We start from the raw sequence: 72089 nt of genomic DNA, 5'->3' as shown, positions 1-72089 counted from the left end.
TAACTTGGAAAATTTCGAGATTCCTCGTTTTTGTTAAATGAAATAATTGAAGTTAACAATTCCCACAAGAAAAATGGGAAAGCAGGTTTAGGGTTTGTTGAGATACCTCCTCCTTTTAAAGAAGATTACTGTAGCATTCCAGATGTTAAACAATGTCCTGAAGTGCTTACAGTTGAACCTGAAATTGTTGATCAAAAACAAATCAACTCAAGAACCGATTCACATCAAAAGTAAATCCGTTTTTACCAAAAATGAATTAGATGGTTCTGTTGAGGAGTTACTTGAACAAGACGAGATTGTCAAAAACAAGAATATTCCTGCTGACAATCACATCTTGTGTGAACCTGAAGAATTTGAACAGGCAGTCTATGGTTCAAAATCTTTGGGTGAGACTTCTAAAACTCCTAAGGTATCACCTAATGTATCTCAATCAGACAAACCTTCGGTTTCTGATGAGGAGTTGATGAGATTCATAAATCCTCAACCAAAATCTTCAAGCGGGAAGATATTTAAATTAAAAGGTCTTTCAAAAGTTTTTTCGGATAAGGAAGTTCCTCTGAATCTTCTTAATCCAGAATTAATTGATAGTGTCTTTCAGGATGACACTTCAGAAGTCACTAAACTTGAACAACAATTTAACGAATCTAAATTCAAAAATGTCAAGAAAAGGCAAAGAACATCACATTTAAACCCATAAAATTTGTCAAATCATCTGGGATGGAGACTTCATCTAACTCTACCAACCTAGAATTTTTCCAAAATAAAAAAAGGATTTAAATCTGCTGGTACAAAGAAAGTGTCTTTTGAAGAATCCAAAACTAAGGCCCAACCTGTGCATGAAAGTCAACCAAATGGTTCAGTACATGATTATTTAGATTCACGCTTATGTTTTAAATGTGGTGAACCGGGACATATTTCTGAAAAATGTAGAGCAAAGATTGATGAGATCAAAGTGTCATCAAATTGTAAGACTGAACTGAATGTAAAACCAAAAGAAATGCAAGTTGATGAGAGTGTTATAATGTAGTCTGATGTCAATCCAAGAAAAGTTGTTAGGATTGAATCATTTAATGTAACAAACAAATGTGTTGACCGTGCTCAACCAATTTGTTCAAACACTGATTCGGGAATTATACGTGACGGTTACTTAAAGAAGAAAAACAAGAAACCAGTCACCTATTCTCAAGTACTGAATACTAGTGTTAAGTTATCCTTTTCTCCGAAAGTATCAAAGGGAGAGCCCAAGACTGACGCTTGGGCTGCCTTTTTGACCTAATCATTTACTTGTTTATGCAGAGTTCATCCAGGTCCGGGTCTACTCACAAATGGATTTTGGATAGTGGATGTTCTAGGCATATTACTGGCAACCTAGAACTTCTAAATAATGTTAAAGATATTCAAGGAGGTTATGTTGCGTTTGCTGGTAACAATGGGGGAATGATTACAAATAAGGGAGAAGTTTCAAACGGGAAAGTGACGTTTGAAAAAGTAAATTATTGTGAGAAGGTGGATCATAATTTTCTGAGTGTTTCTCAGATATGTGATAAAAAGTTTACCACCGTGTTCACAGACAAGGAATGTGTTATCCTTCAACTTGGATACACTATTCCTGAAGATATGGTTGTCATGAGATCACCTCGATCGAATGATATTTATGTACTGAATATGAGTTATGATGTAAATGTTTCACCCTCAGCAACATGTTTCGTGTCTAAAGCTACCGAAAAGGAGTCTATCCTTTGGCATCGCCGCATGGGACACATTCACAAACGCAAGATGAATTTTCTTATTTCAAATGATTTGGTGGATGGTGTATCCCTTAAGAATTTCAAGATCAATGATCATTGCGTTGCGTGCAAGAAGGGAAAACAAAAGAAGAAATTACATCCAAGAAAGTCACTCAACACGATTGTTACACCACTGGAACGACTTCATGTGGATCTCTTCGGTCCAGTGAATCATGCTAGTATTGCTGGAGACTTGTACTGCTTGGTGGTGACTGATGATTTCTCACGTTACTCATGGGTGTTATTTATGGGATCGAAAGATCAGACACCTATCTTAATGCAGAATCTGATTACGAAGATCGAATCACTTTACAAACTGAAAGTGAGACGAATTCGTAGTGACAATGGAACTGAATTTAAGAATAATGTATTGTATTTCTTCTGCATACAGAAAGGAATTCATCGGGAATTCAGTGCGCCTTATGTTCCTCAACCGAATGATGTATCTGAAAGAAAGAATCGTACGTTGATTGAAGCTGCGAGAATGATGCTTGCTGATTCAAATATACCCGTTCAATTCTGGAATGAAGCTGTGAACACAGCATGTTATACTCTGAATCGCATACTAACAGTAAAGAGGTTCAAGAAGACGAGTTACGAGCTTCTGAACAATCGAAACCGAGCTTAAAGTATTTGGAACCGTTCGGGTATTCGTGTACAGTTTTGAAGAGAGATGCTGGAAAGTTTGATGAAAAAGCATTTGACGGTTATTTTTTGGGATACAATTCTCCTAAGAAACGAATCTTCAATATCTCTTCGGGTTGTGTGGAAGAATGGTATTATGTTGATTGCCAAAATTATACTACTCCACCAACTGGTACAGGTCCCGACTGGATGTTCGATTATGACGGCTTATTTAATTCGTTTACGTCAGTGGTTGAAGAAGTACATGAAGATCTCATTAGATCTTATTTGGAAGAACAATGTCTTCCGATTCCAAGGTCTTCTTCGGTTGATGTAAATGACTCTCCTAATGTATCAGAAACGTCGACTGAAGTTTCTGAATCTTCCAATGATGCTGATTTTGTGGATTCATCGTCAGTTCTTTTGGATGAAGCTCCAGAGACAAACAAGCCAATTCTAATTGTTGATGAATCACCGACTGTCTCTTTAGACATAGCGGTTGAAAATATCACCAATTTGGGTGATAACATATCTGTCCCTGCCAATCCTTCTTTAAGGATTCATTCGAATCATCCGCAGGAACAAATAATTGGTGATGTGAACGATGGGGTTCGTACAAGACACCAATTTGCTAATATTTGTGATGATCAAGTTGAAAGTAATGTATCTCCTACTGAGGATTCTATAGTTTGTGCTTATGCGGATTTGCACTCTTCGGGTATCCTCAGTATTGAACAATACACCTGCTTCCTATCACATATAGAACCAGCAAGTGTCACAATGGCACTCAAGGAACTGTCTTGGGTTGAAGCTATGCAGGAGGAGCTGCAACAGTTTATTCGACTGGGTGTATGGGACTTAATTGATAAACCCGACCATGTGAAAAAGGCTATTCCGACCAAATGGGTTTTTAAGTGCGAAAAGGAAGATCATGGGGTAATCGTGAGAAAAAAGGCACGATTGGTCGTTCTTGGGTACAATCAACAGGAAGGCATCGATTACACGGAAGTATATGCTCTGGTTGCTCGACTGGAAGCTATACGTATCTTTCTTGCCTATGCAGCCTATAAGAACTTTAAGGTTTATCAAATGGACGTGAAATCGGCGTTCATGAACGGAGCTATTCATGAAGAAGTGTATGTGAAGCAGTCTCCCGGTTTCGAGGATCTAAATTTTCCAGAGCGTGTTTACCGATTAAACAAGGCTCTTTATGGTTTACACCAGGCCCCGAGAGCCTGGTACGGCACGTTGGCTAACCATCTGATAGAAAGTGGATTCACGAGAGGGACTGTGGATTGTACGTTATTTTATAAGAACGTGGGTGATGATTTTCTCCTCGTCCAAATCTATGTGGACGACATCATTTTTGGTTCAACGAACGACAGCTTGTGTAAAGATTTTGAAAAGACGATGTAAACCAAATTTGAGATGAGCTCGATGGGAGAGATTAACTTTTTCTTAGGATTGCAAGTTCACCAGTCTGATTGCGGGATCTTTATCCATCAGAAGAAATATGTGAACGATGTCTTGAGCCGATTCAAGATATCCGACGGCAAAATTCGTTCGATACCTCTTCCCGTGGGTCACTTCTTTCTTTCGCTGTGAGGTGACTTGTTTCAGCAGCTTTGTTCCACTTCTCAATCTCTTCACGCAATTGACGTTCTGCTGCATCAAAATGCTCAGTAGTGAAAAACGAAATACCTGAGTCGTTGTTGTTATCATTTATTATATTCATTCGTTAACAAATCATGTGAGCATTCGTTAACAAATTTAACGAATATACCTATCATTCGTTAACAAATAACGAATCTATCTTAATTATCATGTTGATAATCCAGAGACAATTATTTACATGATGTTGACTTAAAGCAGTCAAAAACGATGAAAAACATCGTCTAATCTGTTAACACACTTATGAAGTTTATCAATTAATCCTATCAAAGAAGATCGATAGTCGTTTATATGCACTAATGTATATAATCTGCTTGCTAATCGATTTGATTATACGGAATAATCGCTGATAACTTGTTCGATAAGCATGCAGATATCAAACAATCTATTAAACCCTTAACAGCCGATGAAAACTCATACAACTTATATCACTGTCATTGTCTATACCTACAGAACACGATGATATCAGTTAATTGGAGTATGATTAAGTGTAAGGAATCTGGAAAAAAATTTTGCAATAGTTTCTCTTAGGTGGCGATGAAATAGGAATCAGGCGAATGAAGAGTCATTCGTCTGTCCTTGGGATTATAAACCCCAATAATTTCATGCAACCCGAAGTCATTCGTTCAAATTTTAAACTAATGAATGGCTTCATTCGTTAACTTATTAATCCCGATTCGTCAATCCTTTTAGACGAAAAAGGATTCATTCGTTAAACTTGAACGAAAAAGGATTCATTCGTAACCCAATGATGATTGCAGATATAATTGTCCTCTTAAGCTTTTCACAGACTTGTCGGAAACTTTACGATATGCTTTAATTTTATCAATTAGGTACGAAACCATATGTGGACCCCATCAATTAGATATAACATTTCTATCTCTTATACAGTGAATTTCACATGCACGTTTTTCTTTGGTTTTTCCAAATTTTGATTAACTGTGACTCATGCAAAAATAATAAAATGAAAATAAAGCAGAACGTCAAAATTTTCCCTTAAGATCGGTATTACTACACGCAGATAAGGTTCCATTTCAACAAAATAAAAAGATAAAAATAAGTTGAAGTTGTACAGGCCTTAACCCCCAGTCCGATACATGACTTTCACACATTTGTGCTTATAGTATACGCAGAAAAGGTCCAAGGCTTGTAAGAAACACCAAGAAAATAAAGCAGAATACTCAAATATTAACCCTCAGGTCGGATAATCTTATCGCGCAAGAGAGGATCCAATATTTGAATAAAAATAAAGAAAAAACAAAGTTGAATTTCTTTGCAAAATAAAATAAAAACAAAGCAGAATTTTCTTCAAAAATGAAAGCATGCACACACAGTAATCATTTTGACTTTTGACTTTTCTTAAATCATATATAGTATCAATCTTTCAAGATGTAATTCCACTAGGTTCGGAATTCATTATCTTTATACCTTATCAGTTCCTATAAAGTCTGTCAAGCCTATCTTTGCATATCATATTGTTGGCCTTACAATAATTTTTATTCAAGTTTATTCATGTACTAGATCAAACCCGTCAATGTACTATCATTTTCCCTTTTTGCTTCAAAACTCATTTTGAGGAGTATTTTTCAATGTTTTTGATATTTTTCAATATTTGAATGTTTTTGAAGTTTTTAAAATTTCTCTGTTCAAACTGAAAACACAATATTTTTGGATTTTATATTTTCTCCCACTAAAAACAACAAAAATCAAAATAAAATAAGAAATAAAATGATTTAACCATGCTTTTGAATATCTTTTAATGTTTTTAAACCATTTATACCCAGCAGATATTGAAAACGTGTTTTGTCAAACGCTTTGGTATAAAGGTCAGCCTTTTGAAAATCCGTGTGAATTTTATCAATTGATATTAATTTCTTTTCAAAACAATCACTTATGAAGTGATAACGGATTTCAATGTGTTTGGTTTTCGAATGGTGAACCGGGTTTTTTGTGATTGAAATTGCAGCAGAAATATCAATATAAATGGGAGTAGTAAGAAACTTCAAACCGTAATCCCACAAATGTTGCTGGATCTAGAGAACCTGTGAGCAGCAACTTGATGTGTTGTAAAACACACGTATTTTCCGCACGTTTTATCTACGTTTTGTATTATATTTTATGTGCTTTTACTTAATTTATATAGGTTTTACATATATTTAATAATCATGTAGGTTTTGGGTTACAAGGAAGAGAAATCGGGACTTTTCGAGGAGCTTACGAGCCTTTTACGCATACAAGTTCAAGACAAAGCTCAAAGCCCGACCCATATGCATCATGGAGGCCCATTACTTACAATATTATAACATAAAAAGAAAAAAATAAAAACCCTAACAGCCCTAGAACAGTCCGATCGGCAGTAGCAGCCAAGGAAGGAGGAAAAAAAAGTTTTTCGTGTTAGGGTTGGAGCTTGTGGCGGCTAGGGAAGGAAGAAGACACAAGAACCAAGCCTCGGGGATCATTCACCACTGTTTTTTACAGCCGAGAGCAGCCCAGGAACATCTCATATCCTTACATCTTTTTCATTGTTCATACACTTTTAGTTTCTTGCTTAATTGTTGAATTGTTTTGAAATTACTTGAGAGATTGAATTGTTTATTATTAGAATTGATTATTGGACGATTGTTAAGATGATTGGTATGAGTTTTATGGTGTTTTATTGAGTATATGCTGCTGTCCAAATATGATCATAGGCTAATCTTGTTAGTTCTACCTAGGAATGATGTTAATTGTTAGTGTTTGACGAGTTTTACAATAACAATTAACATCATTCCTAGGTAGAACTAACAAGATTAGCCTATGATCATATTTGGACAGCAGCATATACTCAATAAAACACCATAAAACTCATACCAATCATCTTAACAATCCACAGTTGCCGAGACCTGAGCATTCATTTATGACATTTACTCACCCTCAGGGTCCGTTGCAACCAGTTCATCCTAATTTCTTTGGTTTGAATCTTCAAACTCAATGGTTTCATATGATGAATCTGTTGCACCTTCAGCAGACTCAAATGCAAGCTGACAGAGCTGCTCATGAGCTAGCGCAAAGGAATTTGTTGCGACATATTCAGTTCACTCAACGCAAAAACAGGGAACTTAGAGCCCTTGTTGCTGCTCAGGGGGAGAGATTAGACAAACAGGATGAAATCATTCTTCAGTTAACCAGTAAAGATGATGAGTTAAAGAAATTAAATAATGATAAAGATGATCATGATGGAACAGGTGTTGGTGTAGATCAGCAACCGGGTGGCAGTTCTGCACCGTCGGCAAGTAATAAGACTGATTCGAGTGCTGGTGGTGGGGAGATAGTCAGTTGCAAATTGTGCCATACAAGGATTACACGAAAGTTAAACCGATTGATGTCATTCCAACGAATATGATTTTGTTTGTCGGAATGGATGGAGTAGTGTATATTATGGTGAACGCGGATGAGATCAAAGAAGGTGAATTTGTTGATCATTCATTAACAAAAGAACAAATTGTCTTGCTTCTGGATCTAAATGAAGATGAAGTGGATGTGTTGGGTAAGAGTGTAGACGTGGATATTGAAATAGAGGAAAGTTCTAATACAGACATTCCACACAGGAATGTGCCTGAATTTGATGAGGTAGAGGTTGAAGACGTCACTGCTGAGGAGTACCCTTAGTTCTACACCGACAACAACAACAACGAATCATGTATTCTGTTTTTCACTACTGAGCATTTTGATGCAGCAGAACGTCAATTGCGTGAAGAGATTGAGAAGTGGAACAAAGCTGCTGAAACAAGTCACCTCACAGCGAAAAAAAGAAAACAGAAGCGTGCTTTGGAAGGTATGTTCGAGCATGATATGCAAAGAATGAACAAGATGATCGAAGCCTTTAGATATCATGAGAAAGAGGAAGTAAAATTGGCCAAGGCTCGAACATCAGCATACCAGATGAAGAAGTACAAGCCTGTAAAAGATGTGAAAGGTGATTTGGTGGCTTGGCAGTTTGATTCGGAACTTAAGGTATATATCGTTAAGTGAGAACATGGTATTTATTATTTCAAACGCCCACACGATATCTTAACTATGCCTAGATGGGATGTGAGAACACTAGCAAACAGACCGTTCGTGAATCGTGGGAAATGATCAGTGGGCTGGGTGGTTCTATAAGCAGTTATTACATGAAACCCGTTTCGGTTTCAAGTTCTTCAAGCCAGGTGCCGACTCACAAGTATATTGATGAAGTTGATACACGCACAGGCTGGAGGAAGATAATATTGCAAGTGAAGCCGCCAAAGACGATGAAGAGGGCTCCAATGAAGATCTTTCCTCAGAGTCTATTCACCTCGTTTAATTATTAGTACTACAACAATCATACAGGTGAAGCGGTTATTGTATTCGGTCATGGTTCAAACACGAAGACGATACGTGTGATTGATCCGATGTGGCTGGTTAACTTATCTGAGTCTGACAATGATGCGTTATTTACAAGTTAGATCAGGTTTGCTAACGTATGCGACTACGAGCTTGCTATGCAGTTCCAGAAGATCGCTCATGTCTGTTATGCATACAAGATTCACAGTTGTGTAGACTGGAAGACCAAGATGTTCCAGAGATGAAAGATAAAGAGCTCGAGACGAGGGGTAGTTTTTTGATACATGTTTTGTCTGTCTCGGTCTTTATTGACTGATAATGAATAGTTTAATGTTATAGGGGTTATTAATGTAAATTTGCCTAAATGAGAGGCATATTTGTTACTCCGTAACAAATGTGTCATATTCGTCTTAATGTAAGTCCCATTCGGTAACCAAGATTAACGAATGGAACATAACGAATGTAGGCTATTCGCTATCATTAAAGTATTAACGAATAAGCTTGTTTATTCGTTAAGTAAGTGTAACGAATGACTCATTCGTTAAGTCTATCATAACGAATGAGGTTATCTCCTATAAATACCCCCTGTAAGTTATTCTAATGTAACAGTTCTTATTATTCCGTCATTCCTCTCGTTACTCTGCCCAATTGTTCACTCAACACACACACTGCACACACTAACGTAATCCTTGCCTAATCGTATACATAATCAACAATAACATCGATGTCATCATAGATCTAGATCCGTGAATGCTCTCTCAAGTGGTATCATCGATTCAATATCTTCAGGAATTGAGAACCAAAATAACTGAGCTTGAAAATGAGGTGCTGGAGTTAAAGAATAAACTGGATAAATTTAGAAATTCATCTTTTTTATTCAATGAAATCATTGAAGTTAACAGTAATCACCAAAAGGGTGGTAAAACTGTTTTAGGGTTTGTTGAAATCCCTCCTCCTTTTAAACATGATTACACCATACGACCAGACACGGTAGATCTAAAAGAAATGGACATTAACTATCCACTGACAGTAGATCCACCTGTGACTGTTAGTAAGGTTAAAATAATTAATGAGGAGAAAGTTAAACCGATTATTCTAAAGACGGCTGTTAAGAAAGAAACAAATTGTTTAACTCCAAAATCTCATATTCAAAGCAATCTAGTTTTTTGTCAGACAAATGATGATATTGTTATTGAAGATGTGGTTGAACCAGTGGTGATTCACAAAAATGAAAATATACCTGTTGAAAATCATATTCTTTGTGAACCACAAACTTCTGAGAAATCAAAAACTGGTAAAACAAAATTGGTTATTACACCAAAGACATTTGAGAAGAAGGTTGTTTTTGAAAAGATATTAAAATCATTTTCAAAACCGAGTGTTAAGGGTAAAAACTGGAAGGTTTATAAATTAAAAGGTGTTGACAAGATGTTTACTAATGAGCTCTTTCCAATAGCTCTTGTTAAACCTGAGTGTGTTAAAAAAGTTTATAATTGTGATCAATCAGATTTTCTTAATCGTGATGCATCAGCGATGCCTATTGGGGAAAAGAAAAAGATAAAAACAAAACCCCAAAAGGAATCCAAACCAGTGTTGTTTCAACAAAACAAATTTGTCAAATCTACTGGTTCTGATGTATTGGAAAATTTTGCACAGTGTTCAAATCATGAATTTTTCCAAAAGAAGAAAAGTGAGAAAATTCAACCCTCCGCGTCTAAGCTTGTAACATAATCATCTTCGATGTGGGTTCAAATGAGAAAATGTTTTTATTGCAATGTCAAAGGACATTTGATTGTTGATTGTCCTTATAGGAGACGACTCAAATTGCCATATGTTAACAAGGTTTCATTAACTTTTGGGCAATTTGAGACACTTGAACGAAAAGCTAAATAACAAAGAGTTTATATTAATTCATTGTTAAAGTCTCCTGAAACGTCTCACAGTTCTGATAATGTTAATTTTTTGAGACAACAAGTTGATAAACCGTTACCAGCTTGGAAACCGAAGATTCCATCAGCATGTGCTAATCATGTTGAGGATACTGGCCGACCTAAGACTATGGTCTGGGTTCCAGTTTCTCATTAAATTATCTAGTTTTTGTGCAGGTATATCTAAGAAGATCTATCAAGGTCATATGGATTGTTGCTAAATCAAATTTGTTGATAGTGGATTATCTCGGCACATGATGGGTGTTTTTGTTTAGTTTGATTTGATTGTTAACTGCAAAGATTTAAAATTCATAAAATTTTCAATCGGCAAACTTGTTCACCATTCATATTTTTAAAATGCAAGATTTCTTTTTGGTGAACAAGATCTTCAAAAGAGTTATCCATGTTGGAAGATTGTTTTCATTTTTCGTTATTTTCTACAAAATTTTTGTTATTGTTTATATTTTTAGGGGGAGAAAAATAGAAAAATCCAAAAAGATTGTGTTTTATGAAAAATATAAAAAAGTATGTTGTTAATTTTGAAAAATATAAAATTTGAGAAATGTGATCCGACATATATGAGAAATGATAGTACATTGACTTAGTGGGCCTAAAACATGAATAAAATAGACTAAAAAGTGCTGTAAGATCAATTGCATGATGTGTATGATAGGCTTAACAGATCGTATAAGTGCTGAAAAGATATAAACTTAAATGCCTGCCAAATCTAGTGGTGTTACATCTTGATGCATAGTTAATATCTGTATTAAGTATCAAAAAGTTTTAAGATTGCTGTGTGTGCATGCGTTCATTTTTGAAGAAAATTCTGCTTTGTTTTATCTTTAATTTTGCAAAGAAATTCAACTTTATTTTTTCTTTATTTTTGTTCAAATATTGGATCATCTCCTGCGCGATAAGACTATCCGACCTGAGGGTTAATATTTGAATATTCTGCTATATTTTCTTGGTGTTTCGTATAAAATCTTGGTCTTTCTCTGCACGATAATACGGGATTATTCGAATTGAGAGTTAAGATTTTATGCAACTTCAACTTATTTTCATCTTTTTATTTTGTTAAAATGGAACCTTATCTGCGTGTAGTAATACCGATCTTAAGGGAAAATTTTAACTTTCTTCTTTATTTTCTTTTTATTATTTTTGCATGAGTTACAGGTAATCAATTTAAAGAAAAATGAAACACGTACATGTGAAATTCACTGTATAAGATATATAAAAATTATGTCTGATAGGTGGGATCCACATAAGATTTGTGCTTAATTGAATCTTAATACGTATCGTAAAGTTATTGAAGGATTTGTATAAAGATTAAAGTGGACAATTATATCTGCAATCATCATTGGGTTACGTGCATAATAATGTCAAATTTGAAGTGTAGTCTAGGATGTTACTAGTCAATATGATCCCATGTCGCGATCTTTCTCACAAAAATATGTACTACTTACATTTACAGCTTTATTTTCTTTTCGTTATTTTGAGGAAAATTGGTGTACATCGGATAACCCTATAACAATGACCCTCACAACTAAGTTTTAAATATAAAATGAAAATCCTAAACCACACACAACCGGCAAGTGTACCGATCGCAAGTAGTATAAACCTAGGAAGTCCGAGTATCGAACACGAAGACACGTAAGGACGCTAACGATCACTAATCCTAGACAAGACCTACCTAAGAATAATATTTAATTGATTTTTGATTTTTAATGACTTAACTGAACTAACTGGACTGACTGACAAAAGTTACCAAGAATAGCAAACTTAACGGGGAACTAACTGTGTTAACTTCGGATGGGGAAAAACGTCTACCTAGGTCTGAATCAAACTGTAGGCCTAAAAAGCTAATGGATTGGATGACCTCAAGACAACGGTTCCTAAAGATGACACGACTAAGGATCGCTCAGGCTCACTGGATCACCTCTCGGTCTCACTCAATAAACCTTAACTACTCTTAATCGGCTAAAACGACCAAACCGGGAAACAATTGTTAACGTGTTCTAATGTTGACTCACATATCGGTCTCACCAACACTCGACCCTAATGGCAATGAATACTACACAACCAAGGATAGAGGAACAATTCAACTTAAACCGAAATAGATCAACTAGTCGCTCAAAACACCTAAACCTGACAAGAAACGAACTCGCTCTCGCGCAATTCTTATTCTAGCATGCAAAGGCAATGAGACAACCCTAACTTCTTATCACCTCTCGGTCTCTAAGAAGGTGTCTAGCCGCTGTACTTTAACCACAAATTCATGCAACAAAACCCTAAGGTTGTACCTACCGCAAACAAACCCTAAACACAAAGTCTAGAATCAAACAAGCACCGATCAATCAATACAAAACTAATCAACCAACGCAAGGGGTTTAAGCAATAAATTGATATAATTTCCAGCCACTAAACACAACCTATTTCAAGTCTAAATCAAAATTTACAATAACAATTACCATCTATCAATCAAACAATACAATAAACTCATCAAAACCTAACAATAATCATCATTCCTAGGTAGAACCAACAACATTAGCCTAACATAATTTTTGGACAGCAGCTATTCATCAATAAAAACATCATATAAACCATTCCAATCATCTTAACAGTCGTTTAACAATCAACAATGATCATAAACAAGTCAATCTCTCAAGCAATTGCAAAACAATTCAACAAATGATCAAGAAAATAAAGTTTGATGAACAATGTTTAAAGAGGAAGGATATAAGATGATTATGGCTGCTCTTGGCTGCTACAAAACTTATGAGAAACGTCCCCGAGGCTTGTTCTTGACTCCTTCTTCCTTCCTTAGTCGCCACAAGATCAAAACCCTAGCAAACAAGACTTTTTTTCTTCCTTCCTCCCTGCTGTGATTTGCGATCCCCAGGTTATGGGGCTGCCTCATTTTTTATACATTCCAGCAGCCAACCCTTGAAATCAATTCTTTCTTTTACCTAGCAAACCCACGGCTCCTCTCGTAGCCCATTAATGTGATGCGATAGATTTAAAAGTCCATGTAGATGGGCTTGTTAACTTTCTAATATGCCTTCAATTCTTGTAGGCCTTTAGATGTTTGTCTTTTAAACGTGGCCATGCTCCCTAACACAAATATGCAGAGTCAACATAAAGATGAAGTTAATGAATATATTTAGTCCACATCAAAGTTAGATTATTTTCATTTATATTACGTCTATGTAGATGACAAATTTAAATCATCATTTTTTTTAGTTAAAATGATGATTAATAGTAATAAATAAAAGTCATCACTTATCTTTCTCAACTCTAGATAAAGTACTTTATTTTAACTCGTTGTCTTATAAAACATTTAAACTTTAAAAACGAGCCAGACACAAGTAGAATTAATAAAAACTAATTCAAAACCACTTAAAAGTGTAGGAAATACTTATTTTATTCATATATAATTTAGAGCATATCAAAAATACAAAAAGATTTTAAGTGTGTTCTGATATAAATTATGAAAAATCAAAAATATTTTGGGTGTGCTTTAGCATAAAGTTTGAAAAAACCAAAAATATTTTTCTTTCCAATTTATTTTTGATCTTCCGACAAGCGATATACATTTTCAAATTGTTTTTGCCGAATTACAAAATGTTTTCACCATTACACACTCTTGTTCATACTATTTTGTGCTCAAATGCTAATTCAAGATATAACTTTACGGTTTATTGATGGAATGTGTTGATTGACTGCAATTTCGAAATAGTGATGATTATTCAATCCTTGAATCTTCTCAAGATGGTGAATTTAAGGTATGGCAGAATATTCGAGTTAAAGGGGGAGTGAAGACGCTGATCGTGTGTACAAGATCAACTGATAAAGATTGGAGACATACAGTTAATGCCAAAGGGGAGTTTGTTAGTGCATTTTCTTCATGGCATTATATGTACAAAGACACGCGTGAAGACCAACTGAAAGTGACAAAGACTAAAAGTTAAACGAACTCCAGCAATTGTCAAAGGGGAGTTTGTTAGTACATGAAATATGACAAGTGCTGGGAGTTGACAGACAAGTCGTTTTGTCTTTGTATGCATCTAACGAATGAGGAGCATGTCATACATAAAGAATGAAAGGAAGTGCCATATTTATGTATTGTAACATTATGCTGCCGGATTCTCTCTGTAACGTATTCCTCCATTAATGTTAACGTATTGAACATGACTTAACGTATGGATTTGCGACTAGATTCCTGGCTCGTAAACGTTCGTAATAACGTTTTCTCAGTAACGTCTGCTGATTAGACCTAAGGTCTGCTGATTAATCAAAAATATATTTATACAAACCTATTACAAATATAGATTAACAGCATACTGACAGGAAAGGTTTTCAAACGTCACCGAACTGACAACACCAGGTGAATACGTTAAACCTTCTAAACTGATTTTACTCTTGTAGTAAACAGGTTGTTTATTGCAAAGAGTCTAGTAAATGTTTGCATGAGATTTCGTGTCTCTATAATCGTTATAATACAAAATAGATAATAAAAGCAACTCATACCGAATACACATGTGTCTGGACCCAAACATAACTGATAATTGACATACAAAACCAAGTCAGTCATAACCGATTCTCCAACATGGTCACATAGCCTAGGGGAAGGTTGTCTCCGAACAAGGGCTATGTACTCGGGGAACATTTGAATTATGTGTGTAGGGCAGTGGTACAAATCCCGGGAATGGACAGGCATTCCTGCTGAGTTTGTGAAATAGAAAACTATGTTTGTATTTAAAGACTGTTATAAACTGTTTTATTGAGTCAACGATTCACCAGCTTTGTGCTGACGTATTTTTCCCCCTCATTTCAGGGAAACTGTAAAGGATAGAACTGACAGGCAAGACTGATAGAAGATTGGAGACATAGCCATTAGAAGTAATCTGATGGCTCAGATATTTTATTGAAAATATTATAAAGAATTATATTTTAATAACTAGTATTTAAATTACAAAACGGTATTCTGACCCAATATTTTATAAATTAATATTATATTTTAAAGACTTCCGCTAATAACCCGCAACTCTGATATATTCTCAAAATAGATACCAACTAACGGGCATCGCACCCAGGCCCTAAGTCAGGGTGTGACAGTTTCCCATCAAATTGTATTGTTAATTACGTTACTAATACAATACTTAGTCGCGCCCTTTGTGTGGTAAGAAGCAATTATACGAATTCGGGAACAAAAGGCAATTATCCGCATGACTTGGGCAAGACTTAAAACCCTTATATTGAAATATTTTGTCCAAGCAATGAAATTCAAAATGAAAGGGCGGGTCAACTAGAATGCATAAACCATTATAACGATCTGGTTCGACTAATACTATGGTTATTAATCCGGAAGTAGAGACCTTAGTTAATCCAGGTAGCCATTTAACTTTTGAGAATATCGAGACGCTAGCCGGGGGTGGTAGCTTTGAATTCGAACAGGAAAGATGTGTTGAAAGTACCGGAGAATCATCTAGCACAAAACAAACTAATCATGAAACAGGGGTACAAGAGCTACAACAATCTAAACGTGCGCACCCTGTAACTCAAAATAATACGACAATCAATTTTAGTTCAGAATTAAACATATACAATGAAACTTTGCCAAAGGGTATATAAAAAAAGGCATGTCATAAAAGCAAGAAAACTGGATACTATGCCTGTAGCCGTGAAACCATTATGAACACTGTAAACCAACCATTCTAAACTCACCACTTACAGTTATCCCAATCATAACCAATTCACTCACAACATATGACAAACCCTTCTCCTTGTGTAACACCGTGAAAATACCCCATCCAGTTTTGGGCTAAAAATGTCAAAATTATAAGTTAAAGGATTAAAACTGTAAATTCTAAAATTTAAAGGACTGAAAATGAAAAATTTAGGTTTTTAGACCCATCGCACTACGCGATGGTCCTCTGACTAACTTCATCGCGCTATGCGACAGAGAATCACACAATTCAAGAAAAATGTAGGCGTCACCGCTACGCGACAAATAAACTCACTGGTCTCATCGCGCTACGCGATGACTAGGTTAAGTAACCCAGGACACATGGCAAACCACGTGTCAACACGTGGTAGCTTCTGATTAATTGCGGCGTCGCGCTACGCGATGGTCTGCAAAACTTACCTATAAAAGGGCAGCTATGGGTTCAAGCCATTTCATCCCATTTTCACCTTAATTTTCACATAGTTAACCTTGGTAAACGTGCAAGAAAGTTCTGAGGTGCCGGGGGCTGTTTTTGCGAAGAGACGAGGTGTCGTTACGCTGTTTAACGAACTGTTGATCATATAAAGAAGAACAAGCCGAACTGCTGCTGATTTCTTAGCTTTTAAGTTTCGTCAAGCCGAATAAGGTTAAGTTACTTTACTAGTTACTTTAAATATATAAGATATAGCTTAGTTAAGGGTATAGTCGTTAAACTATAATTATTTTCCAAGTAATATTTTATAAAGCAAAGAAGTTGCTTCCACGTGAAGTAATGTTATCAAAACTATTATTTTGACGGGCATGTAGTAACTGGAAAGGGGGTATCATTAGTAGACTCTTCTTGCCTAAGGAAAACAATTCGTACAAATCCCAATCAATCGCGAGACCCGTTTGCTTACCTGGACAAGTTTGCCAACGTGATATCCTTTATTAGGCCAAAGCGTGCTATTCCAAACGTCATACGTAAATTCAAAGTATTTTTTTTTATAAAACGACTATAACTATACTAAGGTTAGGTCAGACATTAAGTCTGCTGATCAGACCTCGAGTCTGCTGAACTGAATCAGACATTAAGTCTCCTAATCAGACCTCGAGTCTGCTGAACTGAATCAGACATTAAGTCTGCTGATCAGACCTTGAGTCTGCTGAACTGAAACAGACTTAAAGTTTGCTGAATAGTATCAACTAGATACTTATGCATGCCTATTATGAATACAGGTTGTTAAGCATACTGAGAAGAGGAGTTTAATATTATCCACTGATATACGAGGTGAACACGTTAACTTTTTTCTGTCTGAACTGATTTTACTCTTGTAATAGTCAGGTTGTTATTACAAAGAGTCTAATAAATGTGTGCATGAGATATAATCTCTAAAATCGTTATAATACAAAATAGATAATGAAAAGCAACTCATACCGAATACACATGTGTCTGGATCCAAACATAACTGATAATTGGCATATAAAACCAAGTCAGTCATAACCGGTTCTCCAACAGGGTTACATAGCCTAGGGGAAGGTTGTCTCCGAACAGGGGCTATGTACTCGGGGAACCTTTGAATTGTGTGTGTAGGGCAGTGGTATAAATCCCGGGAATGGACAGGCATTCCTGCTGAGTTTGTGAAACAGAAAACTATGTTTGTATTTAATGACTGTTATAAATGTTTTATCGAGTCAACATTTCACCAGCATATAGCTGACGTGTTTTTCCCACCCTTGCAGGTAACTAGATGATAATAGATGATATACAAGGATTGGAGTCATAAAAGATTGCTTGATATGGCTCGTTTTTTTATATATTACAAATCCTTGTATTATTAATATCATGGTTTTGTAAACTGAAACTCGGTTGTTTAATTTTCGAGTAATTTTGATAAATTAATATTTTAATATTTAAAGACTTCCGCTAAAATAAACCCGCTACTCTGATATATTTACAAAACAGGTACCAACTGATGGTCACTCTCCTAGGCCCTGGTTTGGGGTGTGACACCTTGCTATAAATGTGGAAGTACGAAACGCTCCAAAAAGAAATGTCCCAAATTAAACCAAGAACGAACATCGACGTCTAACTTGGCTAGAGGCCGCGATTGGTGATCAGAACCGATAAAGACACGATAAGACTTAAATATGAGGAAGTGACATCTGTAATTCCTGATTAATATGCTTCAAATTCATTTAATATAAGTACCGATAGAGGTCTTATTTCCACTAACTTCTTACCCGGAGAAATGTATCGGTTAATGAACTAGTAGACCCCTATGCTATATAATTCGCTTACAGAAAACCTATAACTATTAACCAAATACTCCAAAGCTGTTCTATTATCCTAACCAGACAACCAATTTTATTGACCTACTTATAGTCTAGTTAGGAAGCATCGATGTAATTGTCAGTATGGACAGGTTAGCTAAATACAAGGCGGAAATCATGTGTGATGACTAAATAGTTAAAATTCCCCTCTTGGATAATGAATCAATTATGGTACAAGGAGAACAGGTTGGTGCAATATCACCTCTCGTGTCTCATCTTAAAGTATTGAGCTTTTGCCAAGGGTGTATGGCATTTCTGGAAAATGTAACCATAAAAACCTTAACAAACCATATAGGAGATATCCCCGTAGTACTCGAATACTTTAATGTCTTTCCTGATGTACTACCTGGAATATCACTATCCGACAAGTTGAATTATAAACTGACCTAATCCTAGGAGCAACTCTTATTACCCAGGACACTTTATCGTCTGACACTCTCCAAAATGTAGGAATTATTTAGCTAGCTACAAGAATTATTAGATAAAGATTTCATAGGACCTACCTATCCTAATTGGGGAGCACCGGTGTTGTTTGTAAAGAAGAAGGATGGAAGCCTTAGGATGTGCGTTGATTACCAGGAAATACACAAAATTGCCATCAAAAACCAATATCTCCTCCCACGAATAGACGAATTGTTCAATCAACTCCAAGGAATGAATTACTTCTCAAAAATCATCCTCCGATCCAGCTATCTAAAGGAAGTTGTTTCTAAAACGGCGTTTTGAGCTCGGTATGGTTGCTATGAACCCTTAGTTATGCCCTTCGGACTGACTAACGTACCCGCAGTTTTCATGGATCACCCGAACCGAGTACCGTACCGCGACAAATTCATTATAACGTTAATAATAATCTCTTGATGTATTCGAAAACTGAAAAGGAACCTGAAGAACAATTATGATCAATCTTGGAGATGTTGAGGGCAGGAGGAATTATCCAAGTATGAATTTTAGCTACAAGGAATATGATTTTTTCGAACACGTTATTAGTTGAAACGGAATTTACATACACCCGATCAAAACTGATAAATGCCATAGTCAACAAAAGAAATTCGCCAAATTTTGGAACTAGCTGAGTATTATCGGCGCTTCATTGTACACTTTCCAGTTTAACCCTAACCTTTAACCCTTTCAACCCAAGAAAACTGAATTTATGATTGGGAAAGAGAACAAGAAATTACTTTTAGTCGTTAAAATAGAAACTTTGTCAAACCCCATGCTAAATCTCCCAGAAGGAACTGATGATCTTGTAATCTATGTGATACATCCGAGAAGAATTAGAATGTGTACTAATGCAGAGAAATAAGGTTATAACATACACTTCTTAACAATCAAAAACACACAAGAAAATTACACTTTCCTTGACTCAGAGTATGGAACAACTGTAAAAAAAACAAAAACAAAAAAAAAACAATGCCTTAAGATGAAGGAATAAAGTTAAACATTGGAAAGTACGGGTATTTAAAACGATTGGTCAGGCAAACATAATCGGGCCTATTCGTATCGCCCAAAATAAAACTCTAAGAGTATAATATTTAGAAAACTAAATCCTGTACGGGGATGAGGAAAACTTTAAAAAGGAAAACAGAAGAAATTCTATACCTCGAACAACCCGAGTTTAGATTCTAAATCTTGGTAACTTACGAGGCTTGGTCATGGACGTAGTACACAAGTCTAGATATTCCAACTATTCAGGAACCGGTAAGATGTACAAGGAATTAAGGAATGTTAATGGTGACCAGTACGAAGAAAGTTGTAACTACACATATCAATAAATACCTGAATTGTGCGAGAACTAAAATAAAGTATCTAAAACCCTCAATAATGTTATAACAACAGGAAACTCACAATAGAAGTGGGAATAGATTATAATAAGCCTCATAATACACTTGTTCATTCCAAGAACATAGTATAGTTCGGGTACTAAATTGGCCGGCTAAATTAAATTGCATACTCTCCCCCAATCCATAATAACTACACAACTGAAAGACATGCCTACAATCATGTTAACAAATAATACCTCGACATGGTATGCCTATATCGATTACTTCTGACTGAGATGGTCATTTCGCCTCTTATGTTCTGACAAACTTAAGAAACTAAATCAGTTTAACCATGACCTGTCGTTCCCAAACAAACGATCGATTTGGACAAACTATGCAGACAGTGAAAGAATTACCGAATCTTAGAGAAATTTTGGACCAACGTTTTCACTGGTCTAATCCTCGAATACTAATAGTTATCATAATATTATATGAGCAGCACTGTAAATGGTAAAATACGAGCAAGAACATGAATTGATACTTTATTAGTTTGAAAATTGGCAACATTTAAATTGCAAAATTTGATTTGATTCCGGAAACCACCGATTAGGCTCGTAAGATTCAAAAACAAACTAAAAGCCGTATAAGACTAATAAAAGAACTATACCGATGTACGTAATGAATTATTGACCTTTGAAAAGTGTTATTCGAGTTGAGGAAACTGATACGTTGACATCAACATACATAGAACTGTACAAGGTTGTCTCAAAAATTAAAATCATAACATAATGAATTAATTATCTCAAGAATCGAGTCCACTCCCGATTTTAATTCTACGGACAAATTTCTTATATGCCGAAATAACCAAATGCCTTATTGACGAGGCGAAGATAGTACCACTTGGAAACTCACACATAACTAAATTTTGTAAAGAACCCGTAAAAATAACAAGCGGGAAAGTCAAACAGTTACGACTCAACAGAATTTCAATGGTTAAAGTTCGGTAAAATGCCTTAATAGGAAATTATATATATTTGAAAACGAAAACAAATACTCCTGGTTGTCCCTAAAGAGCGTAAAGTTGGCATAATCGAATTTCGGGGATGAAATTTTCTAACGGTGGGAGAATGTGACATTCGTGACAAAACCGGATACACCTCAGTATTCACAAATCGAATAAGCGTTTAATCGCTTATTGCGTACCGAACGAACGGATAACCAAACGGGTCTGGTTATGACCCAGATGCCTCGGGGGGCCATCTATAAGTGTTATACCATTAATATAAGCTAGTATATTAATATTATGGCCTTAGTTCGATAGCAAACAAGTTAAACGACATCATACTCGTTTAACTACCCCGCTACAGATTTAAAACGCGAAAGAGAGTTACGAAACAAGCATTGTGTCATCCGTTAAGCCGAAAAAGATTTACAAAACACTTAGTGGGAATGTTTTAAGCGATCCGTGAAAATATTTTTGATTTTTACAAACAATTAATATGTTTTTATAAATTTACACAAAAATGACCGAAAAACGATTGTTTTCGCACTGTTTGTCGTACCCGGTCTGTTTTTGTTGGTGCATAGATGTCAGTAGTTCATATGTCTAATGTCTGTAATCGAGTCTGTAATATTGTTTGTAAAAGCGAAGTTGTTGACAAGTTCGCTTAGGCGAACTTGTTAACCAAACGAAGTTGTTGACAAGTTCGCCTAGGCGAACTTGTTGAACGAGCGAAGTTATAGACAACTTCGCCTGAGGCGAAGTTGTCGTGTATTTATATAGTGTATGGATTACTGTTTACGGGTTAGAGTTTTAGTTGATCGAGTTGGTTATTTACGTGTAATTCAGTGAGTCTATTGACGTGTGATCGAGAGTCTGTAAGCAACACGGTTTGAGTTATTAATATAACGTGGGTTTGTTCGTATCGTGTTCGTGTGTTCGTAAGCTTGTGTTCTACGTCCGTAACGATCTACACAGGGATTCCGCACCTGTGTATATCGGGATATCTCGTGTGATCCGTCCAGGGAACCTACAATTGGTATCAGAGCTTTTGCTCGATTGTGTGGTTCGGGATATTCACGCGGGTGTAGAATTCGTTCCATTTCGGGTATTCTTGGGACGAGTTATTGGTGTTTTTGCTCATTCTAGCCTCCTACCAGTGTGTTCAAGCCATTAAACCGTCAAAAACGTCGTTAAAATCCGTTTTTCAGATCTGCAGAAAGTTTAAGTTCGTCAGGAGAAGTTGTTGTTCATCAGGCGAAGTTGCCATCAAGATACGTAGGGTTTCAGCGAAGATATAAGGAGAAGCGAAGTTATTCACAACTTCGCCTACCTCCTCAACTTCGCCTAACTCAGCGAAGTTCTCCACAAGTTCGCCTAGTTCAGCGAAGTTCTCCTCAAGTTCGCCTACTTTCTAAGTTCGCTTACACTAAGCGAAGTTATTCTCAACTTCGCCCAGTCACGCGAATTTAAGAAGGATCCAGCGAAGTTATTACTTAAGCGAAGTTATCCTTAACTTCGCCTACAGTACTGTTCAGAGGAAATTTTTTTTTTACTTCGCCCTTTTCAGAATTTTTCGGGTTTCTTAGTCTTCAAGAAGGATGTCGTCGATCAACATTTCGGAGCTTGTCAAGATGGAAGTTGAAGCGGGGTCAGCCACAAAGGCCCCAAGGTTGCTGAAGGGAACCGATTTTGTCGCGTGGAAGGATCGGTTCATACAATATGTTAAGTACCAGGATGCGAAAATGTGGGTATGCATCCAAGATGGATATATTCCACCAATCATGGAGTATGAGGGTCGAGACCAAATCAAGAAATACAATAAAATGGAAGAGGAGGAGAAGAAGATGTATGAAGCCGAGAGCAAGGCTCATGCTGCAATCACAATGGCTCTTCCACAGGAGATCCTCCATACATTCAGAAAGTATACATCAGGTAGAGAGCTTTGGGAAGCTCTTGAGAGCAGATTCGAAGGAAATGTAGGCATTCGGGCGTCAAAGATCAAGTTGCTCAAAACTCAATTTTCAGTCTTTAAGTACTTAAAGAACGAATCTCTTGATGATATTATCACTCGATATTATCATCTAATGACTGAATTGAGTAACTACTCCATTTCCTACCGAGAAGAAGAGATTGTGGAAAAGCTTCTCGATGCCCTCCCACCAAAATGGGAGATGTATACGGTACTGATGAGGGAAGACAAGGACTTCCCTACTTATGATCTTGAAACCGCTGTCAACAAGCTCAGAACTTTTGAGCTTAATATGGTAAGAAAAGAAACATCTATGGATCAGGTTCAAGATCCAGGCATGTACGGTGCTAAAGTAAACTCCAATACAAGTTCAAAGACTGATTCTGCCGCCTACTACTCGAAGGGTGAGTCGGGTGCCAATTCTTCACAGGAGGGGCATGTGTCAGTAAACTCAAATGGGGATGTTTGCTTTGTTGCGGGTGGATCAAGTGGTACTCAACAGACAGCAAGCAAGAGTAGTGGATCTTCAAGTTCCTCAAGCAATAATTACTCTAAGATGCCAATGAGCGTCAAATCTGCTGAAGAGCACTTTGGCCTCTATGCTTCATTTATTGCTTCATATGAAAACTATATCCAAGGAAAGGTGGTTGATCCAGCGATGCTAGATGAAGACTACGACCAGATCGATGCTGATGATCTGGAGGAAATGGATTTACAATGGCAGATGGCCATGATAGTGAGGAGAGTGAAGAAGTTTATGAGAAAGACGGGAAGGAAGTTTGTTGGTGGCAGGCCAGGGTTCGACAAGTCTAAGGTGAGGTGCTATAACTGTCAACAAAACGGGCACTTTGCCAAAGATTGCAGAAACGAGCGAGTTGAACGTGGTCAGGGCCGGTCTGCACAGCACACTGGGAGTACTAAAGAAGTCAATGCCATGATGTCCAGAGAAGCAGGTGAATACAACTGGAACCTGCATTCGAATGAAACTAGTGAATAGGCAAATATGGCTAAGGTTGAGAATGAAGAACGTCAGAAGACTACCGGAGAAGAGAAAGCTACTGGTAAGGAAAAAGCTTTCATGGCAGATAACAATGATCAACTCTCCGAGGTAAGTTCTAAATCTATTTGTACTAAATGTGAGAATTTGTCTGAGCAACTTGCTACCATAACTGATCAGTATGTTCGTTTAGATGCCGAATTTAAAACTCTTAAAGAAGATCATCACTTTATGAAAGCAAGAGAAAACAGTTACAAAGTTAAAATAAAAGCGTGTGAAAAGGATGTTAAAAGCTTAAAAACAAAACTTGCTGAGAAAATTGAAGTAATTGATCTAAGTTATGAGGTTTTAGAAGAAAAGACTAAACTGATTGCTGAACGAGAGAAGCAGATTGCTGACCACCAGGTGAAAGTGGTGGAACTGAACCGAAAACTTGAACAGTTCAGAAATTCCTCAGCTATTCTTGATCACCTTGTTAGTGATCAAGGTACCTCTGCGAAGAGGGGAGGAATTGGTTATCACGAGGTTCCACCACCTTATAACCACAATTATACTTATAACCCTAGTGTTCAGAAATCTGTTGATTTTGAAGTTCCTCAGACAGTTCCAATCAAGGTTACGAGTAAAGAACCAAGTGTTAGTAGTGGCGAAACGAGTTCGCCTGTTTCAAGTGTGAATATTTCTGTTACGAGTCCATTCTCATTGGATTCGGATAAGTTGTCCGAATCGGGTAAGACAAAAGAGAAGGTAGTGTTACCCACTGGTGGAGAAAAAGATAAAATTTATAAAAAGAATACTCCACTCAACCTGTACGTCCCACCTTATGTGAGACGAACGGCCGGTAACACAGCCTCTACATCCAAAACAACCTTTGAAAAGAAAATGGAGCATAGGTGTTGTTTTAGGTGTAATAAGTTAGGACATCTTGTTGCAGATTGCCCTCTGACACCGAAATTCAGAGGTGTGAGGTCTATTAAAACTGAGCGTAAGGCTAATGGTAACTTTAATACTGCTAAAAATGAAAACCTTTCAAAGTTCAGAAATGTAACTAATTCAGGTTTTTACAGAAACAAACCTCAGTTTAACAATGCTAATAACCAAACTGCTAGATATAATACTTTCAATACACATAGGTTTGGAAAGCCTCACACTCAATTTCCAAGGAGATTTCCTAATAGGACTGACATGAATTATCCAGATGCTAACTTTGGAAAGCAGAAGTACGGGATGTATAGATCCAAGACCAATTGGTCTTGGGTCCCTAGATTCTAATCCTTTGCTTTATTGTGCAGGAACAGTTGAACAGGGCTGCCCACAGTCTTTGGATTGTAGATAGCGGCTGTTCCCGGCACATGACGGGTAACAAATATTTGTTGCACGACTTAAAACCTGTTCAAGGAGCGAGAGTTAGTTTTGCTGGTGAAAGTGGAGGAAGAATTACTGGAAAAGGAACGGTGTCCAATGGGAAAATGACTCTTGAGAATGTGAACTTTGTAGAAGAGTTGAAGCACAATCTGCTGAGTGTGTCGCAGATTTGTGATAAGGAGTATACTGTTCATTTCACGAAGAATGAGGCGATCGTGTTGAAGCCTGGTTTTCAGATACCAGACGAGTGGATAGTGATGAAAGCTCCACGTGATACAAATACTTATGTAATGGATATGAGGTCTACTGAAATGGCCACGGGAGAATCATGTTTAATGACGAAAGCAAGCGAATCGGAATCCGAACTATGGCACAGGAGGATGGGGCACATTCATCTTCGGAAGATGAACCACATTGTCAGAAATGGACTTGTGATGGGCGTTCCCTTGAAAAGTTTTAACTTTGAAGACAAATGTATAGCATGCAAGAAGGGAAAGCAACACAAGAAATCCCATCTCACCAAGAAGGTCAACTCTATTGCCAGTACTCTAGAACTGCTTCACATGGATCTCTTCGGTCCCGTGAATGTAAAAAGTCTAGAAGGTACTTCTTACTGCTTGGTGATCACTGATGACTACTCGCGATATTCGTGGGTATATTTTCTGAAATCGAAAGATGAGACGGCTCAAATGGTGAAGAATTTGATTACGAAAGTTGAGAACGTCATGAGTAAAACAGTTAAGTTCATCAGAAGTGACAATGGAACGGAGTTCAAAAATTTTGAAATGGAGATCTTCTGTCTTCAGAAAGGAATTGAACATCAATACAGTGCTCCGTATACTCCGCAACAGAATGGAGTGGCTGAAAGGAAGAACCGAACTTTAATTGAATGAGCCAGAACTATGCTGGCAGATTCGAAGCTTCCTGTGATGTTCTGGGCTGAAGCAGTTGCTACAGCCTGCTATGTTCTGAATAGAGTGTTAACCGTTAAGAGACTTGGTAAAACATGTTACGAGCTTATGCATGGAAGGAAGCCCAACTTGAGTGGTCTTGAACCATTCGGGTCCCCTTGTTTGATCTTGAAGACAAACTCTAAATTTGGTGAAGTAGCCGATGAAGGAATCTTAGTCGGTTATGTTGTTGGTACTCCCAACAGACGTGTCTTCAATACTTCGACCTGCAAGGTGGAGGTGGTGTGTAACACCGACATCACAAGTTACCAACCGCCAAAACCTAGCAATGGACCTGCTGAGCTTTTCGACTATGTTAAGCTTTTTAAGTCGTTTAACGTACCGGATTTGGAGATATCTGAAGAAGAAGAAAGAGCTGCGACGAAGATGATACTCGATGAGGAAGAAAATCTATTGCAAAGACAGCTGATTGATAAATGTCAACCTTCCTCATCAAACACTATCGGTACCCCTGCTGCCTCAACTGAAGAAGAATTTATCAATCCTTTTCACTCTCAGCATGAAACAACCATTGATGAGATCTCTTCTAATTTGGAAGATAATTTGCATGTCGGTTCTGTTCCGACCACGAGAATTCATAAAGATCACCCTTTGGATAATGTGATTGGTGATGTGTCCTCTGGTGTACAAACGAGAAGTAGCTTGAATGAACACACCTGTGTTTATACAAGCATTAAAGAGACAGGAATAATCAATGAATGCCTGTACACCTGCTTTATAAGCCAGATTGAACCGAAGAATTATCAAATGGCTTTAAAGGACAGCTCGTGGGTCGAGGCCATGCAAGAAGAGTTGGCTCAATTCGAGAAGATGGAAGTTTGGACTTTGGTTGAAAAACCAAAGAATGTGCATGCGATAGGCACAAAATGGGTGTTTAAGTGCAAGAGAGATGATAAGGGGATTATTATAAGAAACAAGGCAAGGCTGGTCGTTAAAGGTTTTAATCAACAAGAGGGGATTGATTATAACGAAGTGTTCGCTCCTGTCGCCAGGTTGGAAGCCATAAGATTGTTTTTGGCGTTTGCTGCTCATGAAAAGATGAAGGTGTTTCAGCTAGATGTGAAGAGTGCGTTTTTGAATGGGAAAGTTGATGAGGTTGTGTATGTTGAGCAACCTCCGGGTTTTCCTGACCCGGACTATCCAGATCACGTGTACAGGTTGAGCAAGGCGTTGTATGGATTACATCAGGCACCTCGTGCCTGGTATGCAACTTTATCGGATTACTTGCTCGAGAATGGTTTTGAAAGAGGGAAAATTGATAGCACGTTGTTCTTCAAAAGAGATGGAAGCGACATCCTGCTGGTACAAGTCTACGTGTATGACATTATATTTGCTGCATCAAAAGTCTCCATGTGTCAGGAGTTTGAAGCCGTCATGAAGAAAAGGTTTGAAATGAGTGCTATGGGTGAACTAACTTTCTTTCTAGGATTGCAGGTTGATCAGAGGAAGGACGGGATGTTCATTCATCAGACGAAGTATGTTCATGATGTGCTCTAGCGCTTCAAGATGGAGGACAGTTCTCCATATGATACTCCAATCTGTGTCAATCACAAATTGGGTGCTGAAGTAGACGGTGATGCAGATGTGGACCCAACTCAATATCGGGCAATAATAGGTTCTTTAATGTACTTAACTGCATCTAGGCCTGATATAATGTTTGCTGTTTGTCTTTGTGCACGTTTTCAGGCAAATCCAAAAGAATCTCATTTGAAAGGTGCAAAGAGGATACTGCGGTATCTCAAGGGCAAGCCGAAGCTGGGGTTGTGGTACCCGAGAGGAGGAGACTTGGAGCTGGTCGCTTACACAGATTCTGATTATGGAGGGTGCAATCAGAGTCGGAAGTCAACAACTGGAGGATGTCAGTTTCTTGGTGGCAGATTGGTGTCGTGGCAATGCAAGAAGCAGACTTCAGTCGCAATTTCAACCTGTGAGGCAGAATACATGGCAGCATCCAACTGATACTCTCAGGTTCTTTGGATTCAACAACAGTTGCGCGACTATGGTCTGAATTTCTTACTTACTCCTATTTGCATTGATAACACAGATGCTATCTCAGTAACTAACAATCCCATGAAACATAGTAAAACTAAACACATTGACATACGTCATCATTTCATACGGGATTGTGCTGAGAAGAAACTGATAATTCTTGAAAAGGTGGATACGCTTGATAATTTCGCTGATTTATACACTAAAGCGTTTGACAAATCCAGATTTCAAAACCTTATTGAACTGAATGGGATGATCAATCCCGAGTAACCATGCTTTTCTTGTGATATTTAAAAAAAAAACGTCACTAATCGCTTAAAAATATGTCGGTTACATCAGTTTGAAGGACTTGTCTTCGGACATGTTTTGGTCCTCATTTTCTACTTGTAGATTTTGAGGATAGCCATTAACCAGATTACTGATAGTGACCGGGGCGGTTTATGATGAGTTTTTCGTTCTTTCGCTAAAAATTATTCGATCATACTTAGTTAGAAGGACACATACTAGTATGTGGTCGGTCCAGCTGATCCATTGGATCTTCGGGATAGCCGTTTACCTGAAGACTTTGTTTTGGTCGGGGCGATAAATGTTAAAATTTTGAAAAAAAAAAGAAGGGAAATGAAATTATTTTTCAAGTCTGTTACTTCGTAAGAAGTTCATTAGCTATGTTTAACAGAAAATTGATCCAACCTTGGAAAATGATAGATATACTAATTCTGTGTGCTTAACTAGTGAAGTTATTAGGCTTAAAAGGCTTTAGGACAGTCATTGTATGTCATGGTAACTTTTTATGGTGCGTAAAAGTATATGTGATACAAACTAAATTTACTTGATTTTACGTGGAAACTCCTTAAGAGTTTTGCATGTCTTCATATATATCTTTCCGAATGATAGGCAGAAAAGCGATTACCCAGTCATACACGAGCCCATGTGTGTTCTGATTCCCGTGAAGATAGCGTCTCAAGATACTGCAGTGATCCAGATACGGGACTTGCAGTTATTTACTACTTTGAAGTCTATGCTTATGAAAAAAAAAAAATTGGAGTTATTGAAACATATTAGAGATGACAAAATATCAAGACTTCTCAATCTTAGAGTAAGAAGAAGATCGGGAACCAGAAGAAGAGTACTTACATGTTTAATCAGACACTATGGGTCGAAGTCAATTCGGGGTGACTTGGGGAAAGTCAAATACGCTTTGAGAATAGATAGGAGGCATCAATAATTCTGAGTTGTTGCCCACTTAAATTTTGAGGCTTAATCGAACCTAACTCGTATCACAGAAACGATGAAAACCACTTTAAGTTTTACCTGCTTACAACCTGTCTCTATATGTCATAATACAGCTAAACACGGATCTATGTGACAGTCACGAAATTAGTATGATTCCTGTTCGGATCTTTTCTAAAACGTAGCAGTCCCTATCGAGACTGAAATTTGATCCCTTATACTTTAAATTTTTTAAGTTTTTGTACTTAGATAGTTTTATGATTGGTTACTTAGAATTGATCACGTCATTTATTTCCTAAAGGGAAGTTTTTAAAGAGTTAATTGAAAAATGTTCAGGCGATGTTGTTGAACAGGCGAAGTTACGGATAACTTCGCCTAGGCGAAGTTATCCACAACTTCGCCTGTATAACAGATCTCCTATATAAAGAATTGTTAGAGTCAAACTGTTCATTATATCAGCGAACTTATATCCACAGCGAACATCTTTTCCGGCGAACTTGTTATTTCCACCGATTACGTATTATTTATTCCCGATTTTCACACCGATTCAAGGTTCGAAATACAATTATATCACATACTCAATGTTCCTTCAAGCGTCTAAATGTTTGTTTCGACTGGTTTCGAACCCTCGGACCATCGGTTTTGAAACCGAGTTTCATAACTTGTGTTTTAACGTGTTAATAAACATATTGATCGTCAACATGTTCTTAAAACTTGTGTTTACGAGTTCTTAATCGTCGAAACTAACCGAATCATCAACTGCACGTTGTTCCATTAAACTTACTGTCGTCGTTTCAGATTCAGGCGAAGTTAGGGTTTAGGCGAAGTTATCAGCAACTTCGCCTGAAACTTAAGTTCGCCTGAGGCGAAGTTATCCGTAACTTCGCCCGAAGCTTAAGTTCGCCTGAGGCGAAGTTATCCATAACTTCGCCTGAAACTTAAATTCGCCTGAGGCGATGTTGTGATGAGGCGAAGTTAACATTAACTTCGCCTAGATCAATTTACTTCGTGTTAATTAGACGAACTTAAAGCTGAAGCGAAGTTGTTCCCAACTTCGCCTCATCTTTAACTTCGCCTATACAGAGTTTATCACAACTTCGCTCATGGTACCAGCGAACTTGTGTTAGTCGTTAATGTTTATCTAACTTGGTTAGTTTGTTGCAGATATGGCTGCGGTAGCGGGTGCTGGAGGTGCAGGAGGAGACGATGGTGATAACCAACGTCAATTCTTCCCGGGTCACAATATGTACATTACACTTGACCCGGAGGCGAGCGGTGTGGACGATTACCGCGAGATCATAACTTTCCTCCTACGCTCGAGGATTTTTCATGCCATTACAAACACTCTGCCGATATCTCTACCAAATATCGAAGACTTCTGGCAGACGGTCGAATACGACTGTCGTGTTGAGCCCCCGGTCATGCGAGCGACGGTGAACAATCAACAAGTTCAGTTCAATTCTGAACAGATTCGGGTGGCGTTACGATTTGGTGAAGAGACGAGGGACGACCCTACAGAGTTCGTAGCTCCGTTCCGTGATGGAGCGTTTCTCCGAATGGGCTACTCTGGTCCATTAGGTGATACCCAAAGGAGGAAGGGTTTCCTTCTAGATCAGTGGCGCTTCCTCATGCACGTTATGATAGTTTGCATGTTTGGGAGGAAGGCGGGCACTGACGGTATGGGTGCGACCATGCAGTCTGCAATGACTGCACTGACCTATAACAAACGTTATAGCTTCAGTCAAATGGTCTTCTACGAGATTGATAGACAAAGAAGGGCGATGTCTCGGGAGCGGTTCATTATGTATCCACGTTTTATCCAGATGATATTGAACCATGTGGCTCCGAATCTACCTCAGAGACGCCCGATAAGATACGTAGAATCAGTGAGCAAACGTATCTTTGCTCAATGCCGCACTTCAAGTGCGAGGAGCAACCCTGAACGTCGTCCCAGGCATACTCCACTGTTTGGGTTTTTAATTAACCCAGAGTATGTTCCTGCTGGTGGGGACGAGTTCAGAGATCCTCAACCGCGACAGGCAAGAGCAACTCAAGCTGTTCCTGCTCCTGCTGTGCCTGTTTTGTCTGCTGCAGAGGATATAGATCTTGACGCTGTCTTTGGAGGTCAAGGCTATTTTGATATGGATCAAGTTGAAGAGGTGCAGGTCTCGGCTGCACAAGGTTCGGGTGTGAGTATGACTAGAGCAGCTACGTCGATGGCTGACTCCGATTTGGATGAGATTATGAATGAGGGGAGACGGTTGATGGTGTCTCGAGAGAGAACGATAGGGAAAAGAAAGAGAACGGAGGATGATGATGAGTCGGAAGAGGAAGAAGACATACATAAGCTGATAAGAAGATCAAGACGGGAGAGGACAGGTGCTGGCATGGGAGCTGGAGAGACTTCAAGGACTGTACGTTTTGCTCCGGCCGCACTGTCTGGTATGTCTATTGTTCCTTCATATGTACAGGTGACAAGTACAAGCGCTGCGGATGTTCCCGTGGTGGCTACATCAACGGCTGGCATTCCATCCATCACTGCTATCCAGACGTCGACTCCGGAGATCGTGTCTCTACCGCCTCCAACGCTTACTCAGTCGGTGGTAGCTGCACGTTTTGTGGAGTCAACGGTCGTTACTACTGCAGGGTTATCAGGTATGGTACCACCTGCGGTTATGCCTGCTTCTGGTGTCTCGCCTACGCCTACTTCAGACTCAGAGAGAATAGCTTCACTAGAGCGGATCGTGGCAGAGCAATCTAAGACTATTCAAAGCCTAGTGGAAGCAAATCAACTACAGGCATCCCTCCTGGTTGAGCATGGGAAAGTTATAGATGCCTTGAAGGAGTTCTTGGCATCTCAGGGGGAGATGAGCTGTAAGGGCGACGAGCTCAGAACGAAGAAGAGAAACGACCGAGACGATGATCCCAATGCATCGAAAGATGCAGGTGGTGAGCTGCCAAGAACTTCTCAAGCTCTTGGTACTTCCACAGCTGAGGGGGAGTCTACCGACGCGGCTGGTGGTGATGATGTGGTGTTAGTGGAGGATGACGTGATTGATGCGTTGAAGGAACTGGACGATGATATGTTCAGTGATGATATGTTGTTTGATGAAGATGTGCTGCCGAGTGATATGATTAAGAAGATCGGTGAGCAGATTGTGATTGAAGATGGAATAGAAGAGGGGGAGATAGTAGAAGAAGATGTTGAACACGAGATCCCTGATGTTGAGAAAGCCGACATGGGTGCTGAGATGGATGAGACTGAGTGGGAGGAGCAGCCTAGGTGGAAGGAAGGCTGTGCTCATTGGTTTATTAAGACCAAGAAGCCTGCTGTTCCAGCCATGTTCAAGAAGAGTTATAACATCAAAGGCTATGCTGAGTCGAAGAAGGGAATTATCTGTTGGATTTATGATGAACAGATGAAGTTGTTTGTGGTGAAGTGTTATGATGGTATTCAATACTTCAAAAGAATGTTGAGATCTTTCAATACTTTGCCGGAATGTGAGGTGAAGGATTTGGCCAGGTTGGGCCTGATAAATAGAAGTGACAACAACATGGCAAGAGTGATTGAGAAGATCGTGTGGAAAGAAAGCATAAAAGAAAAGAAGTTTGAATTGTTAAAGCCACATAAGGGAAAGCTCGTGGAGGATACAGAGAGGGGATTGAGAGCAGATGGCAAGCCATGGATGGTGATGAAGTACAAACCGATCCGATGCATCAAGGAGGTTCCAATGAAGACTATGCCTCAAGATGTGTTGAAGAATCTAAAATGGTGGTACGTTGATTGCCAGACTGCTGAAGCCGTGATGGAAGACGAAGATGAACAAGAAGTGCTGAGGGTGTATGACCCGATGCATCTTGTTAACTTATCGAAAGCTGATTTGCAAGTGTTGAATGAAAAGAAGATATTCTATATTCCTGCTTGGAAGGATGAAGCAAGGAAATATCAGCGAGTAGTCACGGTGTGTGTTAGAGAAGGAGTGCACGCGTAAAGATACAGGATTACGAGACAAGAGCTGAAAGATCAAGATATGAAGCTACTGCCAAGGGGGAGTCTGTTGGTGCATAGATGTTAGTAGTTCATATGTCTAATGTCTGTAATCGAGTCTGTAATATTGTTTGTAAAAGCGAAGTTGTTGACAAGTTCGCTTAGGCTAACTTGTTAACCAAGCGAAGTTGTTGACAAGTTCGCCTAGGCGAACTTGTTGAACGAGCGAAGTTATAGACAACTTCGCCTGAGGCGAAGTTGTCGTGTATTTATATAGTGTACGGCTTACTGTTTACGGGTTAGAGTTTTAGTTGATCGAGTTGGTTATTTACGTGTAATTCAGTGAGTCTATTGACGTGTGATCGAGAGTCTGTAAGCAACACGGTTTGAGTTATTAATATAACGTGGGTTTGTTCGTATCGTGTTTTCTTGTGTTCGTAAGCTTGTGTTCTACATCCGTAACGATCTACACAGGGATTCCGCACCTGTGTATATCGGGATATCTCGTGTGATCCGTCCAGGGAACCTACAGTTTTTCGTGCCAAAAACCCGAAATAAATTTGGACTCGGCATTTAACGTTCGGCACGCAAAAAGAGGAAAATTGCCCAAGGGGGGCTTACTATTTGCGGCCGCCACATTTGAAATAAGACCATATTTAGCCTTTCTTCAAACATAAGCCATATAAACTAGATATTTTCCATTTATATCATCATAATCTGGACAGTAGCTCCTGGTCTCTTCATCACACTCTAAAAAACTAAGGTAGAACTCACTAAATTGATCATTAAAACTTGTTTTAACCATGGAATCTTCATAAATATTGAACTTTGATTATCAAAAATTACTTCTAACCATGAAAAAAATCCTAAAAGTTGTCCAAAAACATGTATCGATCATACATATGGTTAAAAACCTGGTTTGATAGTTTTTTTTGGCCATAAACACGGATTAGAGGGCTTAAACGGCGTTTTTACGGTTCAAAAGTTCGGTTTAATACCCTGGCCGAAACCCTAAGTTTAAAGGCTTCCATATTGATGAAACATGCTTGTTTTGTGATATAGGACCTGTATATAACTTGTATAGAAGCACAAGAACCCGAAAACTTGATAAGAAGGGCGAAAACGAACCAAATTCGCTAAGGTAATACCAAAACACTCGATTACGGGTTGTTTAGGATTCGATTGTGATGTGCATATTTTTAGGTCATGAAAATTTGAAGGGACATCAGGGACCATATCATTGAGTCTCTTTTCAAATTTGGTAATGTTTCGACCATCCGAGAATATTTGGCGAATTTATTACCGAATTGGAACGTTTATTTGGGAAAAATAGTTAAAATGGTTGAAAAATTATGAAATTTTGTGGGGAACTCAGAATTTGTATATTGTGATCACATATGAAATTTGGGATCATTTGGAAAACCCTATGTATGTTTTATGCATTTGCGTTGATTTGAATTTTCATAGTGGTTTTTGGCTCGAAAAGGATATTTGGCAAGATCATTAGAGTTTAGAATTTTTTTCAGATTGTTATGGAATATATATTGGTCACTCAGAAATTTTGGTGGATTTTTCGGAAATCGTTTGGTATAAACGGATGATTTCCGGGCTAAATATAGCAGATAAAATGAATTTTTATAAATTATTAAAACAGTAAATATTTCCAAAAATATTTTTATTAAAATATACATATTTTACTTGATGTGTGGCTAATTTTTCATAATTTAATAATTAACGAATAATTAATTATGCTAATTTGAATATTAAACAAATTCGATTTTGACATAAACCGACGAGTTCGTAATTAACAAACCCGTCGGAATATCAAAACATCAAAGGTGACCAAGATTCATAGTTTTGGATTAATTAAGTAAAAGCGAACTTTTTATGAGAAATCCGGACAGTTTGGATCAATTATGCGTATTTCCTCCAAATCAAACTGAATAAACGGAAACGAGCCCCATGGCGAATCCAGAACCCCAATATGTGATCTTTCTTTATAACTTAATCATTTTATCGACCAACACATTTACCCAAGCTTACATCCCCATAACTGTTTCTCTGAACGCATAAACGAACAATTTGGCCCAGCTGGGAAAACGGGGAAACTGAGCCAAGTTCGGTTTTAAGTATTAGACATTGAACAACATCACAATCTAAGCCTATTGACATTTTCTTGACGTACCAGCTATACCCAGATTAGTTCTACAGCCCAGTCTAGTATAATAATTATAATAATATTAAAATATTAATATTATTATAATATTGATCATAGGGGTTAGTGATACGAGTCAAACGAACTACAAGCTGACGCTGTACTTAATCCCTATTAAACCGTGAGTTTCATGACCCCAATTCTAAACTATTTTTGCGAACTTTCGGTGTGAAAAACATGTTGATACATATCTGTATATTCTAAATTGTTTGATGATGAGAATTATCTAAGTGCTAACACACAAAAGTCCCCACAAACACAGTGATTAACTTCGAGCCGGTGGCTTGTGAATAGTACTATTGGTTTGACAAACCCAAACGGAATCGGCCTGCTTGCCATGTCACATAGCGCCGTTTGCACATGACCATACTTATACAAACAAGCTATGTAGTGTTAGACATAGCTACCGGGGAATGTTGTGGGCGGAAGGGGAGCCACAATGGTTGATTGAGCGTGGGAAATGGATGCACGCAGCACAAACAGTTAAGACTTCACTGTAGCTGTAACGTCCAACTTTTGTTAAGCATTTAATAACAGAAAGTTTTGTTAATAAGTTGTGTGTCATTAAATTAATCATGTGTTACGTATTTGAGAGTTGGAAGTGGGAGTGAGTGGTGGGACCCATGAAATCCCTATATATATAGAGAGACCAACCATTTCTTTTTCTTTCTTCCCTTTCCTCTCAAAACACACAAACACCCACACACTCAAGAAACACACACCCACTCTCTCTCAAGACCCAAATCCATTCTGGGATTAAATTAAGGAAGAGTTTGGTGATTCAAGTGTCTTCAACTGACAAGAATCACGTCCAAATCCTCGAGTTGTCCGGATCTGAACTCGAACCCGACGCAAAAGGTAGGTTTCGGTTTAAATGGTTAAGTTTTATGGTTAGAATCGGCATGCAAACCGATAGAAGGATAGATCGGGGTATATGATGGAAGAAAAACATTAACTTGATAAGTTATAACCCCATGAGAATGTTATATGGTAAAAAAATGTGATGTTCGGGCCTTATAAAACGCAAGTATACAAAGTTTGTGCAACCCAAAACCCTTAAAAAGGGTAAAATTAGGTCCTGAGGAAGAGCCACAAAGTAAAATGGCTTTAAAATGGTAAAAACGAAGAAAGGAAGGCATTTCGCTTCGCTCAGCCTTGAGAAGCGAAACAGGCATTTCGCTTCGCTCAGCCATGCGAAGCGAAACGTTTCCATGCGAAGCGAAACGCTCCCATGCGAAGCGAAACAGTTTCATGCGAAGCGAAATTCCATGCATGCGAAACGAAATTCTTCCATGCGAAATTTTATAAAATTCATTTTCTGATGCATTTTTGTTAAAGGACTGTAAATGAAAATAAAATTTTTCCGAGCTGACCTGGCAGCTCAACCCCAACCAGGGGCGTTGCCCCTTGGACCCTGCTAGGGACGGACCCCGCTACCAGGGGCGCTGCCCCCGGACCCCCGTTAGTTGAGGGTGTCATTGACTTAGATATAAGAGGTAGTAGTAATGGATATTTGACACTCGTAATGCGTTATACAGTTAGCCGTGCATAGTTAATAAACGGGCATTACTATTAACGGCGAGAGAAACCGACTTCAGGTGAGTTTCTAGCCCCTTCATCCGTTATGTTTTTGTGTGATAGTTGTTAATACACTTAACTTAAGTGGTAAGTGTATGTTATATGTATGACTAAGTATTGAATGTTATTATGGAATATTTATACGAATGAATATGTACATATACGTATATACTAATAATATCTGAGACAGAAGGGACCAGACCCTGATAATATCTGAGACAGAAGGGACCAGACCCTGATAATATCTGAGACAGAAGGGACCAGACCCTGATAATATCTGAGACAGAAGGGACCAGACCCTAATAATATCTATGACGGTAGAGATAGAATAGCCTATGGTAAATTACAAGGCCTTATGAAAGAAAGTATGTAAACGCGTGTGCATGTATATAAAGTTTGTATGAAATAAGTAAGAGTAAATAAGGTATGAATACGTATCTTCGGATGCGTATGAGTAAGGGTATGAAAGTATTGTATGTTAAATGATTAACTAGAACTCACTCAGCATAGCTGACTTTTAGTATGCACGCAGACAAATAGGTTGAGGCAGCTGGCTTAAGGAGGGACATAGGGCATGGACTGAAGAGACTAGCATCCATGATGAAGTGTTATGACTGTTTTAATTAATTATTTATGAAAAGACAATTTGTATGTTAAGACAAGAATGAATGTTTTGTAATGTGATGTATGAAGTTTTAAATTATTCCGTGAAAGTTTTAATTAACTCTGATTTTAGAACTGTGTTTATGAGTAAATCCAACACCAAAGTAGGGTTACCGGGAACGGGGCCTTACAGTAGCTTAGCATAATTACATCGTAAATATACAAACAGACGTACTTGTGAACGTACATACATACATACATACTTGCGTATTTACAACTGTGATTGTTGTACGCACAACTGATTTCTTGAAACTCTTGAAACTCACAAACTATTTGTAGTTGACCCGTTTTAACATGTTTTTCAGGTATACCAGACTTGGGCTAGAAAGTCAATGTGCTATGTGTTTGACTTGCAATCAATGCTGGGTGAATTGATGCAAGTGTGCTAGTAAGAAGTAAAGTCACTTAACGGGCTGGATTTAGTTTGTATCACCTAGTTGTAAACAAAGTTAGATCGATGTAAAATACTGTAAACTAGTTTGTATTGTTCTTTATAAACAATGTGGTTGATACCAGAGGTGTCTGTTACATTTCCGTTTTACGCTTCCGCAAATCGCTCAACGGGGTGTGACACTTTGTCTGCCAAAACCAACTCCCATCTAACCCAAGGAATTTTCCGACTCTTATCATCCCCCCCCCCCCCCAAAGAATCTAGTACGTAAAGATTCAAGTTTCTTCCTCAGTCCAGTAGGCATAAAAAACAACGACAAGTAGAATATACCCAACGAACTAAGAACAGAAGATATAAGGGTCGATCTTCCCCCTATGGACAGAAGTTTTGCTTTCCACTTAGAGAGCTTTTTATTAAATTTATCAATAATCCCATTCCAACTCAGAATATTTTCCATTTTCGCACCCATGGGGATACCCAGATACATAAAAGGATTTTCTCTAGTTTGCATCTAATAATATCCGAAAAAAACCTAACTTCCCTTTGAGCTACCCCACTCCAAAGAGATTAGATTTTTGAATGTTTAGTTTCAATCCAGAAGCCAAATAAAAGCAATTTAAAGCCATAACAATATTTTTAATATTCCTCGATGACCATTCTCCGAGCACAATAACGTCATCAATAGTCATCAGCATAAAGTAAAGTTTAACGAACATATTTCATATTGATTAAGAAAAGGGTAACAAACTGAATTTAGTTTACTATGAAAACGCATAAGAACAATGTTTCATCTTGATCAAATATGTTTGTTTATTTGTTGAACTTAGAATGATTAATTGATTATGCTAAAACTGATTGCAAGTGAATTAGACAATTAGCTGTGATGTTAAGTTGTTACATTGTTGAAACTTGAATTAGATGTTAATTTGTTGACGCTCGAATTTGATTTGTATTCATAGTTCCACTAAGTTAGATACCCGTGTGATACACGAGCAGATAAATAATAATTTTTTTTTCAATTAATGAATATAAAGATATACTATAAAATTGAAAAATTTACAAACTATAAAAAAAAAGAAAAAAAAATATATTTGGTAGAATAAATGACAAAGATTTTTATTTTTATTTAAAAATTAAAAATGTTAAATGTTAATCTTAATAGCACATAAACATAATAAAATTATATGTAGACACTTTTGCTATTTGTTTTATATAATGCTTATAAAATATTTAATTAGTTGTTCCTATTAATATGACACGGTTATTACCAAGATCTTAAATCAAGTTCTAACATTAATTTAGTATATAGCGAAATATATTTTTTTTAAAAATACTATAAAAAATAAAAGAGATTGATAAAACTCATGAGATGTGTACATAGAATATAGTTATATAGATTATAGTGAATTTAAAATTTTGTTAATAAGACATATTATGAAAGCATGAAAATTTAAATATTAATTAAATTTTTATCATTTAGTATAGTTGGAAAACTATTTACTAAAATGGGTTTTTTTAAACTTGTTTGTCACTCTCTCATATTTTATTGGACAAAAAATTTCACTAAAATTAAATTAACATATTGTTAAAATAAGAAATTTATTCCAAGTTAACAATAGTATTGGTTTTTGAGAAAATATATATATCATTTAAAAATAAGTTTATAAATTGCGTCAGTTAAAAAATCTCTAAATACGTAGTTATGTGTAATTTTCTCTCTTGGCGTTCCCGTATAAATTTCATTGGAAACAAATTGCATTTAAAATATTATTTTTTTGGTATCGCAAGCTACAACGAATGCCACTACTGTACTGGTACTTTGATGAATTAAACTGAACCGTCCGAACAATTTTGTAAGCCCCAAAAAACAAAGATTTATTTTTGATTTGTTCGGATGCTTTTAAAATCCCAAATTTTATGGGATTTTACAAAAAATAACCACAAAATAAATATATTTTATTTACTTTTATAAAATTACATAAAATTTGGGATATTACAAAAAAAACCAAGATATAAAGTTTTGGTATTCATTTGATTCACTTTGTTACGAGACCGGTAGGATACTGACACTCGGAACTTGTAATTACAACTTACAATACCAAATAAATAATATTGTGAATTTAACTCCATTTTCAATGAAATTATACAGGAATGTCGAGAAAAAAAGTTACGCAACTATGCTTACAAATATTTTTTCCTATGCTAACGAACACAAGTTTTATAACTTATTTTTAAATGACTTTTTTTTCTTGAGCCAACACTATTGAAAATTTGTGGCTACATGTGTGTATGAAATAAAAAATGTTTCTAATTTAGTTATTTTTTTTTTATAAATTTTATAGATGAAAAATAGTTGGTCGTATGTATGTAGTCTTTGTATGTATTTAAATGTAAAGTCAAACAATACTTATCCTATTATTCTAACTTACGAAAGGAAGAATTCGTGTTAAATTATATTTTAGTGAATAAAATAATTATTTTAACAATATGTTAGTTAAATTTTTGGATGGATTTTATTTACCCAATAAAAATAGTAGACACAAAAAAGTTTATAAAAGATACCATTTTCGTAATAGTTTTCCAGTTATCCTAATTAATTTTTTTTAACTATACACCCATTTTGAAAAAAAATATTAAGGAATTATAGCAGGTTTAAATTATTTATTATTGTTTTAATTAGATAATTCGGAGTTTCAAAATTAAATAATAAGGGTGTCACTTGGCACAAATATAAGACAATTAGATACAATGTGGTACAACTATTGTTTTTGTTTATTATATTAAAGATTCTAAGTTTAGAACTTATGTTACCTGTCTTAGGCTACCAATAGGTCTTGAGTTCATTAAAGAAAACAAGGGATTTTGCATTAGTGATCATTGCTAAATTATGTAATCCATTGTAGGCAGAAAATGAATGATTATGCAAGGCTTGATGATTTTAGGATATGTAATACATACGCTATTGACAATTGTTTGTAATTGATTTTAATTTCTAACGACTTGACTCTTTTTATTTTTTAATTATTGTATCGTATTTTTTAATTATTGAACTTGCCCGACCAAACTGTTAAATCGACCCAAAAATTTTTATATCGGGTCATATGACATCGGAGCATCTAAATGTAGTGAACCCACTGGAAAAAATCCATACATTCACCATTGGTGCTCCGTCACCTACTCGAAATACAATACCAATATTTACAATCTTTATTTTCTATAGTATATTCCAAGGAAGTTAAACCATGTACTAGATAAAGAGTTATTGTTTATTGGATTTATCATAAATCTAAATAATAATCTTTTACAAGTGAGCATGAGCTAGAAGGTAGAGTTCATTAATTCTATTGTGCTTGGTTACGCCAGGCACAACATCCAAGTCTATATCTTTTTTTTTTTTGTTCATCCGGCAAACCCCAATCGAACAAGTAAAGAAGATTAGCAAGTAAAAGCTCCACCATGGCAACCCCCATCGGCAATGCTGGGCAGATTCTTCGACCAGCCACAAAAGAGATCAACTCGAGATCATTACCCTTAAATCAATGTCGCTACCTAAAAAGCGCTCTGGGAAGAAGTCCTCTGGGTTCTCCCAAAACTCAGGATCTCTTCCGATAGCAAATGCATTCACATAGACTATGGTTTTCTGCTTGATTTTGTAGCATGCAAAATAGCATCTTTCATCATTTCTCGAGGACTTAGAAGAAGAGATGGAGGGTATAGCCTCATGGTCTCTTTAATCACTGCCTTCATATAAGTATAAGCTTGGGAAGATCATCGTCATCTATTCTACCCTTCTTTTCAATCACATTTCTTACTTCTTTCTGTGCTTTCTTCATTACTTTAGGGTTCTTCATTAACAATGTCATCAACCAAACCACAGATGCCGCACTAGGTTCTATCCCAGCTGCAAACACATTCTAAATGCGAAAACATGGAGTTAATACTACAAGGAAGTTATGAAAAACTAAAGAAGAATATGTTCATGAGATTCTATGAAGTAGGCTACATGTTATATATTAATAATGTAAAAGGTGTTTGTTGTAGCTTTATTAGTTTGATAGTTTAAATAGATCAATAACGGTGAAACTTGCTTGATGGTTTTGTGGGACGACGGAGACGTAAACTGCTTTTCTAAGTGAAGAAACACTAATCGACCCCGGGCAGATTACGGATAATCTGGGGGTTAAATAGATGTTTCCCACGAGGGGTTAGGTCCGGCAAAGATGGTTCTTCTGATGACCTGCAAAACAGACCGTGAGCTCGTCACTGAGAAGGGGGGGGGGGGTACCTCCTTGTGACCACCCTCCGGCGTGAGAATCAGACTAGATTGCTCTTGAATATAAGTGTATATTAAGAGAAATAGCTAGAGAGAAGATGATGATACCGTTCCAAGGTGTTGGAGTATTTATAACCGAAGGTAGGTTTCCAAGAAGGTACAGCCGGCTGAATAGTATTCCTGTTCTGCCAACTGTGGGCTACGCACATGCCATGCTGGTGGTTGGTGGATAGGCAGCGGCTGATAGTGACCAGGCCGGCTGTGTACTATTCCTTTTCCACCAACTGCAGGCTATGCACGTGCTACGACAGGTTGGTGAGTAGGCAGCGGCTGATAGTGACATTAAGTAATAGAGCATGCTGCTCGTTGTACTGTTGTCAGTGAGCTGTCGCAGCTTTGGTCAGATCTTTTGTCCATACCTCGTCAGGTACAGTACAAAAGATCCTCCAATAGCGTACGGACTGGCTCATTTAGGCGGGAGTTTTCCCGGCTTTGGGCGGGAGTATTCCCGGCTTGCTCACTCCTTCTTCAGGTGACATTACTGAATTATTTAAGAGTTTAGTGCCTTGTGCGTGTAGCCTTGCTGCGCGGGTAGCCTTCCCTGATGGCTAGTATCCGTGGCTGCGGGAACAGGCGGAGTACGTCGACCATTGGGAGGCTTTTCCTGCGGGAACAGCTTGCGTACTGCGCGTAAGGACGTCACGTCTCTGAGCATGGTAGGTCCTGCTGATCCAGTTGGTCTTCGCGCAGACGTCCCTCTTCAAGGTGAGTCTTGCGGATTTGGTCTTTGCGCAGACGTCCTTTTTGAAGGTGAGTCTTGCGGGTCCAACCGCGCAGACGTCTCTGTTCAAGGTGAGTCTTGCGGGTCCAACTGGGCTCTGCTGGGACCTACCTCTTCAAGTCCCCCCAGTCCAATGTTCTTCTCATGAATTGTTAATAAGTGAGGTAAACTTTTGGACTTAAGCAAAGGGTTTTGAAAAGGGTTTAGTTTTAAGGTTTTCCATGGGGATTCTTCCCGCGGAAGTCCTAATGTCACGTGCAGAAATTCCCGACTTTTCTGCTTGATCTTTGGGTATGATGCGGGTAGGTCTGTAACCTCCTCGCAAGTCAGGGGCGTTGAGTTCCACTTGTGTAGATTCTCCATGAGGTTTTGGTAGTTTTGAACATAGTGATCAATTATGTTAAAACAACCAATTCCATCTTGGAGCTTCAAACAATCTAGTTCTCGACGTTCCCGCTATGCGGGGATGTTATTCCAGTTTCCGCAAGCATGGCACAGAAGATCCTTCTTGGTTTCAATTCCCTGCGGAGTGCTAGGTATGTGAAGGGTTTCGCCTTGACACTGTACCCGCACTCGTCTTATAGTTACTTTACTTCCAAGGTATTCCTGGCTGCAATTCCCTGCGGGTGCTAAGTATGTGAAGGGTTTTGCCTTGACACTGTACCCACACCCGTCTTATAGTTACTTGGTTGCCGAGGTATTCTTGGTTTCAATTCCCTGCAGGTGCTAAGTATGTGAAGGGTTTTGCCTTAACACTGTACTCACACCTGTCTTATAGTTACTTGGTTGCCAAGGTAAGGGGTATAGTCCCGCTTACTTTTGAATCTTTTTGAATCTTTTTGAAATTCGAAGAGTTGGTGAAAGGATAAGAACAGTCCAAACTGTTGAAGGGACGGTTGCGTAGTCCGACGGTTTCTTCTGACAGTTTCAGGACGTGCAGGAAGTTATGGCGACGTGACAGTATATGGTCATTCCAGACGCCTTTTCAGGCGCGTGGCCGCGAAGTTTACGGCGCGCGTCCTGTCAACAGCTGTTGCCAGTCTTGCTTTTTCCACGTGTCATAGTTTCATTGCACCTGCGTTTTCCTCTCTCTTCCGCATTAAATTCATCGCATTCATTGCGATGAGTATATAAAGGGAGGAGATGATGCATCTCAACTCACAGTTTCACTTTCTTCTTCTTCTAAGCGATTTCCGGCGAATACTCTAACTTTTCCGTCGAGCATTCTCCTGAAATCGTTCTTCTTTACATCCTCCACAACATGTCTTCTCATGATCTTGAAGTTACTGCTGAAGAGTCGGACGTGTATTCCGAGAACCCGACGTCCACTTCTGATAGGGACGATAAGAGTACTGCTGGCGAGTGCCAGTGTGCTCTTCCCGTCGACCAGTATCAGTACATCGTCAGGATGTTCATGCTCGAGCCTTTCGAGCCTGAGTTTCCTGAGCCACACCAGACGGTGTACGATGCCCCCAAGGGCAAAATAGGGGTGTATGCTGCATTCTTCATCTATGGGAATCTCAGGTTCCCATTGACAAAGTTTGTATACCGCGTTCTGGAGAGACACGGTGTGCACCTGACGGAGGTACACCCAATGGCGATCGCAAAGATCCGCCATTTTGAATGGGTGTGCCTCATTCTGGGCGTGGAGCCCCATGTCGACCGCCTGATGACCTTCTATTCCTGGAGGTGCATCCAGGGGTGGTATACCTTGGTCACTCGGATCAAGGGTTTGAAGATCTGCGCTACCGAGCGCAGTCTTCGGTCTTGGAAGCGGGAGTTCCTCTATATCTCCGCTCGCGTCGTCCCCATAGCGATGACGTTCAAGAACGGGAGAGCTCTCCCGAACCTTCACGCCTCCAACTACCAGGAGGCGGAATGGTTCTCCAAGATTTCCCGAATCCAGACTCCGGTTTACCGCTTTGCGGAGTCCGGGATGGTGATGCTCGGGATGAGCCGGGTGTGGAAGGATGCTGGGGCGGAGGCGCCACAGATTCCCATCGTCCTTGAATACGGTTTGAACTCTATCCCTTACGGTATGCTTCATATTATTCTGCTGATTTAGGGTTTTTCTTCTAACCGTTTCTGTTTATTTTCAGAGGGGAACGACTTACAATCGCTTCTGCATCCGCGGGAGGCTGGTGGTCCCGCTCGGCTGGGTACTCGTGCTCTTGATGAGAACGAGCTGCCCATCCTTGAGCAAACGGCGGATCGGTTTGTGGAGGCCTACCCGCCAGGCCACGAGATACTGAGCGCCACGCGGCCAGGTAAAAGATTATTTAACCTTCGCCCTCTCAATGCTCAAACCTCTGCTGGAATTCCTCTAATTTTGTCATCTTCTGATGAGGAATCCGCAGATGGTCCTTTCTTCGTGAGGAAGAAGAAGGCGGCTGGCACGAAGGGGAAGGCGAAGGTTGCCTCCACCGCCGATCAGGGGAACCGGTCTGACTCAGAGACCGAGAGCGAGGAGGCGGCGGGGAACCCTGGTGGTGGTGAGACCTGTAAGTCCCCCCGGGGCGTCGGCGATCGATACGAGATCCGCACGAGGTCTAGGAGTGCGGAATCCTCCTAGACTCGTTTATGGTGTACAGACGAATAACACAAACACGTACACGATCAAATACACAAACAAATACTAGAACGGGATAAACAAATCTGCAGATTCATATATAAAATAATCACGTTACATACCATAACAAAAACAGAAAACACGACTGACCCGAGGTGAGCTCTACCTCGGGTCGTCTCACACGACTCTAGTCTCTTACTCTCTCTCAATAAACAAGCTGCTCAAACACACACTGATTTCTAGATTAATCTAAAACTAAACATGACACAACAATATATAGACCAAACATTCTCGGGCCTGGGCTTCAGTAGGCGAAGTTGTGCTAACTTCGCCTAAGGCGAAGTTGTGATAACTTCGCCTAAGGCAGAAGTTGTTACAACTTCGCCGTTGGCGAAGTTGTTCTAACTTCGCCTAAGGCAAAGTTGTGCTAACTTCGCCTGTGGCGTTCCGCTGGTCAGAATTGCATAGCGACGGTCACAAAATGCACCAACAGTCTCCCCTTTGACCGTTGCTCTCAATTCTAACAAAACACGAAAGATCATCTGTTACAAAACATGCACCAACAGACTCCCTCTTAACTGATGATCTTCTGTTTGCAGTCAACCAGCCGTGTCTGAAACTGTCCTGTAGCTTCACAAATCTACCAATCACCCAGCGTCTTCCATATCAGATCTCCCCTTCAGTATAAGCTTCTCCGACTATAACGATTGAGGTCTTTGTAATGCATGCATCCCCGTGCCAATAGATCATCTCAACCAATCACGTGAGTCCATCTGACTTCACCAACACGTGAAGTTGGGCTTCCTCCACAACTTCACCAACTCGTCGGCATATGATAAGGTTTTAATCTTCAACTACTCAACATTAAGTGATCAATTTCATCACAAAACCACCCTGACAGAATCTAACACACGACCATTAAAAAATCTGAAGCATCTTCAATCACCAGGGATAACGATCAGGAACATAAACACTTTAATTCCCGGTTAAATCCAACTTGTTTCAGAATCTTCACTCTAATAAATAAGCATCACGTTTCAGGATCCAATTCTCGAACGCCTTGAAGATAACATAAATAATATGCTCTGACCGCAATCCAGTAATGACGAAAAACCTTCAGTTCAATTTGACTTTCTTCGGTTGGTCACCACGAACAACAACAATTTCATTGCCCACAAACACCCGAATATGTGTCAATATCCAGTTACAAACAATAACCCATTCACAACCTCAACTCCAAATCAGAGTTGACACGTATTTGTTCACACGTAAAACCAAAAGATAACAAGATCACTCGTTGACGGAACAACATCTTCGGTCTCACAATAATCGTGTACACCCGGCCATACAGACGAAAACTCCAATTTTTTTTTTTTTTTTTTAAACAACACCTGGCTGCTAACTTCGCCTGGCCATAACTTCGCCTGGCCATAACTTCGCCTGACCATAACTTCGCCGAGAAGTCAACTTCGCCTAAAGTCAACTTCACCTGTTCATAACTTCGCCTGACCTTATATCTTCGCTGAAACCCTACGAACAGTGACGGCAACTTCGCCTGATGAACAATAACTTCGCCTGAAGAACTGTTCGGCCAGAAACGCACAGAAACGTGCCAAAAACACCAAAACGCAGATCTCGAACCATAGCGTAAGAGCCTAAGGCTCTGATACCACTTGTAAGTCCCCCCGGGGCGTCGGCGATAGATACGAGATCCGCACATTGTAGGTTCCTGGACGGATCGTACACGGGATGTCGCTATCTGCGCAGGTGCGGAATCCCTGCGTAGGTAGATACGATCGTAGAATACGTATAAAACAAACACACGAGCAATAACCGAAACACGTTATATTGATAACCCGAACACGTGACACGAGGTCACTATTACAGACTCTGACTTGTAAACACGTAACTCTCGAACTAATCAACTGAAACGAACCCTAACCAACCTCACGAACTCACCTCAACTGTTACGGTGAACAGTATATATAAACACGAGGCGAAGTTGTCCATAACTTCGCTTGTTCAACAAGTTCGCCTGAGCGAACTTGTTAACAACTTCGCTTGTTCAACAAGTTCGCCTAAGCGAACTTGTTGACAACTTCGCTCGTTACATAAACATAAACATAATCAAAAACATAATTACATTACAGACTCGATTACAAACGTTAGACTATGAACTACTGACATACATGTACCAACAGACTCCCCCTTGGCAGTAGCTTCATATCTTGATCTTCAAAGCTTGAGTCTTGTAATCTTGTATCTTTACGCGTGCGCTCCTTCTCTAATACATACCGACACCACCCTTTGATATTTCCTTGCTTGATCCTTCCAAGCAGGAATGTAGAATATCTTCTTTTCGTTGAGCATCTTTAGATCAGCTTGCGATAGATTAACAAGATGCATCGGATCGTAAACCCTAAGCACTTCTTGTTCATCCTCATCTTCCATTACCGCCTCCGCTGTTTCACAATCCACGAACCACCATTTTAGGTCTTTGAGCACGTCCTTGGGCATAAGCTTCATCGGTACTTCTTTAAGGCACCGGATCGGTTTATACTTCATAACCATCCAAGGCTTTCCATCAGCTCTCAAACCTCTATCCTTGTCTTCGACAAGTTTCCCCTTTTGTGGTTTCAGCAGCTCAAACTTCTTCTCCTTAATGCTCTCTTTCCATACGATCTTTCCGATGACTCTAGCCATGTTATTGTCACTTCGATTTATCAACCCCAATCTGGCTAAGTCTTTAACCTCACATTCAGGCAGTGTGTTTAATGATCTCAAAGTTCTCCTGAAGTACTGAATCCCGTCATATCTTTTGATCACGAAGAGCCGCAGCTGCTTATCATATATCCAGCAGATAATACCTTTCTTTGCTTCAGCGTATCCCTTAATATTGTAACTCTTTTTGAACATTTTAGGGACCGCCGGTTTCTTCGTCTTTACGAACCATTGAGCACAACCTTCCTTCCAATTCGGCTGCTCTTCCCATTCAGTATCTTCCACAACTGTCTCATCACCCATATCGGGCATCTCAACCTCTGGAATCTCGTGTTCAATATCTTCATCTACTATCTCCCCTTCTTATATCACATTTTCAACAATAATTTGCTCACCGATCTTCTCAATCTCATCACTCGGCAGCACATCTTCTTCAAGCATAAAATCATCATCATCATCTAGCTCTTTCAAAGCGTCGATTACATCATCAACATCATCATCAGCTGTGCTTGTAGACTCCCCCTCAGCTGTGGAAGTACCAAGAGCTATAGAAGTTCTTGGCAGCTCACCACCTGCACCTTCCGGTGCATTGGGATCATCGTCATGATCTTCTCTCCGTTTTGTCCTCAACTCATCTCCCCTACAGCTCATCTCCCCCTGAGATGCCAAGAACGCTTTCATAGCGTCTATGATCTTCCCATGCTCGACCAGGAGGGAGGCCTGTAGTTGGTTTGCTTCCACTAGGCTTTGAATAGTCTTGGACTGCTCAGCCACGATCCGCTCTAGTGAAGCTATCCTTTCGGAGTCTGAAGTAGGCGTTGGAGTTGGCGGGACATCAGCAGCAGAAGTGACCGCAGGTGGTACACTTGGTAACCCTGCAGTAGTAGTGACTGTAGACTCAACAAATCGTGCTACTACCACCGATGGAGTAAGCGATTGAGGTGGTAGAGACACAATTGTTGGAGTCGACGTCTGGACGGCAGTAACCTGTGCTGTAGAAGGAATAAGAGACATACCAGACAAGGCAGGTGGAGCAAAACGTACCAGCCTTGAAGTTTCTCCAGCTCCCGAACCCATACCTGTTCGTTCTCTTCTTGAACGTCTGATCACTAGCTGAACTGCTTCTTCTTCATCATCTTCCTCGTCATCGTCGTCAACCGTTCTCATCCTCTTCCCAATCGTTCTCTCCCTAGACACCATCAATCGTCTAGCTTCAGCAAATGTCTCATCAAGATCGGAGTCAGCTACCGAAGTAACTGCTCTAGTAACATCCATGGCCTGAGAACCCGAGACATCCATATCAAACAATCCTTGGCCGCTAAAAGCAGCATCAAGGTCGACGTCTTCAGCAGTAGGCACAGCAGGCGCAGCTGATACAGCATGAGGTGCTGCCGCCTGTTGTGGTCTTGGGTCTCTGAACTCGTCCCCACCAGCAGGAACATACTCTGGGTTTATAAGATACCCAAAAAGCGGAGTATGCCTGGGACGCAGCTCAGGCTTGCTTCGTGCGCTAGAAGTGCGACACTGAGCAAAGATACGCTTCGTCACACATTCAACGTATCTAATAGGGCGTCTCTGAGGTAGCAACGGAGCCACATGATTGAGAATCATTTGTAAGAATCGAGGATACATAATAAATCGCTCACGCGCCACAGCCCTCCTCTGACGATCAATCTCGTAAAATATCAGCTGACTAAATGAATATCTTCTGTTGTAAGTCAGGGCAGTCATGGCAGACTGCATCGTCGCGCCCATTCCATCAGTTCCTGCCTTCCTCCCAGACATGCACACGATCAAGACGTGCATTAGGAAGCGCCACTGATCTAACAAAAATCCTTTTCTCCTCTGCGTGTCCCCCAACGGACCTGAATAACCCATCCTGAGATATGCCCCATCACGAAAAGGAGCGACGAACTCCGTTGGGTCATCCCTCGTTTCTTCTCCAAACTGCAAAGCCAACCGTATATCTTCTGAAGAGAACTGCACAACATGACCATTTACGGTTGCTCGCATCACCGGGGGCTCAACCCGGCAATCATACTCTACCGACTGCCAAAAGTCTTCAATGTTAGGTAGTGAAATAGGCAGGGTATTGGTGATCGCATGGAAGATCCTTGAGCGCAGGAGAAATGTGATTATTTCCCTGTAGTCCTCCACGCCACTTGCGCTGGGTCTAACATGATGTACTGGTTATGCGCTGGAAAGAACTGTCTTTGATCATTACCGTCATCACCACCAGCACCGCCAACAGCAGCCATATCTGCACTAAACGAACCAAGTTAGATAACTGTTAAGCAACTCACAAGTTCGCGTTATACCATGAGCGAAGTTGTGATTAAAACTGTATAGGCGAACTTAAAGGTGAGGCGAAGTTGGGAACAACTTCGCTTCATCTGTAAGTTCGTCTAAATAACTGTTAAACAACTTGGTTTAGGCGAAGTTGAAGATAACTTCGCCTTATCACAACATCGCCTCAGGCGAAGATAAGTGTTAGGCGAAATTAAGCTTCAGGCGAAGTTGTGGATAACTTCGCCTTAGGCGAAATTAAGCCCCAGGCGAAGTTGTGGATAACTTCGCCTAAACCCTAACTTCGCCTGAACTTAATCGGCGACTGTTAGGATTCCAACACCGAAAATCCGGTGTTTTCGGCTAAGATCGACGATCAAGGACATCAATACACATGATATTAAGGATGTGAAGTTGAAAAGGATGTCCATGCACACGTTAACACAAGTTTTTAAGATTTCGGTTTTGAAGATCCGACGACCCGAGGTCTCGAACCGGGTAAAAACGATCAAGAACGAACAAGTTTGTGAGAGATATCGACAACACATACCCTCAATGATAATAGAAACTAGAAGCAAAGATCGAAAACAGAGATAAACACAAGTTCGCCGGAAATCTCTTAAGTTCGCCGGAAAATCAAGTTCGCTGATATTATAATGAAGTTTACTGTTAAAAAATCACCTTATATAGGGTCAGAGTTGGTCAGGCGAAGTTAAGGATAACTTCGCCTAGGCGAAGTTAAGCACAAGTTCGCCTGATTCAACAACTTCGCCTATATTTTCAGAATCAACCCTTTAAGTTTGAACATTTTGCAATTAACATTTGAAAGTTTCATAAAGAGTTAAACAAAAATGATCAAGTCTAAGTAACCAGATATAAAATAATACAACTACAAAAATAGAAAAACTTATAAAAATTTAACGAAATAAGGGATCAAATTTCAGTCTAGTCAGGGACCACTATGTTTTTAGAAAAGATCCTAACAGGAATCACACTCACTACGTGACTGTCATATAGATCCGTGTTTAGCCGTATTATGACATAGAGAAACAGGTTGTAAGCATGTAAATAACTTAAATGGTTTTCATCGTTTCTGTGATACGGATTAAGGTTCAATTTAGCTCAAAATTAAAGTGGGCAACAACTCAGAGATAATGAAGCCTTCTATCTATTCTCAAAGCGTATTTGGCTATACCCAAGTCACCCCGAATTGACTTCGACCCATAGTGTCTGATTAACTTGTAGATACTCGTTGTCTGCTTCCCGTTCTCTTCTTACTCCAGAATTGAGAAGTCTTGATTGTTACAATAACTCATAAGTACTTAAAATTTTTTATTTTTTTTTATTTTTTTTTTATTTTTTTATTTTTTTTTTTAACCACACATACTTATAGACTTCGGAGTACTAAACCACTGCAAGTCCCGAATCTGGATCACTGCAGTGTCTTGAAATGCTTTCTTCACGGGAATCAGAACACTTACGGGCTCGTGTATGACTGGGTAGTCGCTTTTCTGCCTATCATTCGGAAAGAAATGCATGAAGACATTCAAAACTCTTAAGGAGTTTCCACGTAAAATCGAGTAATTTAAGTTAATATCACATACACTTTTACGCACCATAAAAAATTACCATGACATACAATGACTGTCCTAAAGTCTTTTAAGCCTAATAACTTCACTAGTTAAGCACACACAATCAGTATATATATCATTTTCCAAGGTTGGATCAACTTTCTGTTAAACATAGCACATTTACTTCATACGAAGTAATAGACTTGAAAAGTAATTTCATTTCCCAAAAAAAAAATTTGACTTCAATCGCCCCGTTCACGTCAAAGTTTTCAGGTAAACGGCAATCCTGAAGATCCAATGGATCAACTGGACCGACCACATACAGGTATGTGTTCTTCTTACTAAGTATGGACGACTAATTTTCAGCGATAGAAAGAAAACACATCATAAATCGCCCCGGTCACTTTCAGTCATTTGGTTAATGGCTATCCTCAAAATCTACAAGTAGAAGATGAGGACCAAAACATATCCTAAGACATGTCCTTCCAACTGAGATAACCGACATAATTTTAAGCGATTAGTGACGTTTTTTTTTTTTTTTTTTTTTTTTTTTTTTTTTAAGACACAAAAGAAAAGCATGGTTACTCGGGATTGATCATCCCGTTTAGCTCAATTAGGTTTTGAAATCTGGATTTATCAAACGCTTTTGTAAATAAATCAGCGAAATTCTCGAGCGTATCGACTTTTTCGATCTTAATCAGTTTCTTCTCAGCACAATCCCGTATGAAATGATGACGAATGTCAATATGTTTGGTTTTACTATGTTTCACGGGATTGTTAATTACTGAGATGGCAGCAGTGTTATCAATTAAAATAGGAGTGAGTAAGAAATTCAGACCATAGTCGCGCAATTGTTGCTGAATCCACAAAACCTGTGAACAGCAGTTGGATGCTGCCATATATTCAGCTTCACATGTTGAGATTGCAACTGACGTCTGTTTCTTGCACTGCCAGGAAACTAATCTTCCACCGAGAAACTGACATCCTCCTGTTGTCGACTTCCGACTCTGCGTCACCATCTGATTCAGCGGTACTTCTTTAAGGCACCGGATCTGCTCTGATACCACTTGTAAGTCCCCCCGGGGCGTCGGCGATCGATACGAGATCCGCACGAGGTCTAGGAGTGCGGAATCCTCCTAGACTCGTTTATGGTGTACAGACGAATAACACAAACACGTACACGATCAAATACACAAACAAATACTAGAACGGGATAAACAAATCTGCAGATTCATATATAAAATAATCACGTTACATACCGTAACAAAAACAGAAAACACGACTGACCCGAGGTGAGCTCTACCTCGGGTCGTCTCACACGACTCTAGTCTCTTACTCTCTCTCAATAAACAAGCTGCTCAAACACACACTGATTTCTAGATTAATCTAAAACTAAACATGACACAACAATATATAGACCAAACATTCTCGGGCCTGGGCTTCAGTAGGCGAAGTTGTGCTAACTTCGCCTAAGGCGAAGTTGTGATAACTTCGCCTAAGGCAGAAGTTGTTACAACTTCGCCGTTGGCGAAGTTGTTCTAACTTCGCCTAAGGCGAAGTTGTGCTAACTTCGCCTGTGGCGTTCCGCTGGTCAGAATTGCATAGCGACGGTCACAAAATGCACCAACAAGACCACTGTTCCGGAGGTTGAGACAGCTGTCACCTCCGGGCAGCCCAGTACGACGGTGACCGGCGCGAAGAGGCCGGCTCCATCGGGTTCGTCCCCGCCTGTTCGCACCTTCAAGCTCAAGAGGACTCGTAAGTATAAACTTCATTTGTTTTAACTGTATATCTTTCCGCCATTATACTTATATATCTTGTCTCCATGCAGGCGTGGATGCTACCGCATTCCAGAGTAGAGCGGCAGGGAGCGTCTCTGGACCCATGACGGTAGGTTTGGTCAACCTACCCGAGGCGATGACCCAGGCGGCTGCGCCTGTGTGCAGCATTGGTTCAGTTGCTCATCCCGTTGAGGCAACTGTTCCAATTGTAACATCATCTCCGCCGGCTGTCAGTGCCATTTTCACGGAATCCTTTACTAAGCTGGCGGTGGTGTTTTCTGCGGATTCTCCCGCAGCGGCGGCCACGGTTGTGAGTTCACCTCCAGTGAGTTCACCACCGATGGTCTCTACCGCGGCGGCTTCAACCGTGCCTCCGGCACCGGCGACTACCTCGTCCCCGGCCGGTTCAGCAGGTATGTTTGGGGTTGGGGCGTCTAGCCAATCTCTGCCTCCTTCCCATCTGCATGACCTCTTGGATGGATATCCGTTAGGTTCAGGTTATGGGTTTGGTGGCTATCGGCCTGTTGTCGACCCTACAGGTGCGTAAGGTTATTTTGGCCTCTTTTTTTTTATCATCTTTTCCTAACTGTTTTTTGTTTTTACAGTGTCAGATTCCAATGAAGTGTATGTTCCACGTTGGAACATCCGCCGAGGAACAACCCTTCGGACGGCTGTGGACTGCGTCGAGTGGGCGCGCCCCGCCGCCCCAAGTGGGGCGCTGGGGGAAGCTATGTCAAGCTACCAGGAGGGTAGGCTGACAAACGAGCTCCGGATTCTCCTTGCCCGGATGCAGCCGCGCGTCGAGTTGCTTTGTCGTGAAAACGACAAGTTAAAGGCGGCTCGTATCCAAGAAGTAGCTCAGGCGCGGGCTATCCGGGAGGAGAACAGGAGACTCTCCGCCGTTGCTGCGGAGAAGGAGAAGGCCTTCAAGGCCCTCGAGGTTGAAGTTCAGGCCCGTCTCGAAGCCCGTTCCAAGGCTAGCCAAGCTGTTAATGAACAGCTTCGGTTGGCTAAGGAAACTGCACGGAACGCAACTGAGAGGGCCACCAAGGCTGAAGCTGTTGCTGAGCCTCTACGCACTGAGAATGAGGAGCTCAAAGCCAAATTAGAGAGGCTTCAGCAGGCTCATGATGCTTTGGCTATGGAAGACGCCAAGAAGCTCCAAGAGATCTTGGATCAGAGGGGTATGCTTGACCATATTGAGCGTAAGCTGAAGGGCGTTGAAGAGGCTGCTGCTAAGGAGGTGTTGCTTGTCAACCTTAACAAAAATGAAGCCGAACGCGCCCGTAACCAAGCTCAAGCTGCCCTCCAAGAAGCTCTGATTACCAAGGAGTGGCTTCTACGAGAAGCGTTGTTGCAGGTATGTGTAGCTTCATAATGTCTTTATGCTTTTCTTTATACTTAGAAAAGGTTTTGATACTTGTATTTTTGTTTTGTAGGTTGTGCATCGGGTCTTCACGGACACATCATATGACGATGCTATGAGCGCAGCCCTCAACGCTTCTCATGAGGATGGGGAAAAGGCTGGCTTCCTGCTTGGTCTAGGGTTTGTTGAACAAGGCATCCCGCCTTCCAACTTCCCTCTTTACGATGTAGATACTGAAGCTGCTTATGACCAAGCAGTGAACCAGTATGATGCCTTCCCGCATCCAGTGGTGGAGAAGGTGAACGAAGTTGCTGCTGCTGATGATGGGCTAACCATTCTCAAGACCTTCCTTGAACCGCCACAGCCAACTGATGGTGCGGGTACAAGTGGGTTTGGAGGAAGTGGTCCTGAAGCTTGAACCTTTAGGTCCCTTCCCACTGTTAGGATAGGTTTATGTTTTTGTATAGATTTACACTCTTGTAGGCGGGTAGATACCCGGCCATTCTTGTAATACTTGAATTTTTATGGAATGTACAAATCTTTGTGCGGGTAGGACCGCCACTTTCACCGGATGACTTGCTTTATAGACGTTATATGACTTGCTCATGCATATTATAGCTTAATTTGGCACTTGTTTTGCCGCATAAACCATATATGATTCGCTCGTGCGTACTCTAACTTAGCAACTTTCCAAGTGTTTTGAACAAGTTAACCGTTTGACGCGCGGTTGTCAATAGGTTAGTGTTCAGTTTCCTCTATCATGATTGTGCGGGTAGGACCGTCACTTTCATTTAGTGGGATGACCGATCTTCACCTATAACTGACCTGCGTGAAGGTTTGCCGTTTTTTGTGTTTATGCGGGTTTTGCCGCCGTCCACACGCAACGACTTTTCACATTTATGCGGTGAATACCGGCATATCAGTGTTTTGAATAACCGTTCGACGCGCGGTTGTCAATAGGTTAGTTCGGTTTCCTCTATCATGATTTGTGCGGTTAGGACCGGCACTTTCATTTAGTGGGATGACTGAACTTCACCTATAACTGACCTACGTGAAGGTTGTCCTCATCTGTTTTTTGTGCTTACGCGGGTTTTGCCGCCGTCCACACGCAACGATTTCTTCACACTTATTTATGCGGTGAAAACCGGCATATCAGTGTTTTGAATAAATTAACCGTTCGACGCGCGGTTGTCAATAGGTTAGTTCGGTTTCCTCTATCATGATTTGTGCGGGTAGGACCGGCACTTTCATTTAGTGGGATGACCCAACTTTACCTATAACTGACCTGCGTGAAGGTTGGCCATTTTTTGTGTTTATGCGGGTTTTGCCGCCTTCCACACGCAACGACTTACTTCCCCACTTATGTATGCGGTGAAGACCGGCATATCAGTGTGGAAAGTTCATAAGTATAAATGTAAGATCATCAGCGTCAATGTGATAAGGAGAATCATTTCCATTAGAAGTGGCTCTGGGCCTTTTCTTTTACAAGTTTGGAATTGATCTACATGCACTGTGTAATTGAGCTCCCTTCCATGTTGTTTGGATGGGAGTGCCATCGAGCCGATATGCACTTGGTTCGGAATCTCGTTGTTTACGCAGTATGTAGTCTCCAACATTGTAGCTGCAGTTTCGTCCGTCTTTTCCCCAACTGGGGTTCTACACGCATTAGCCTGCTCAGCGTTCATTACGCCACGAGGTGCGTGAGCGTCCCATCTCTGACAAATGCTTCGACGATGTCCTTCAAGTCTAAGCATTCCTCGGTGGTGTGGCCTCTTGTCCTGTGGAAGTCACAGAATTTGCTCTGATCAGCGTTGTGACGCTCTCGGATTATTGGAGCCTTTGGCCATGGGAGCCTTTCGGTGTCAAATATTTCGGTGACGCTTTTGGTGAGTGGCGTCCATCTGGAGTTCCGGTTCGACGACCGCATGTTATCATTTCCGCCTAACCGAGGGTGCGAGCCGGATGAGGTGTCAAAGTTTACCCTTGACTGCCAAATACCTAGCTTCCTCTTTTTGTTTAGTCGGGCGGTAAGGACATTGTTTTCTCTTTTCTGGGTGTAGAGGTTTGTGTTCTGGGGAAGATCTCTACCCAATTGCTTTTCCGTTTCCGCGAAGCGTTTAGCTGTTGTCATGATGGCATCCCATGTGGATGGCATGCCATCTTTACTCGTTAAGGTGCGGATGAGCTCTGGGTCTTTCGCGCCCTGGATGAAAGCAGCGCGAACAAGATCTTCGCTAATACTGCCCAGACTTAGCTTCTTTGAATTGAAGCGCGTGATGAAGTCTAGTAAAGACTCATCTTCCTCTCGGATGCAGTTGAGGATTGTCCATTGCTCTTCAGTGTACTTTCTTTGTTGACTGAAGTGTTGGCTGAACTTCTGCTGGAAGTCCGCCCAATCGAAGATGTGGTGGACCGGTAGACGGTCAAACCACGCTCTGGCTGCTCCAACCAGCGTCATCTGGAACATATAACACCACGTGGGTTCCGTCCAGTTGCTGGCGGTAGCCCCCGCTATGAATCTGTTCAAATGATCGTCTGGGTCGGATATATAAGTGCCGATGTTGGACATCTGTTTGGCACTTCTCGGGGCGATTGCTTCCGCAATGTCCCTTGCAAACTTGGACGTTCCCGCATTTGCAGCAGTTGGTCTAAAGGTTTTGGAGAAGTCACGTGGGTTTCCCCCCGCGTTCCTTGGTTTGAAGGTTTCTTCGAAATTCCTTCTCGGTTGGAAGTCCGTTTCCTTACGCTTCCCTTTCGCCCTATGGCGAGGGTTTGCATCGGTGTCGGATTCCTCCCGATCATCGTCCGAGTACTCGCACTCACTGCTCATGTTGAGCTGTTGTCGAGTACTTCCAAATTCGTCAGCCTGTTGGATGGAACGTAAGCGTTCGTCCAACTCAGCTTGGAATTCCTTCTGACGTGCTTCCGCCCACGCTTTAACTTGTTCATGTGTTTAGCGAGGGAGCCTCGTCTGTTGTCTTTCCACCTAGGTTTCAATGAATCCCAGGGGATGATTGTTTACTGCACTTGCCCCGGCTTGGGTAACCGGGGTAGTGTTCGTAAAATTTACTGCACTTGCCCCGGCTTGGGTAACCGGGGTAGTGTTCGTAAAATTTGTGTACTCGCCGGTATTCCCCCCAGTAGCGGGGGTTTTAGTTACCGGGGTTTCTTGGTTACTTGCTGGCCCTGTGACCGGAGTAACGTTAACCATCTTTCCAGAAGTTTTGAAAAAACTGAAAAAGAATTAGTTTTAGCTTTTATGCACGGATGGCGCCAATGAAGAAACACTAATCGACCCCGGGCAGATTACGGATAATCTGGGGGTTAAATAGATGTTTCCCACGAGGTTAGGTCCGGCAAAGATGGTTCTTCTGATGACCTGCAAAACAAACCGTGAGCTCGTCACTGAGAAGGGGGGGTACCTTCTTGTGACCACCCTCCGGCGTGAGAATCAGACTAGATTGCTCTTGAATATAAGTGTATATTAAGAGAAATAGCTAGAGAGAAGATGATGATACCGTTCCAAGGTGTTGGAGTATTTATAGCCGAAGGTAGGTTTCCAAGAAGGTACAGCCGGCTGAATAGTATTCCTGTTCTGCCAATTATGGGCTACGCACATGCCATGCTGGTGGTTGGTGGATAGGCAGCGGCTGATAGTGACCAGGCCGGCTGTGTACTATTCCTTTTCCACCAACTGCAGGCTATGCACGTGCTACGACAGGTTGGTGAGTAGGCAGCGGCTGATAGTGACATTAAGTAATAGAGCATGCTGCTCGTTGTACTGTTGTCAGTGAGCTGTCGCAGCTTTGGTCAGATCTTTTGTCCATACCTCGTCAGGTACAGTACAAAAGATCCTCCAATAGCGTACGGACTGGCTCATTTAGGCGGGAGTTTTCCCGGCTTTGGGCGGGAGTATTCCCGGCTTCCTCACTCCTTCTTCAGGTGACATTACTGAATTATTTAAGAGTTTTGTGCCTTGTGCGTGTAGCCTTGCTGCGCGGGTAGCCTTCCCTGATGGCTAGTATCCGTGGCTGCGGGAACAGGCGGAGTACGTCGACCATTGGGAGGCTTTTCCTGCGGGAACAGCTTGCGTACTGCGCGTAAGGACGTCACGTCTCTGAGCATGGTGGGTCCTGCTGATCCAGTTGGTCTTTGCGCAGACGTCCCTCTTCAAGGTGAGTCTTGCGGGTTTGGTCTTTGCGCAGACGTCCCTTTTGAAGGTGAGTCTTGCGGGTCCAACTGGGCTCTGCTGGGACCTACCTCTTCACTAAGACAGTTTGACTGGTAGCGCTACCTTTTTAGACGCTTTCATGTTAGTGCATAAGCTCAAACAATTCTGTCTCCTTTATTTTTAATTGAACAAGAAAGAAGACAAGATTAGCTTTCCAATAAATCTCAAACAGCACATGAATTCAAGACTTGCTATTTTTTCTAACAGAATTCAAGACTTATTATTGTGTACAAATCTTGACCCTTGCCAAGTTGATAGTCCCAAATCCCAATGTGCAAAAATAATAAAAATAATAATAATTTGGGGGGGGGGACCCATCAATGATTCAATTCTTTATATGAAGTAACTTTTTATACGTTATTAATTTTGAAAAAAAAAATTTATAGCATAAGATTGAGAACTGTTATAATTTAATCTAGCAAAGTATCGCTATATTAAAAAAAATCTTAATTGTGTTTAATTAGGTCCAAACAACATGGCGTTTTAATTCTTTCAAAATGTATTTTTTTTATTTATATATTTCAACGGTTTAATAATTTTAACATGGTCATGTATGCAATTGCATGTATTGACCATATTCAGTTAATAGAGAAAGAGGATAAGGATTACCATTAGCATGGGTTTTACGTGTGTGTGAGTGAGTTTGAAGAGTTTGTCTTTCATAAATCGTCGTAGAATGTCGAGAACATCCTCCTCATCCTCATGTGAGTTTGGGTTTCAACGGTTGAGGTGTACATCAATGAGCTGTTGGCAAAACAAATCAAAACCTTGGAAGCATTTCTCTAGCCGATCCATCTTGCCCATGAACCTATCAAACCAAACTTACAAAAGGCAACACAGACCAAATATCCGAAGCATAGGTATCTGCTATAGTCTCCTGAAGTTCATTAAGTAGCCGAAAAACCTTCTTTCTTTCATGTTCATCTTGGTACCTCTTGCCAAAAGAGACTCATCATGATAGTACTTGTTACACTCTTGGCAAATTCGCTTAAGTTTGCATTCCTAAACGAAAGCACTGGCTCATGTATCTTACTCGTGGCACGAGAGACTTCGTCTTCACGAATATACCTAGAACATTCACTACTACAAATATAGCTATTTGTTACGGCCAAATCTGTAGCAAATCCATAGCAAACCAGGTGTTTGCTACAGATTTGGTGTGTAGTTACAAGTCTCGTAGCTAACTTATTTGCTACATATTTTGGCTATAAAATCAGAATGTTGCTACGAATTTAGCCACCAAAATAAACATCGTCATTTTAGCTATCTTAGCTACAGATTTTGTTACAGAATTTTTTGCTACGAATTTTTAGCTACCAATTATTAGTTACGAAATTTTGCTGCGTTTTTAGCTACAGAATTTTGCTACGATTTTATAACTATGTAATTTTGCTAGGGATTTTTTAGCTACAGAGTTTGCTACCGAATTTTAGCTACAACTTTGTCCATGAATTTTTTCTAAAGATTTTGCTACCATCTAGCTACCAAAATTTGGTATGGTTTTTGCTACGAATTTAGTTATGAATTTTAACTAATTTTTGCTACAAGCGTAGCTACACAAATTAGTATGGCTTAGCTACGGATTATATAATGTTTTAGCTATGCATTTTATATATTGTTTTAAAATCTTTTCTTTTTTATATATTTATCTATTTTCTTCATGTAAACATTATATTGAGATTTTATAAAATATCGTAATAAAGATAAATATCCAAACTAATTTAGCATAAAATATCCAAACAATTTAGCATAAAATATCCAAATGTAATACAAGACCAAATCATCCAAAGTGTAACAGAATAAAAATTGAAATTTCCATATATCTTAAGTAGGTGGAAAGTTTTGTAGCTGATTTCGTGACAATAACTAAAGTTTCTCATTCATTTCTGCAAACAATCTCGCGTTTTCTTCAATTTTCTCCAACATAGCCCGTTTTTCTACTTCTCCCCGTTCCAACTCTGCTACTTTTTCCCGTTCCAACTCAGCTATTTTTTCCTCTAACTGTTGCACCTGTAATTATATTAAAAAGTCGCACATCATTATTAAGAACATATCAATGCTCAATGTTTTATACCAAAAAAAAACACCTTATTATAATATTTACTAGTTTGTAAATATGTATGACCAGTTTGTTAGTCAGCTACTTAGTTTAATATTAAACCTCATATAAATTATATAATATTCTACATTCTTGTCTAGTTTTATACGGCCTATTTCCGGTATAGACCGCAAACTAAACTGCCGGTCAATGTTTGAAGTTTAACAAACAAGCGAAACCCACAAGCTCGTCCCATTAAACTCGTTTCAAACACCGGACAAGCTGTACTAAGTGCACACTTTATGTATTTTTTCTAATAGAGAATACAAACCTTATTACTTTTCGCCGATGGAAAGGATTCGGTACTTGGCTTTGATGTTGCACCCGTCAACACGACATGCGGGTCAGTGATGTTGATAGTCCCGTACAGCCGACGTTTTTCGTCCCCCCCCCCCCCCCCCCCGTAACACTTTACCACAATTCCATATCGAATTCTGGGTGTAAGCTAGTGTCATCTCCATACTTCTTTACAACAAGTTTCTTATATGATTCCTAAGATGGAACATAAAAATTAGCACGTTAACATTATATAATTAAGTAGTGAAAAACATAGATTTACAAAGTAAATGAGACTTACATAAGTTTCGCCCGCCCTTGTGTCAACCCAATCCACATTTTTATCTTGATTAATGTCTTCCACATCATTGTCTTCCACCAAATCAACATCTGCTAACTCGCTAGAAACTGGCAGCTTATCTAACGTTCTTGACCACCCTTTCTTTGCATGTGTTGGTAACCAGAATTCGCCAAACTTAGCGCTCCGCTTGAATGTGTTGTCCAACAAAGTACATATTTATAAGTTAGCAAGAAAATAGTGTCGGTGATGTATTAAATGAGAGAGAGAGAGAGTGAGAGTGAGAGAGAGAGAGTGTGTGTGTGTGTATTTCAAATTCTAGCATGTTAAACCAAACTGTTAGTAAAGGTTCGATTTCGGTTTTTGATGTTCAAACACCATTACTAACGGACAATGTATTAAAGATGACATATTAATATTTCTTACCATCTCTTTTTTAACCGTAACAAAGCTTTTTGAGCCAACAGTATGTCTACCACCTGTCGCTTTCTCTCTGTTTTTGATGTTTTGAGAAGATTTGTCCTGCCACGAACTGGTATTCCAGACCTTTACTAGTTGTTCCCAAGAATCTTGACTAATCCATTGCGGCTTAAACGGGCTAGTGACCGGCAATCTTTCCTAACTTCTATGCCCTTTTTAAGCGCATGAGTCTTGGCAAATTTCTTAGCCTTACCCAAAAGATTAGGAAACTTTCCCTTAGTGCACCATTCATAATGTATACATGCTACATACAAATAAGTATATATATATATATATATATATATATATATATATATATATATATATATATATATATATATATGTGTGTGTGTAACATCTAAAAGATCCACATATATGTATCCAAACTACCAGAACTCAAACACGAACAATATTTTAGCATAGTTCTTCACAATAACATGAAGTTGAAAAACTACAACAATATGTTATAATCTTTGTTTTTTCATTCAAAAATCCATATTACCTAAAAAAGGCATATATAAAGTTAGGGATGAGCTCGGTACCGAAAATACCGATCCCGAAATTTACAAATTTTTGGTACCGGTACTGGTACCGAAATGTTCGCTACCGGTACCGGTATTGAAGGTAAAAATTAAGGGAATAACGGTACCATACCGATCCCGAAACTCAAAATATTGGTACCGGTACCGAATTTGCTCATTCATATATAAAGTTATTTGAAGATGAAATTCTAAGAAGTATATATAAACATACAATATGGTGTACTGTTTTTTTTTCACAAAACATTCATAAATTCATATGCAAAAAATGAGAGGATATTTCGGTACCGGTACCGGTATCAAGAATTTGTAAAGTTCGAGATCAGTATTTTCGGTACCGGTATCGGTACCGAGCTCGTCCCTACTGGTTGTGGCTAGTGAAGGATCCAAGAATTTTTTTTCTATGGTTCCATTTTTTAGTGTTCAAATTTTGCAGAACAAGACGTAAATATTTCAGACCGTTCGCAAAACAAAATGTTAATCTTTTTTCCTTACATGAAGTTTTTCTATGGAATTTAGATTTGATGTTTAACATGTTATATAATTTGTCCGTTTTTTAAGCATAAAAAGGAAAACTCACATTTAAACAATTAGTTATAAAAAAAAACCTATATTTTTTAAACTTGTTAAAATATCACCCGATTCTTAAGACCGGTCCAATCGATCTCACTAGCGAACTAGAACAGCCAGTTTGATGACCGGTTTAGTTTTAAAAACATTATATGTAACACAATAAAGATCCAAATTAGCAAAACAAACATCCAAATTATCAAACAATAACATGATAAATAAACAAACTAATATTCATCTTCATATTAGTCTACATCGTCGTCGTCGTCGTCGTCATCATCATCAGTGTCTTTAAACACAGGTTGTTCACAATCATCATTTATAACTTCTTGATCATCATCACTTATATCGTTGACTTCTTCTATTACATTTCCGTGTACATGAGTAATAGGGAGCAAATCATCAGTTGTTGTACATACTAACCTTTCATTATTTTGAAAGAAATGATCTTCGTTTTCATTATCCTCATCACCTACTTCATTATCATTATTTTAAAAGAGATGACCAAACATGTAATGGTTTTAACAAAGTATTTGGAAGCCATGTCATCATTTAACGTCTTCTTTTTTTTATCACTACGTGTAGTCTAATTTGATATCTCTGGCACCATAGCGTTCATCTCGATCGATTTCAGATCTTGGTGATAGCTGTTTTAGCCTCTCTTTATATATATATGGCATAAAAATTATAATTTTTCTAACAAGTTTGAATTCCAAATACCAATTCTAAACCCAATGACTTTATTTTATTGATTTTTATTACAATTATTGTCGATCTTTAGAGATTGTTTTAAAGGGTCATTTTTATTACTCGTCCTGAGCACTCGAATCTCGAAGACGCCCTAAGCTTAGGATAATAGGTTCTTGGTCCATCCCTAAAGAAACAAATGGGTCAACTTCTTTTGAGATTTTTTTGTATGAGGACCATCTTTATTACTCGCCTTGCGCATTCAAAATCTTGGAGACGTCTTGAACATAGGATAATGGGTCGTTGGTCCATCCTTGAATAAACAAACGAGTCAACTTCAATTGGGTACCGTGTTGATAAGAAGACATATTTGCTGAGATTTTGTTAAGATTTTCTAATTTATTTTCGATTTTCTGATTTTGCTACGAACTTTGCTACGGATTTCACAAAATTAGTTTTAATATACTTTTTTTTGCTACGCATTTTGCAACAACTTTTGTGTTGGTACTTTTATTGTGACATTCGTCAATTTCGGGTCTTGTTTGTATTCGTTTTTGTATTTGTTTATTATGTAAACCGACCCGATTTGTAAACCGAAGCTTATGTTATAATCAAAATGATGGATTTATGTTACAATATTGTTTCACACTTGTTGGGTCTTGAAAACATCCTATTTTTATTTATTTATTTATTTATTATTTATTTATTTTTTTGTTGTTTTGTGTTTTTGTCTTGATCCATTTTGCATGAAAACTCTTATGTCTCACACCTATATTTGACCACCAACATTACCCTATATATACACCACATTTCCTCTTCATTTTCCCTTGCTACAACTCCAAAAAAAAAAAAAAAAACTCTCTCAAACATCAAAGATTCAAGGTTATCTTCTTAAGTGTTCTTGAAGGATTTTGGTCTTTCATCTTAATTAGTTTATGTAGCCTTATTAATACTTGTTTATGGTTGTGCAACATATATATAATATACACCCCTTGTTTACCTTTGGTAGTTACTTCTCCGAGTCCGGTCGGTGAGGTTTCGGACCCCATAAGGCAAGGCTTCATGGAGGACTTCGTGTCCTTGATATATATACATCTATATAACTTGTTCATATATATTAATCTTGCTTATTTTAGTTTGTTGGTCATGTTTACAAGTTCCATAGTTATGGGTTTTTAAAAGTCTATGCTTCGGTTTAACCGTAAATAGCTCTAAACCGTAAACCGAACTTTGTTACTAGTTTTGTTTGGTTAAACATACTTAGTGTTAGATCTAAGTTTCTAAAATCATTTTTACAAATTCTATGGTTATGGGTTTGTAGAATCTTACCTCGGTCTTAACCCGAAACACGATCCGAACCGAAAACCGAACTTTTGTTTAAAGACTTTATTGTTAACTTTTGGTATATTTTTATTTGTACATTATTATACAAGTTCTTTAGTGTTTGGACATGTGGAAACCATCTATGAACTTGTTGTGAGATGGAAACCGAACCAAACCGATTCTTGCTCGCTTAAGACACACAAGTGTGTTTTTTTTAGCCATCAAGACTTGTATATTTCTTTAAAAATAGTTACAAATTGATTTTTAAATATTTTCTTAAGTACTTGGAAATGTTGGATCCAACTTGATCTCCTAACAAAGTTTGGACCGAAAAAACCGAACACTCGCTTAACGTGCGTTGTTAGTTCTAAAACAATTGAAATACATACTTGGTTAAGTCTTATGAAATTTTATTGAGTTATCTCATAACATTCAATATTTTGGAAAGTTGACTTTGGGTTTGACCAATTATCAAGACCCGAACCGACAACCCGAACACTCGATAAAAAAAACACCCGTTTTAGTATCTTTATTCCAAAGGGATTTGCATTCTTGCATTTTACCCACCTTATTACTTAACATAGGTTGAGTAAATGTTAAGGTTAGATACTTTAACCCGGTTTCGAGCAAACTTACATTTTTAATGGGTTATTATTATAAATTCTTAAATAGTCACATTTTAAACCTTGAACTTTTATTATTTACATTTCTCAACATTTATTTTGTTTAAAGACCTTCAAGACAACCTTTCTAAATTCAAGACTTCTTTTCTTTTTAGGTATTGTGCGTTAAACTCGTCGTTCCGACAAATCTCCAAATTATCATCTTTCAAGTTTACCACTTGAAGGTGAGTACTTCATACCCCATTTTCCATCTTTTAATTTGAGGGTGACATTTCATACTTATTCAACAAAATGCTTTATATTTGAATCTTAAACCACAAACGTAGTTGTATACTTTACCTAAATAATTGCTCGATTTGGTGTTCTATGCTTATATGCCTATGTGTTTATCGCTTTTGGTTGGTGGAACTATAAAATCCTAGACTATTTGGCATCCCCTTATAGCAAGGTGTCGTTAACGTAATGCAATTAACGATAACTATAAAATCCTAGACTATTTGGCATCCCCTTATAGCTAGGTGTCGCTAATGTGTTTAGCGATATCTATTTATCCAAATTACCACTTTTATTTATCGTTTCGTATGCAAGTTTTGTGGCTATCTTTATTATATACTAATATGATTAAACTTATGAATTGCTCACCGACCTTTGTGTTGACAAACTTTATTTTATGAAATGTTGCAGGTTTGCATCTTGGTTGATTTATGATTGTGAAGAAAACGACATCAAAGACCTTAGGATATTAGTAAAAATGAACAATATCAATTTGCCATATTTTGTGATATCTTGTTTATGGTTATTTTATGGATAATTTTTATGTGACATTTTCGATGTTGTGAAATGAAATGAGTTTATTAAATACTGTCACTTTAATTAGTGTCATGTGCTTGTGGACAATCGTTACACCTCGGCATGTTCCCCGCCTTTGGTCGGGGTGTGACATTTATTTTCTCAAATTTGCTACGATTTCGCTACGGACTTTGCTACAAATTTTGCCAAATTAGTTTTAAATTTTTTTGTTATGATTTTGCTACGCGTTTTGCAATAAATTTTTTCTCAATGTTTTTAATTTCTCAAATTTGCTACGAATTTTGCTACAGCTTTTACTAAAATTTATTTTACAATGCTTTAAATATTTTCTTTCATGATTTTGGTATGGATTTTGCTACCAGTTTTATGAAGTCATTTTTAGCATGCTTATTTTTTCAAGATTGCTACAAAATTTGCTATGGATAGCTAAGTCATAGCAAAATTTATCCATAGCTAATCCGTAGCTACTTCGTATCAAAATTGGCGACCGATTTTTTCCGTAGCAAAAAATCCATACCAAATACCTATTTACGTAGTAGTGATTGTATCCTTTTGGGGCTTAGTAGATAAGTTGTAAAAATCTTTCTCATCTCATTCCACTTCTCATAAAGGGGAGAAAATCTACCCCACCATAAGAAAACTCTTGGTTGCCAAGCATTCTTACCCTACTACAAAAGATATTATCTTGGGTTTTCAATACTTCTTTCGCTACAGTTGCTGAGGAAACAATGATAGTTGGGACGAAACCAAAGCGAAGAGATATGATTGGACCCATCGGCGGAACCAGAGGGGGGTCAGAGGGGTCAGTTGACCCTCCGACCAGCCCTCCGGTAGGTCAAACATTTTCACTGAAGATCTTAACTTAGTTGTTTTTTTAGAGTTTTGACCCTCTCATTATCCTCATAAAGTAGTTGAAATATTGAATGGTAAACAAGAAGAATAAAAATAAGACTATCAAATGTTTTATGACGGAAGGTAGCTGACGACGGTGGAGTTGGTGAAAGTGGCTTTTTGTTTACAAGAAAGAAAAAGAGTGAAGATCTACGGAAGGAAGATTAACAGCTCATGACACAACCTTTAATGTTTTGAGTTTCCAAAGTTTAAAACAAGTTTTAAATTAATTAAAATTCAAGGGCAAACTTTATTTATTTGAATCAGTTATATGTTTTAAGGATTTATTGTCACATTACTTTATTATTTATAGTTTTACCGGAATTAAAACTTTTTAATATTTTGGATTCTTTATTTTCTTTTAATATTTATAATCAAGATAGGTTATCGATACATCTACTAAAGTTATTTCATGTTTTTCATAATAAAGTATGTTAATATCAATTTACATTTAAAAATGAGTAATACTTACGATTGTAATACGAGATATAGAATTTTTTATTGCAAAAGGATATAATTTAATCAATAAAAGTTCAATCTTTTTTTTTTTACAACAAATTTATTTTCACATAAAATTCTCTTAATCTTATTTGTAAGAATTTAAACCTTAACACTTCATTTTGAAAGAGTGGACACCATCTTACTAGACTATTAGGTCATAGGTTATCAAATGAAAATTGATATTACGACCCTCTAGTTAAGAACTTTTGATTCCGCCACTTATTGGACCATAGGTTTTTGATAGCTCCCATAGGGAAGTATGAATGCTTGATGGATTGATTTGGTTCAAGTTTCCAATGAAGGGTAGTCCGGCAGGTGGATTAAATCTTGATTTGTTTTTGATGATTTTGGGAAGAAGGTTGAGAAAATATAGGAGGGGAGACAAAATTAAAAACATAAAAATTGGTTTTATAGTTGAGAGATTGCTTGGCATCCAATTGTTATATTATTGAATACGTACATAAACTAGAGATAAGAATGTGTTGGATCATGGATTAATGTTGGCCTTACAATTAAATTAAAGCCATATGGTATTTTGTTTATTATTGTTCTATGTATAGTGAGAATGATAAATACATTCTTGCAACACTCTTACCCTAGATTATTTTTAGTCTAGATTATATTTAGTGATAATTATAGAGTTTCATATAAAATAATAGGGATATTGAGTATACAAAAATATAGTACAATATTGGTTACAAGAAAATATTGGTTACAAGAAGGGGATGAGGAAGAAAGGGGATTATAAACTTTCATCAACAAATTCATTCATGCTTTACACAATACTTTATTCTTGCTTATTATAACCGGAACGTTTGACTTGTTTGGGCCTGTCCTAACTGGTTGAGTTGGGTTCTTTGGTTGGACCAATTGGGCATTTGGGAATTGGGATTAGATCAATAGCCATCATAACAGAGTGTGGAGGTGCACAGTCTAATCGGTAAACCGGTTAGTAACCGGTTTCTATCCGTTTCTCTAACCAGTTGCTAACCGGTCCATCTCTAACCGGTTACTAACCGGGAAAAACCGCCCGTTTATGACCGGTTTTAGATTTCAGTCGAGGAACCGGTTAACAACTGGTTTTTTGAAAACCGGTTAATAACGTTAAAAACATGCTTCAGTTTTTAGGATCGTTGGGAACGGTCATAAGACCGTTTTTTTGACCAACTTAACCATTTTTAGCCCTCCTTAATTGTATAAATTGGTATCGGGTGTGTTGAGTTAATTACACCACTTCCTGAGCTCTCAAAACGAAAAAACCCGCAAAAACTGAACTCAAAAACCACTTCCAATACGCAAAAAAAAATGGCTACACTTGAGCAACTTGGTGGTTTAACCGTCAAGAAGATTGCCTCAACAAACCAAGATAAAAACCTTTGGTCTAATTTCGACAAGTGCGAAATGTTGACTTTTAAGGCTCGGTGCAAAAATTGTGGAAAATTTTGCATACAAGAGTCGAACTCCATTTTAAGGCTTCACCTCAAAAAACATTGCCAAGCCATGAATAATAATACGGCCCCGGATCAAGCGCAACTTTCAACTGATGGAACCGACATTTGGGTTTTCGACCTCAACAACGTTCGTGATAGGATAGCAAAATTTGTCATTCAAGAAGGCTTGTCGTTTGATCACTTTGACATCACGCGCTTGACAAAGTTGATTCAAGAAACGCTCCAACCTCGTTATCAACACGTAAGTCGCACTACCTTAAGACACGACTGTTCAAAAATTTGGAGAAAAGCTAAAAAAGAATTAGTTTTAGGTTTTGAAAACTTAAAAACCGATGTTAACTTAACTACCGACGTTTGCTCGGTTCCACATGGTATACCGTTTTCGTATCTTTGTGTTACCGCGCATTGGGTTAATCCCGACGCATGGAAAATGATGAAGTGTAAGATCGTGTTTGAGTTGTTTAGTTATCCTCACACAGGCCCAAAATTTGTCTTATATTTTAGATGGTGTTACACAAACATATAAATTATAAGACAAGCTTATTTTCATATCTTTCTATAACGCATCAAATAATACCACCACGGTTGAAAAACTATAACTAAAATACCAACCAATTTGTGACGGTGTTTTTTTTATACTCAATGTGTTTCACATATCATTAACTTGGTTTTGCAAGACGGTTTAAAAGTTAAGTAAATAAAAGGTTAATCGACCGTTTTAAAATGATGTTAACCGAAAATTTTAGAACTAGTGAGAAAGATATACAAGATATTTGCAATTGTGTATGTAACATTCGTTAATTTTCAAACCCGACAACCCGACCCATTTTAAATTTTTGGTTGTCTTGTTATTGTAAGTTTCTTGATGCATAAGTATCCCACCTTTAGAATGTTCTATATGTAACCCAAGACAAAACTTTGTCTCTCTAAGGTCTTTCATTTCAAATTCCTTTTTCAAATATTCAATAGCATTTTGGAGCTCTCCAGGAGTTCCAATTATATTCAAATCATCAACATATACGGCAATTATAACAAATTCAGATTCTGATCTTTTTGTAAAAATACATGGACAAGCAAAATCATCTAGTTGATGCATCAATTAGGACCATAACGTATCTAAATGGTCCACTAGAGGGATTTATAGGCCCACATATATCACAATGTATTCTTTCTAAAAACTAATAGTGTCGGTTCCCACCTTAGCCGATGAAGGACGGGTAATTAATTTTTCTTGTGAACATGCAGCACATGTAATTTCCTTAGAATGAAGGACCTTTGGTTTTTTAAAGAATGCCCGCACGAATTTTCAATAATTTTCTGCATCATAATAGATACGGGATGACCTAACCAGTCATGCCAAATGATAAAATTTTCCCGATCCATAAACTTTTGGGTTATGACCATATTTGATTCAATTATATTAATTTTAGTATAGTACAAACCCGAGGCAAGTGCGGGTAACTTTTCTAATAC

The 72089-nt window shown here is 38.8% G+C and overlaps 1 pseudogene; it reads right to left on the bottom strand.

Annotated features, from left to right (window-relative positions):
- Positions 1-41812: 41812 nt before the first annotated feature.
- LOC143634064 (6,7,8-trihydroxycoumarin synthase-like) lies at positions 41813-69562 on the bottom strand (annotated as a pseudogene).
- Between the last annotated feature and the right edge of the window lie 2527 nt (positions 69563-72089).

The sequence above is a fragment of the Bidens hawaiensis genome, unplaced genomic scaffold, assembly GCF_021521415.1.
Source record: "Bidens hawaiensis isolate Kalapana, Puna unplaced genomic scaffold, B.hawaiensis_p1.1 tig00006990_1, whole genome shotgun sequence".
NCBI lineage: Eukaryota > Viridiplantae > Streptophyta > Magnoliopsida > Asterales > Asteraceae > Bidens > Bidens hawaiensis.
Note: the sequence above shows the minus strand (reverse complement) of the source record. Positions and strands in the feature narration are given on the sequence as shown.